Raw genomic sequence first — 60948 nt, forward strand, 5'->3', positions numbered from 1 at the left:
GGAGATATTTAGAAGAAAAAATTTACCTAAGCGTGCCAAACACAAGGTGCATTTTAAGATCTTATTACTAGGAATAAATACGTAACTGATTTTTATCACAGCTGTAAATCGCAGCATGAGAGCCAAAAGATCCACCTCAGGACGTCCTCGTTAGAGCTCTTAATTTTAGCTCATCTTAAATGAGCTAACCTGGTTACTGAAAGCGGTCAAGAGAACAATGTGGGCTCCCAGACGCTGCTGAGAACTGTCGAGCTGCGAAGCCGTGCTCTGCCCTGCGTGGTTCTCCATGCTGTCACTGTTGCTTCTGGTACCTAAACAGCATGTTTTAAGGAGTACCTATAATATATAGCACTTTACAGACTACATGGCCTGCCTGATAGAAAGTATTGCTTGCTCCACAAGAATCTGACTGTAATTTAAGAGGAGAGCATGATTTTGTACAGAGCCAGTTCCTCTATTCTGTCCTGACAGGTTTGCAAGAAGGTTAATAATAATGAAAAATCAAGTTACTTCCTTGGGAATCAGATCTTGCATGCTGAGCTGTACACTTCTCTAACTGATGGAGTGTGAAAGCATCAGAAAATTAGGGAAGGAACCATGGCTTGGGCAGCAAACTGTACTTGTGTTAACACCTCCTCCCAGGGTTTCTCAAGGAAGAATGTTACTCAAAAAGGAACCCGTAGATTAAGGGCATGAAGGAACCAACCACCAAGAGTGATTTAATCAAAGTTATGAGAGTTGAAAGTAGCAATTAGCAAATGTCCAGACACACGATACTGATAAAAAGAGATTAGAAGGCTTTGTCCACCCTGCTTTCCATTGGGTGTGTGAGCAGCATGAATAGACATGCACGAGTTAGCTTTAATCCAGTAAACAGAGGTAACGTAGCAGTGAAGACATGGCAGCACGGTGTGGGCCAGTAACCAATGTATTCTGTATTCATTGTATGGCCCCGGCTACTGCTGATGTTACAATTATCAACGCTGTGGTTAACTGAGCTAGCCAGATTACAGCCCACGTAGTGGTGCTTACCGATGCTGCTGCTGTGCATCCCATCGGTAGGTCAATGTGTGGAGAGGCCAGTGGAGACAGCAGGATACGGTACCCGGAGGGCTAAACTTGCCAGGCTCATTGGAAGGGCTGATCCACTTGCAGGAACGCTTGTTTTCACTGTGCGAGTAAAACGAAACAAAACTTCTTTTTAAAAGCGAACACTTGAGAATAAACGCTTATTTGATACTTAGAGTACATCACAAGAGGAGAGAAATTTATCTCCCCGGGGAGAAAAATACAAGAACACAGGAAGTGGAGTCATTGTGGCAGTGCACATTTCTGATGCTGTCTAGGGGAGAAACCACTCCAGTTGTCCAGTTTATTACCTTATGCCCTGGGAAAGCTGAAATTTGGATTATGACACCTCAGAGGACATTAAGAGCGTTGTCTTGAGTGAGCAAATGATCTTAAAACTGTTGATATTAAATCCTTCAAAACTGAAGTGCAGTCACAGGTAGGTAAAGTTGTTAACATTTTGAACCTACGTATGCCGACCGGTTCATACATACTAGGAGAACTTGATTATTGGCCACCATAATCACTTAGTAGGACGTTGGCACTTAGCCTCATTCTCAGTGAATAGTTCCTTCTGCTGATGTAGCTGAAGGGTGCTCCAGTGTATGGTTATGTTGACTCTGCGTGAAAACTAATTTGAAAAGCTTGTGCCTGTTTGCAGTAGCAGGAAGGCAATTTAATTATGACCGTATGAAATATCTTGATTGTCAAAAAGGAATATGCTGCACAACCAAGAAAGCACTGCAAGGACTGCCTTCTAAATACAGAAACCTGTCAGGAACCCTTCAAGTTTAACGCTGTTTGAAGAATTATGTTGGAAACTTCAAGCTATTAATATCTGAAATCCCAGTGGATGTTTAGAAAGCATTGAACCCGTTGAAGATGCCCTGAGTGTTGAACAAGGTAGCAGCAAAGCCAAGGATGGAGCTGGCATAGAGGAAAAGTGTGCAGAGGAGATGACTGGGATATGTTTGAATGAGCAATTAATCTGACCTATCAATGAGTGATGTAAAGGAAAACTACCCTACAGATGTTGAAAGTGGTTTCGGCAGATGATCTCTATCGTTTCTGTAAAGAGAACAAAGATAAAGCCTACATTCAGAGTGTTTACAGGTACTCCCACTTAGCCAGTCACTAACCAATACAGGCCTGTCTCATGCCTCAGTACCAACTCTTTCATACAAAAATGTAAACTAATACTTTCAAGATGCCTCAGAAGAACAAATGCCGAATAAAACCTGTCTTATTCACCAGTGTTATTCCTTCCAAAAATAAATCATAAGATAATAGGAGTTACATTTAAAAAAATTATCAGAGCAGGAATAGTGAATTATTCACTGTAGTGTGCAAATCCAACATAATATAAGTGGATAAGGAGGAAGATTTTTGTTCTCCATCTTAAATTGAAAGAATAAAGCATTCATGGTTGAACAAATCCAATGCCTTATAGCTTATATTATTTTGTGAACGTTCTATGAAATATTGAGTCCTGTTTTGTCCAAAAGAAGTGTCTGCTGTCTTTCTGAAGTGCATGGCAGCTGAGGGCCTGATTTATTACATTTCCTTACAGAAACCATAAAGCACCTTCAAAAAATCTGCTGAGATCTCACACAACATTAGACAGATGTAGCAAAATTTCCTCACGTACCAAACCATTACACTCCAGATTGAGTGTTTCATTGGAATCTCCATTCCCAAGTCTAAAAATCCAACAGTGTTTTAAACCAACTGCAGAAGACTGTCAGATCAACCAATAACATTTTTATTTTATTGTCTTGGCTTTTAATACATCTACATTACCTGCCATTTTTCCTGGACCATAGGATCACATGATCATTCAGTTTGGAAGGGATCTCAGGAGGACTGCAATCCAACCTCCTGCTTAAAGGAGTGTGGTCAGTTCTTCGCTGTCCCACTGTATATTTCTTTATCTTTATTACTGTCCTTATTCCACAAGGAGCCAGAACAGATTCCCTCTTGGACTCCAAAAGCAATCTACATTACTTATTGGATCTTTTGCCCCTTTGACATGCTCAGCAATTTAGATAATTGAGTCATACTCAAGTTAAGAAGATACAGAGAACTTCTCCATCTTCTGCTAATATTTCGTACATTGAACTATCCTCTTGTCTTTTAAGTGCCGTGTCAACATTCTTTTCTCCATCTGCCTTTTATGAAAAATTAATGGAAACTAATCTGTCATCTGAGGGCAGTTTTAAATACCCTTTACAGAATCACAGCATTGCTGAGGTTGGAAGGGACCTCCTCAAAGCAAGGTCATCTAGACCAGGTTGCTCAGCGCCAAGTCCAGTCAGGTTTTGAATATCTTTAAACATGGAGACTCTTAAAACCTCTCTAAGCAACATCATCTAGTTTTCAACCACCCTTACAGTTAAAAAGTTAAGGAGGAATGTCCTGTATTTCAAATTGTGTCCGTTGCCTCCTGTCCTGTCACTGGGCACCACAGAGAAGAGTGGCTCCTTCACCTTTGTTCCCTCCCATCAGGTGTTTATACCTATTGATAAGATCCCTCTAAGCCTTCTCTCCTCAAGGTTAAGCAATTCCAGCTCTCTTAGCCTCTCCTTGTATCAGGGATGCTCCAATCCCTTAATCATCTTTGTGGCCCTTCTCTGGACTTGCTCCAGTGTGTCCATATTTCTCTTGTACTGGGACCCCAGAACTGGACCCAGCACTCCAGATGTGTCTCAATAGGACTGAGTAGAAGATAAGAGTCGCCTTCCTTGACCTGCAGGCAATGCTTCTTCTCATGCAGCCCAGGATGCTGTTGGCCTTTGTTGCAAGGGCACATTGCTGGTTCATGGTCACCTTGTCCACCAGGGCCCCCAGGTCCTTTCCTGTAAAAGATGCTTTCCAGATGGTTGGTCCTCAGTGCATACTGGTACATGGGGTTATTCCTTCCCAGGGCAGGACTCTGCATTTCCTTTTGTTGAATTTCAAGAGACTCCTGTTGATTCATTTCTCTAACCTGTCAAGGTCTGTCTGAATGGCAGCAAAACCATCTGGTGTATCAATCACTCCTCCCAGATTTGCACTGTCTGCAGACTTGCTGAGAGTACACTCTGTCCCATCATCCAGATCATTAATTAAGATGTTAAACAGTATTGACCACAGTGTCAGTGCCTGGGGTACCATTAGCGACTGGCCTCCGCTGGATTTCATGCCCCTGATCACAAGCCTCTGAGCCCAGTAGTTCACATCACTTTCAATCCACCTCACTTCATCGGTTGGTCAATGAGGATATTATGCAAGATGGTGTTGAAAGCTTTACTAAAGTCAAGATAAACAACATCCACTGCTCTCCCCTCATCCACCAAGCCATTCACCTTATTGTAGAAGGCTATCAGGTTGGTCAAACACGATTTCCTCTTTGTAAATACATGCTAATTGCTCCAAACATCTTTTTGTCCTTCCTATGCTTTGAAATAGTATCAGGGAGGATTTCCCCACCACATTCCCATGAATCAAGGTGAGGCTGACCAGCCTGTAGTTCCCTGGATCCTTCTTCTTGTCCTTTTTGAAGACAGGACTGACATTTGCTTTCTTACAGCCCTCAGTTACCTGCCCCAGTTGCCGTGACCTTCCAAAGATAACTGAGAGAGGCCTTGCAATAACATTGGCCAGTACCATCAGCACTTGTAGGTGCATCCCGTCAGGTCTCATGAACTTGCGTATGTCCAGTTTATTAACATGATCCTCCTCCACCAAGGGGAAGTCTTCCTTGTTCCAGAACCTTGAGGTATCTTGGAAAACTCTGAGATTTATATGGATTTAAAGGACAGCAAACTCAAAACTATGAGGCTATTGCAAAAGCAAATTATTCAGTCCTCATGTATAAAAATCAGGTGATTAGTGAGTAGGAGTTGAGAGGTGATTTTAGTTTCGTATATGGTGCTGGTGAGTCTCAGAAAAAGGCGAAGAATCCTCGTTTCAAAAAATGAGTCATTAAAATGCACAAAAGAGCCACAAAAATACCTTAGAACTGAAGAAAATGCCTTCTTCGTTATTTAAAGAGAAAAAAAAGATGAGGCTTGAGAAATTACTTGATTACTGTGCTTATCTCTGCTGGGAGCAAAAGGTAGGTATTATGGTGGTCTCTAATTTCGTGGAGAAAAAGTTCAAAGAAACTAAGGTCTGGAAGATGAAAGTGGGCACATCTGCACTGGAGACAAGGCACAGCACTGAGCATAACCACTGAAATTAAGCTTTCAAAGGGATTTGTGAATAATCATCTTTGAATCAAAGTTACTTTTTCTGAAAGGATGTTTTTGTCAAAAATATATTTGGCTCAATAGAAGGGTGATATAATGAAATGTAGTGAGTTGTGATATATCAGCACAAATGTTCATTTCACAGTCCTGTCTTACTTAAAACTCTAGGAAATAATTAATTTCAGAGGTCCTAACAATGAGTTTGAAGGTCAAAAACAATGTGGGACTTCAAAAAGTACTGCTTGTACTGATTGGTATGGTTGATGCTGTAACCTGAAGAATGCCAATCAGGCTGAGGTATCTTTGGTCGCAGTTGAGGCGCGAACACCAAAATTAGATGGGAATCAAAAGCATGTAGTACGTGAGAGACAGATCAGAAAAAAGCAATCTATTTACACACGAGTCCGTTTTTCCAGAAGGAGAAGACATCCCACTAAACACTGAACATTTTGAAACTCCTACTCAACAGTGTTTCAATCTGATTTTTGCACTAATGAAGTTGCCATGGAATTATGACCATTTTTTTGGTCATAATTGGCTAGTTATTTGTATATGTACCTTAATCTGCATTCTTAGCAACACAGCATTGACTATGGGGCCAATTTTATTATAGATAAATTTTCCAGAACTATAAAATGCACTGTCATGGTTATTTTGTATAGCCACTTTTTGTTTCCTAAATGACTTGCCATATGCTGAGTGCCTGGGTTGCATAGTTGTATAGGAGGTGTAATTCATATCACATGAATATTGTGGGGAACTCTTCTTTTGCATCACAGTCCTGTTTCCACCTCTATGCCCCTTAGTCCTATCCCTTCTACAGTCCATCTGTTCAAATGGTGAATTTGTTAAAGATAACTTTAAACTGAGACTTCTCAGAAGTGTCTGTTCTGTTGAACAGTGAGTCTATAACTGTTGCAAGACTTATGCAATGTTTTTGTTGAATATTTGATTTATCAAAATTTTGTATCATAGGGAGGAAAAAGAAAGGAGAAAGTAAGAGAGTACAGTACAGAGTAACTCTAAAAGTTTGAAGAACTCCAGAACAGTTCCAATGGAATAAATTGAATATTCAGTTACAGTCCCTTTTTAACATACTTCTAAGAAAGGTGGTTGTATTGCACTCATGAGAGAAGCTACAATTAGATTTACCTGTGCCCTCCCTCCTTGATGACAGAGCAGCTAAAAGGACACAGCTCTGGTGACAAGTGAATAATGCTGATGAGACTCAACATCAGTGAGACCCCCATATGCAAATGGTTTTGATTGTTTAACAAGATTCTGAAAATCATCAAAATGGAAGTGTAATAGCATACATTTTCCCTTCCTTCAGGAAAACAACATGTACATGTCTGAAGTAACACCTGTAATCCTAGCGCCTGGTCCAATAACCTCACTACTAGTTCACCTTTTTTCCTTTTTCCACACTGAATTCTCATCATCTTTCCAGACACACTCATACCTGACGCCCCTCTCACTTGACATTATTTTGTCAATACTATATTCATGTCTTCTCAAACAAACCCATCCTCTTTGGGAGAATCCCATCCCAATTCCACATCATAAAATTATACTCTTATTCTCTCTGTCTTCACATAATTTTTCCCAAACAGAAAGGTTTATCCATTTCTCATCTGCATCTCTCTTCTTATTTGCATCAAGATCCAGCTGTTTTGTCACATGCTTCACTCCTATTCCCTTTTCTAATTCATTTGTTAGAGTAGCACTGTAGAAAGTCAGGCACTGAAATGACACCACTGGGTTATTGGACAATTCTTCAAATATCTCTGAAGTAGTCACTGTCTGGAATTGGACGTACCAAGTGGCAGTAAGGTCATCAGTGGTACTCACATGTACATTATTTGCCCATCAAATGAACACGTGGAAAGTGAATTGCTGAGGCAGCTATTCCATCATTCTCAAGTGGTACTCAACATGAAGTATCAGCAAAAGTATATATTGTCACCTTGTTGAAGAGATGTTTGCCTTTTGGGACAACAGAGACTTTACTCGCTGACAAGGTAACCAATACAGCGTGTGATTTCACTGTGGCTGCAAGGCATCCCATTGACCTTCTCCTACCCTGATGCCTAGTGATTGCAGGATGATGGAAGAATGTGCAGGCTGCAGTGAAAATGTCACTGTGTAGGGAAACACCTGGATACGGTCCTGGCCATGCTGCAGCTTACATAGTGAACATTTACATACTTTTAATGTTATCTTCTCATTATCTGAGAAGATAATGGCAGGCTGTGTTCGCATACGTTATCCCAATACATACTCAGCTTGTAGATCTGGCACACAGGGACAGAAATCCTGTCTCCTCCCTCTGAGGCTTAAGGGGAGGCAACCAGGGGAAATGAGGGATGCCTCCTGCTCATCCTGCTACATCCCTTATTGCAGGGTGACGTGGTTTAGGAACGAAGGAATGCCAGGTGGCCATGGGTCAGGTAGCGTTGTGCAATGGTGTGGTATGCATATCCACTCTTTTGTTATGGTCTGATTTGGTAGCGTGCATCAGAGGCTTTTGGTTTTACAGAATTTTAAGAGACTCTACCTACAATAAAAGTTTTGGGTGCAACAACATGTTTTTCCTTCATTTTCCAAACACATAACCCCATTTTTACAGTACTCAGCCAATATGTCAACAAAATGAAATGTACGTGCAAAACCAAAAGTATGTGCAAAACAACTGATAATATTTTTAATAGAAGAGGGGAAAAAATGTCCTCCTCTCACCTCGGCAAAAATAAAAACCCAGTTAGGATTTGTTATCAGCATGACATGCTTTTATTCCCATTTGAAACAGTGAAATTTGAAATAGTGTGCATTTGGAAGTCTTTAAAGCCGAAGCAGTCTGGGCCAAAACAAAGAGACAGAAACAATGTTAAGAATTTCTTTTTCTGTTAAGAATTTCTTTTTCTTTATGAACTAATGAAAACATTTAATGACTGGGAAAATGAAAGGACTATTTGCTGGGGAAAATAATAATATAACATAGCATGGCATCATGATCTCGTTACCAGAATTATTTTCACTATTTCTTCATACTCAGTAGGTCTTGGAATACATTAGTATTGGAGACTGAAAAAAAGACAAACTATGGAAAAGATAAACATAATTCCACCTGTTAATGCAAAGGAGATTTCTTCATTACCAAGTGACTCAGCAGCGTATTATGGACTGTAGTATGTGTTAGTTGTGGAGGTCGCCACTGAGAACATACGCTCACTGGCATCTCATTGACCATCTGCAGTTCCACCCGTATGAAGTGTTCTGAGCTGTCACTTGCCAGCTAAAGGGAAAATTTAGGCAGATGTGAAAAGAAGCTGAACTATGAAGGGAATTCCAAAAAGCAAATTGTTTCATGCACTTTTCCCTGTCCCTCTCAATCAGAAAAAGCTTGCTAAGAAATGACACAAGCCAAAGACTGTAACTCTGCTGGGTTCCACAGTCCATCCATTTGGGACAATTTTTCAGTGTTAGCTAATCTGCCTCAATCTACTGATGGGACAGAGCTAGAAAAATATTGGAAGAAATGAGTACTCTTTCTTACTATACCTATATCTCATATTATGCAAATTGCAAAGCTAGTTTAAAATAGTCCCTAGTTCTACGTTTAAATTATTTCCATCCTCTGTATATTGCCAGATATAGGAAAAGAAGTGGTTCAAGAGAAATGCTTTTTCTCTCATCTTTACACAAAGCCAAATAAAATCCATAGCTGCAAAACAGTAATGAATCCAGTGCGTAAAGCTGGATACTACAGTGAAATTCAGGAATCTTTTCCTGTTCTTTTACAATTCTCCCATAACAATAGCAAAGAGGATCAGTGGACCTTTTTCTGGCTATAGACCATTCTCTGAGATGTGTCCACAGCTTTTACTTAGTCCAGCGCTTGTAACATTCAGCAGAACACCTTTCAGTGCACCCACTTCTAGAGGCTGACCTTAAGGCTCATGGTCATCATGGTGTCTTCTCCTTACTCTTTGCCATTAACATGCAACCTCTCCGTTACTTTCACCTGTGTGCTCCAGGGAAAGGATGAGAGAGCCTCTGTTCAAAGTTGTGTCATAGCAGATGATGGTGACTGAAGGAGTTGGCTGTTGGTTGCTCACACCAACAGTTAACCCAAACCGTACCATGACCCAGATAGCAACAGGAAAGGTGACTTGGCATTTTGTTGGCTGGCATAACTGAGATGAACTGTGTGGCAAATGGAGAGGGCCATATGGAAATGGAGAGTGAAACACTGTACAAATGTCAACATATCAGGAAGTTACCCAGTACCTGGAAAAGTAACAAGGGAAAAAGTAGGGAGAATAAAAACATGAAGGGAAGTGTGTGAGTAATACTTTGAGATTACTTTAGGAGCATTTGAAGTACCCATGTCTTTGCTTCTTCTGTATGGCAAAGCAGGGAGGTAACGTCACCACGTGATTTGTCCTGCAGCTCTGGCGATGCACACACTGATGGTGGTAGGATTAGACATGCACATAAGAGGTGTTGGGCAAGAATGGCATTAGGGGGATGAAGCCAGGAGGGGAGAGGGGTGGTGTGGGGAAAAATATGCAAATCTGTACTGAAGATAACCTCGGAAGTAGTTACATATAGTGACATGAAGCCTACTGGAGGTTTGAACAAAGCCTGGCATCAGTAGATGCCTATGTCCCCACTAGTAAATTGGTAGTGGGGAATGTACCACCATCCTGAACTGAAATCATCTACACTAGCACCTCCTGAAACACTCCCTGACCTGCTTTCAGCCTGAACCACCTGTTTCTAAACCTTGTCCAGTTGGTAGGACCCCAACATGCTCAGCCTTTCTTCATAGGAGAGAGATTCCAGCCCTCTGACCATTTTTGTGGCCCTCCTCTGGACCTGCTCCAACAGGTCCATGTCTTTCCTGTGCTGAGGGCTCCAGAGCTGGATGCAGTACTCCAGGTGGGGTCTCACAAGAGCAGAGTGAGTAGAGGAGCAGAATCACCTCCCTCAACCTGCTAGCCACACTTTTGATGCAGCCCAGGATACCATTTGCTTTCCTGGCTGCAAGCACACATTGCCAGCTCATGTCCAGCTGTTCATTCACCAGTACCCCCAAGTCCTTCTCGGCAGGGCTGCTCTCAAATCGTGTTTCTTTGCTGAAATGTTGTACTCTGCAGAATAAAAAAAAGTGAATCATACAGACACACAAATGTCTCAAGTATGTGGAAGAGGTATTTGACCCTTGCCCTGTCGTTCTGTCCTTAGTCAGCCTGGCTACATCTGCACTAAGTTTAATGTATGACTGATGTGAACACATCAGGAATTACCCTGTGCACACCACACCTCAACCTATTTACTTTGAATAGTGCGGAAGCGAGCACCATGTTTGTATTGATTTGGGAGCCACACCTTACTATTACCCTATCTTTGGGCTATGATTGTGAGGCATCCTCTGGTATTTACGTTTATCCCGCTGTTTTTCTGTGCAACCTGGGACAACTTATTTAAGCATGCTACGGCTGCATTTCTTCATCTCTAATTTGGGGGCAATGCTTTCCTCATGAGATTGTTATGAAGCCACATTAATTAATGTTTATAAAGCACACAGAGGATATCCTGGAGTGAATGAGGTAGATACATGAAAAGTATTCTTATTATTCATAATAGGACAGCACATTCTGCTTGTGTGTACATAGAGAATATACACACTGGCTCAGAATGGGTGAAGGTTACCTAAATATACATAAGGGTGGGATTAATTTTCTTTAGCCATCTAACACTTAGGTATCTCACCTAGTCACTGTTCCAGGCTCTTTGTATTATTGATAGAGACAGAAAACCTCAGGCAATGGCTTGTTTTATCCAGGGGTGGCAGAATGCATCTTCCTCTGCCAGTGTCTGTTTCTCCTCATTGGATGTGAAACCTAGAGTAGTTCATATGGAGGCGCTCAAAGTAAAGTGAGATTAATCACAGTCTTACCATTTTGCTCAGTCAACTGCTGCGATGTATTATTGATTGATAAGAATGATATGGCTAAAATATCACCTATATAAGATGATAAAAATTATACAAGCATGTACACAGCTCTATCGTTGCACATACAATCACAGAATCATAGGATAGTTTGTGTTGGAAGAGACCTTTAACGGTCATCTAGTCCAACTCCCCTGCAATGAGCAGGGACATCTTCAACTAGATCAGGTGGCTCAGAGCCCCGTACAACCTGACCTTGAATATTTCCAGGGATGGGACATCTACCACCTCTCTGGGCGACCTGTGCCCATGTTTCACCACCCTCATTGTCAAAAATGTCTTCCTTATGATTATTATTACGCTGTGCTGTTAGTGTACAGACACGACACAGGAGAATCACCTGGAAACTCCAAGTCCTGCAGGCATGAGCTCAGGTTTCTTTGTTGAAGCCATGGTAAACCCTAACCACAGAAATTGAATACGCAGCAAGAATCTATTTAAACTTTACATCAAAGCTGAGCTTATGTTTGGAAAAAAGAAAGGAGGAGTAGGAAGAGGTGAAGGAGGTGGAATCACCTCAGGTACCTATTTAAACAGCAGTAACATCAGTGAATCATGATAGGTCACTATACCTACATAGGAAGTTTTTCTTGACAGTCTCTACCCATAACATGGACCAGATGCCATTTTCTGTAGCCTCCCCTCCCATGGCCAAAGCATTTTTCATGCAAGCATGTCAGAGTGTTTTGAAACTGCCAATATCCGACTTCCCTATAAGATATTTTTATCCAAAGCTATGTTGCAAGGCCTTTATGGCAAGGGCTGTGTCCTTGCTGTAGGTGTAAGTGATTTCTAGCATACAAGTTCCAGAGCTTCTCATTGCTATGGCATTACAGATAAACTATTATTATTTGAAATTAATAGAATATTTTTTAAACCTCCTATAATCCATAGTTGTTATACACTGGATGTATTCCATTCATGGATGAAATTCCATTCTTACAGGTACTAGACATACAGAATATTCACATTTTAGGATGTACTGAAAGCTATTCTGACATGTTTAATATTGTCATGCTAGGAAAAAACCCCTACACTTTCATAGAGAATCTGAACCCAAGTGGTATTAAAGGTTACTATATATGCTATGTATGGTTTCGTGTTTGATTCTCTAAATAAAGCAGTCTTGCAAACACTCCTGTGATGACCATGAGGGATATTCTATCTATATTGTTACTGTTGTTATTATTATTAATCACAGTATTGCAATTCCTATGCAGTAGCGTATTTGTGATTATTATCACACATGCACACTCATAAATATTCCTTTACAATATGTCTTATCTATATCATTCATGAATGTGAGCAAATTCGGGATTATTAACTTTAACAGATCATAAATCCTGTATGACGTACTGTGAAATAGCATATACTGGAAGTATAGCTCAGGGACATGTCACATTGTAACCTGTGTTCTAGGGTACTTTAGCATATATCAGAAAAAATTATAAAATACAGCTAGGAATGGATTCCATTTTTAGTTGCCATACAAAACCTTTTCTGTCATTTCTGACACATTAAATGACACATGGAACAGAATACCATTTGCATCCCACCTAGCCACTTCACAAGTCACTAAGTAAAGCTATCACACTTGAAATACTGGAAGTAATATGAGAATTAACGGGACACAGATCGTTAATTATAGACATAGGAATGGAGAACTCACTGTCCAAGAGTATTAAAATATTACAATAGTTGGTCAAATAAGTCTCTTAAATATTCCAGTTGATTTTTTGCCTGGTCTTGAAACACTCATGAATTTCAAGTGCATTAGAGAAAACATGTCCAAATGTTAAATTGGTTGATTTCACATACTTGTAACTCATTAACATGACATGGATTCGGGACTCAATTAAAAAGACAAAAATAGGATGCCACAAGAAAGAAAATAAAACATGTAAGCAATTAATGTCTATCAACCTGGTTTTATGAAATACAGATTTTGTCAGATAGGCTTGCTATTTGAAGATCAAAAGTCTGACCAATAAAGGTAATGGTACTAGTACTAGTATATAAGATAAAGCTTCTGTAGGCACCTGAATTGCATGAGTTTATGAAAAAAAAATAGAGACGCAAAAATTATTTAATTTAATTTATATGGATGAACAAGTAGTTAAGTGACCAAACAGAAAGGGTAACTGCAAATGGAACCACTATCTGTAAGTAGTAAGACCATTTCTGAGACACCGTGGACAGATCTGGCATTCACATTTGTAAAAAAAAACTGAAAAACTTGCAAAAACCTTGGTGAATGATATAACATCTGGAATATATGCCTAACAATAAGAGTCAAAATAAGACTTATGTGGTTCCTAAATGAAGACATATGAAAAATTACATAGAGAAGAGATTATTGGCAGTAGACTGATATATATAATAGGGCAGAGGAAGGGTAACGGGTAGTTAAAAGCCGCAATGGTACATTCAGACAAGAAAAAATGGTGATAAACAGCAACTCATAAGTACTTCAAAATAGATGAGAAATGGAAACTCTTGTATGCCACAGAGAGAAAAGATATGACTTTTCTTTTGCTTTGCTGTAGAAAGTTAAATGGAGGGTATTTGATAGCTAGCCAGTCTGGGCTGAAAAGAGAACGGAGATGGTGATAGCAGCCAACATGGATGTTTCAGCTGCTTCTTGACACGATAACCAGCAGCTCTGAAGACCATGTCCTCTGTGCTGCAGCCATTGACCAGTTCTGGGCTGTCACTGGGTTATGCACGGACCTGCACCTCAGCAGAATTACCTGGTGCGCTCCCTTTTCCCTGCGATAGTAAAAGAGAGGAGGTAGATCCCCTTAGAGTCAGACACTGTCCTACAGGGCAGTGTTCTTTAGGTGCCAATATTGTACTGTGTAAAATTGAAGAAAATGTAGAGCTATGATTGCCTTTCTGTAGCTAAATAGCCTCTGTGGAGGTTGAACACGCCCCTGGAGCTAGCTCTGTACCTACAGATATCCTTTCTAGAGCATGCTGCTATAATGGATGCTGCTATATACCATATGTACATCTACTAACTTTTGGCTGTATGATAGCCATTTTCATGTTCAGAGTTAACTGTTCGTTATTACTTTTGTTCTTACCTAGTGTCTGATGTATGTTGTTATATTGCATTACAGCAACTTTTTTTTTCTTTAATACACTTTAACAACTGATCTTTTTAAAGGATTGTGGAAAATACAGATAAGCTGAGTCATCCACAGTTCCTCTGACATGCTAAAAAATTTCTTCAAATAGCAAAGAAACTATTTTCCTTCCCCAGAAGGTTATGCTACCAAGTAGCTACAGTCTTAACATGTTCCATGCATTTTTAAATTCCCTTCTTAATGTTTCAGACAGGGTTCTTTGGTGCTGAAATAAGGCTGATTGTCCTGTGTTTGAGGATGCCCATACAACTCATTTCAAAGATAGATCGAATAGTCACAGATTGCTAGTAGACAGGGAAGTCTATTGGAGAATTACCATTCATTGGCTTCTCCTGTTGTTACTTTCTATTCTGCTATTGGTTTCTTCCAGACACATCCTACCTTTGCTTGGACATTTTACCATTCTTACAATAAGTACAACCTTTACTCTCCTTCCAGGAGCTACAGGTTCCGGTCCCTTTCATTAGTTGTCAACTTAAATGGGATGTATAGACAGATTATTCTGCATAGAGAAAAGAAGGGAAGGGAAGGGAAGGGAAGGGAAGGGAAGGGAAGGGAAGGGAAGGGAAGGGAAGGGAAGGGAAGGGAAGGGAAGGGAAGGGAAGGGAAGGGAAGGGAAGGGAAGGGAAGGGAAGGGAAGGGAAGGGAAGGGAAGGGAAGGGAAGGGAAGGGAAGGGAAGGGAAGGGAAGGGAAGGGAAGGGAAGGGAAGGGAAAAGGGAAGGGAAGGGAAAAGGGAAGGGAAGGGAAGGGAAGGGAAGGGAAGGGAAGGGAAGGGAAGGGAAGGGAAGGGAAGGGAAGGGAAAAGGGGAAAGGAAAAGAAGAAAGGTTAGATTTCCATTGGAAGGGACCTACAACGATTATCTAGTCCAACTGCCAAATTCCTATCCAGCATGAACAGCCCTGTGGTTGTGATCGTTTCTGCTGCTGCTACGTGGAGTGTGGAAACTCGGAAATGTAAAGTTAAATCAATGAGGCACAGGCAAAAAGAATAAAGTAAAACTGCTACATGCTATCAAGGGTGTACTTATATTTACTTCATTTACTTCATACATCATGCATTACAACATAGCGCTTCCTTAGGCTATGTTCTTAAGAACAAGTTTAAAAGTTTTAACAATGTATACAGAAAGTTGTACAAGTCCATGCAAGGGATGATGTGAGAAAGAGTACCAACCTCAGCTCACCATCAGTCTGCTCAGATTGCAGTGCTGAAGTTTACTAGAAGTGATGAAAATTAACATCTGGAGTTAAGGGAGGGAAGATTTAACTTCTGGAGTTGAAAGCAAATCCCAGAAGAATTTAGGTTGGAAGGGATCTCAAGATCATTTAGACCAGTCTGCTCAAACCTTGGACAACTTTGAAGTTGGAGCAGATTGCTTCTGCCCTTTGGTTGGGTTCTGAACATCTTTTTCCCAGCTGCAGCTTCTGCTTGTTGCCTCTAATCCCTCCTCTGTGCACCTCTGAGGAGCATCTGGCTCTGTCTTCTCTGCACCTTCCCAGAAGGTAGCTGTAGACCAGCAATAAGTACTTCCTGAAGCTGTATCTGCTCTGGGCTGAGCAAACCCAGCTGCCTCAGTCTTTCCTTCTACATCACATGCTCCAGCACTTGAGCATCTTGGTGGTCCTCCACTGGGCTCAGAATGTCCAAGTCTTTCTTGTACTGAGGAGCCCAAAACTGCACACATCATTGCAGAGGCTGTCTCACAAGTGCCAAAGAGAGGGAAGAAGCACCTCCCTTGTCCTGCTGGCTACACTCTTGCTATTGCAGCACAGTATGTGATTAACCACCTTTGCTGCAAAGGCATGCTGCTGACTCATGTTCAGCTTGTCCAGAAGGACCCCCAGGTCTTTTTCTGCAAAGTTGCTTTCTGGCTCAGTCCCTGTATGATGTTATTCCATCCCAGATGCAGGACTGTATTTTCCCTTGTTGAATTTCATAAAATGCTTCTCAGCCCGTTTCTCTAGCTTGTCAGTGTACCTCCAGTGGCAGCCTTATCATCCAGCACAATGACTGCTCCCCCCAGTTGGATATCATCTGTGAACTTGTGGAGGGCACACGTTTCACTGCCAAAGCCATGAATGGAGATGTACCGGTCCCCATATAAATGCCCAAGGAACTACACTTTCAGCCTGTTGCTCCAGCCTGTTTTTACTTTACTTTGTAATTCACCCAGCTAGTCCGTATCTCTCTAGTTTAGATCCAAAGATGCTGCAAGTCAAAAGCCTGACAAAGTGAAGGTCATTGACATCCACTGCTCTGCCTTCATCTTCAAATCCAATCATTACATTGAAGAAGGCAATTACGTCGGTCAAGCACAATTTGCACTTGGTAAATCCATGCTGGTTTTTCCTAATCACTTTCTTCTCCTTTATGAGCCTGGACATGGCTTACAGAAGGATTTGCTCCATAACCTTTGCAAGGACTGAAGTAAAGCCAATTGGCCTGTATTTCCCCAGCTCTTGGCAGCCCTGCCAAGTAGGACGATGGTGGGTCCTACCACCTAGTAGGTGGATGAAAAGTTGGACATGAGCTGGCAACGTATGCTTGCAGCCCAGAAGGCCAACCATATCCTGGGCTGCACCAAAAGAAGTGTGGCCAGCAGGGCAAGGGAGGTGATTCTGCCCCTCTACTCCCGTCTCATGAGACCCCACCTGGAGTACTGCATCCAGCTCTGGAGTCCTCAGCACAGGAAAGACATGGACCTGTTGGAGCAGGTCCAGAGGAGGGCCACAAAAATGGTCAGAGGGCTGGAGCACCTCTCCTATGAGGACAGGCTGAGAGAGTTGGCGTTGTTCAGCCTGGAGAAGAGAAGGCTCCAGGGAGACCTTATTGAGGCCTTTCAGTACTTAAAGGGGGCCTACAAGAAAGATGTGGATGAACGTTTTAGCAGGGACTGTTGCGACAGGATGAGAGATAATGGTTTTAAATTAAAAGAGGGTAGATTCAGACTAGATATAAGGAAGAAATTTTTTACAGTGAGGATGGTGAAACACTGGAACAGGTTTCCCAGAGAGGTGGTAGATGCCCTAGATCTTTCCCAGATGCCTGGAAACATTCAAGGTCAGGTTGAAGGGGGCTCTGAGCAACTGGATCTAGTTGAAGATGACCCTGCTTATTGCAGGGGGGTTGCACTAGATGACCTTTAAAGGTCCCTTTCAAGCCAAACTATTCTATGATTCATGTCCTTTAGCAGTTTTTACTCTGGCTAAGATTTAGGTTTCCCAGTTCAATCTCTCTGGCTAAGCTTTAGCTTTCCTAATTCAGGCTCTGCATTGGGCATTCCTTCTTTATTCCTCCTGAGCAGCCCATCCCTGCTTCTATCTCCCATAGGCCTCCTTTTTCCATCTAAACCCAGTCCGGAGTTCCCCATTCAGCTAGTCTGGCCTCCTCACACCTGCATCGTGTCCTACAGACAGAAGCGGATGTTTCTCATGCTTTGAGGAGGTTGTCCCTAAATATCAACCTACTCTTCTGGGCTCCTTTGTCTTTCAAAGCAGCAGCCCCTGGGAATTAATCCACCAAGTCTCTCCCTGAAATTCTCTCTATTGAAGTTCAGAGTCATTATTGCTACTTGCCTCTTTTGCTTTCCGTCTGTGGCTTACAAGGAGGAGACCAATTATTTTGTTATTAGAATCAGCTAGAAAGCCATAAAATCAAATTTTATTATTCAACAAGTTTGCTTAAAAAAATAAAGATTTTTTTCATGTTGACATGAATTAATAAGTTGATCCTCAGAGTATATTAATATAATTGTCTTATTGTGCTCTTTTAGTGCAGCATCTTTGGCCTCCCTCATATTTTCAGTTGCCACTTGCTCAATGAAAAGGCAAATATTTTATTTCTGTTCACATGAAATAGGTGTCCATAAAGACTCTACTGAAGTCCAGAGTCCTGTTCATTTATACAAGCTGAGCATTTGGTCCAGCTGTTGCTTCGTGAATTCTTGAGGTAATTCAGATACAGAACTATTCTTCTGTGTCCATGAGCACCTCCATTCCTATGATTTTGATGCAGGTATTACAGTATCTGGTTGGTCTTTGTCATTTGAGCATACTTTAATATTGTCTCTGACAGACCCTATTACAGTATCAGGCTTCCCAGGTTTTGGTTCTAAGCATCCTGCTCCATTACATAGATAAGTCCTGAAATTTTGAGACAAGACCTGAGGCTAGATGTGGGCTTGATGAAATGTGCATATTTTGTGCACCTTCTCATATGCAGTAGCTGCCTTTTAAAAAGCACAACAGTTTATGGTGTCGCCTTCCTTTCCAGAAGTCCATTTAGCTGCCACATAGAGTTGTGACACTTACCCTGGGGACAAGTGACTTCATTACCACCAGAGCTTTATAGTCCTTGTAGAATCTCCCTGAGTATTTATTGCCTCTCGCGCTGAGAATGGATGGCTCACAGGCTAACACTAAGCCCAATGCCACAACACCCTTCAACGGGCAGTGCAAACCCACAGCAGGAAGCAACGCAGCCCTCCCTGGGGATTTCCCTGCCCAGCCCCAGGCTGGAGAGATGGATGTGTGGCAACTTGGGCTGCGTGTGGACAGTAGCTTGCAGAAGACACTTTCAAAGGCCTTTGCAAGGTAATGGCTGTTTTTCTCATTTCAACAACTTCTGTTGTATTATCTTTTTCTGCTCTTGTTTCGTTCTCTTACACACACAACTACTACAAAAACTTCTGTTGAGAGCCCTGACAACTGAAAAGCTTTAGAGCAGCCACTGCATGAAAATGTACAAGAAAACAGGCTGAGAGAGTTGGGGTTGTTCAGCCTGGAGAAGAGGTGGCTCCGGCGAGACCTTATGGAAGCCTTCCAGTACCTAAATGGGGCCTGCAGGAGAGATGGGGAGGGACTCTTCATCAGGGAGTGTAGTGATAAGATGAGGGGTAATGGTTTCAAACTGAAAGAGGGGAGATTTAGATTAGATATTAGGAAGAAATTCTTTACTGTGAGGGTGGTGAGACACTGGAACCAGTTGCCTAGAGAAATTGTGGATGCCCCATCCCTGGAAGTGTTCAAGGCCAGGCTGGATGGGGCTTTGAGCAGCCTGGTCTAGTGGGAGGTGTCCCTGCCTATGGCAGGGGATTGGAACTAGATGATCTTTAAGGTCCCTTCCAACCTGAACCATTCTATGATTCTATGATTCTATGAAATTTGGAATGTCATTATACAGCGTAGGAAATGGTCTGTCTTATATGTGTCCATCTTGCCTACAACTACTGGGTTTTCAGACCAGTTTTGTTTTGTTTTGTTTTGTTTTTAAAAAAACCCCACAGTGGGTTTTTTGCTACTACCTAGTGGGTTTTCAGGTTCTTTCAAAGCAGGGTCCTGGGGCTCATGCCCTAACTGATCATGCCTGAATATGGTGCTGGAAAAGACAGAGAACCATGGGTTTATACCAGTGAGTGGACAAGACTTAGCTAACTTAAAAGGAGATCCCAACACTTTTGGTCTATTCCATTCCAAAGAGCTGGAAACTGGTGTTGCTTTTCTCTAGGCTTGATTTCACCATAGATAAAATGAAATTAGTAATACCCGCTTATCTCAGTAGGGTGTTATATAGCTAACCTATTGTTTATAAAATATGGCAAATGCTTCCACATGATCTTCTGGGGATAGGACAACGGCAGTATCTAATGCGGACAGGCATTCGGGCTGTCCATCAAGAGTGTACGGATCTAGAGAATGTCCCCCTGGCAGGGTGAAAGGCGAAGCGTGCGCCAGGTCACCCCGGTTCAGAAGCCCAGGGGCTGACACAACCTTTCTGTAGTTCCTTTGCCACAGTTTTGTCCTCCACACATCACACAGATAAAGGGTATGCCCAGCACTGTCGTTACCACCCCTGCTCACACAGTGAACAGCCGGAGACAGCGTAATAGCGCACGGCTTGCGTAATCAACACCCCTCCGCCTAACTATATTGCTATAAGTGGCTTCTGCAGGGGACTGTGCCCTATATTTCAGGCCATTACTAGCGCAGAAGCAAAGGTGCAAAATCATCCCTACAAACAGCTACACGCCTTCGGGAGGCTGACACACCCAGCGAAGTGGGTGCAGTAGTAGTGACACACACCTATGGAAAAGGCTGGATTTGGTAGTTAGCGAGGTGCTGCAGATCTGACTATACACGTTGCTGCCGTTTCAACATAGTGCCCTCAAAACATCGGCTGATAGTTGGGCATAGCCGTTCTCCAGCATGTACACATATGAAGCCCTCATTGCAAAAGTGTGCTTGCCACACCTCACAAATGATAGATGCTGTGACAGATATCACCGTAGTTAAAAATCTCAGCTGTGTAAAAGTATGAGAAACCGTGCAAGAAAAGTATCAGTAAGGCAGAACGAGGTAGTATGCATACAGGTTTTTATCATCCTTGTGCCCATGAAATGCTCATTTTTAAAGGAAGATGAAATACAGGTAAAGCTGTGAATGTGTATCTGCTGAGTATACAACACACCTCATACACTGTGTATTACACATTAGCTTCTTGGTTAGGGTGAAGTCTCCCAGGGAGGAATTAATTATAAATAAATCTCTCAGAATGGGGCTGGGAAGCACTGGACTAATGGCTCTTCCTCTGGACCAGTACAGAACAGCGGCAGTTTCAGCGGGATGCAGCCCAGCGCTGCAGGCCAGCACTTCAGTCACTGCCCAGGTTTGCAGTAAACAGGGTTCGTTCTATAGTTTCAAGCTTGTAAACATAATAGAGTCAAACAGTAGTTATATGTACTTAGGAATAAAACCTGATGTAGCTTGGGAGAAAGCTATCCCCCACTTCCCTGGTCGTCTTCTCAGGAACAACTTTTTGGGTAGAAAGATAGAGAAGAAATATCAATATGTGTATAGAGTCCTGTGGAAACACAAGTTGTATTTACTTCACTAGGACTTCTCTCTGTTGGATCTGGCCCTTGAGCGTTTAATACAGGTTATTAAACATATTATCATTCTGATATTTCAGATAAAGCCACAGCAAAAGATGGGTGATGTTCAAAACATGAAGTTGACACAGACCAGAAATCAAATTCAGTGCCAGTGCTGGCAGACGCAAGTGAGGAGGAACCTAGTGGGAACTTACATCAAAGGTAAATTTTGGCCAAAGCCTGCAATGAGTATTAACATCTCTGGATACTTTCTGATGCATCATTCCAATTTATTTGGTTTGGAAAAAGCTGCTTTGATGCAGTTGAATGTCTGAAAGGACAGATGTCATTTAGCAGATGGTTTAGAAGACAAAAGAGCTGGATCCGTTTCAGATCCTACCAAAGACTCCCTGTGCAAAAGCTGTGTAATCCCTGTGTGCCTGAGTTACCCCACCTCAAATTATGGAGTTAACAACATGTTACGTAATAAACAAAAAAAAAAATAATTAATTGGTGCTGAAAGACACCTTGTTGGTTTAAATGTTATTATTTAAAAAAGATGGTTGTTTTAAAATGGCCTCTTTTAAGAATGCTTGCTATAAAGCTGCCTTAAACCAGCCTCTGTATTGAAGCAGATGATAGCAGTTTTACTATTGCATATGCATACACTTAAGCCTGGACTTGTTAGTTCAAAGATCAGACGAGCTTTTTTTGGCACAGCTAGCAGTCTTTATAGGGCATATCAGCTAGAAAGCCACAATGCAAGAAGCATGTAAATTTGACTGGGCACGCAAGAAAATCCCATGTACTGCAAATTGATGTGCTAGTTTGTTTCATCATTTTCCCTCTTAAAACATCGATGGAATCAAATGAAAAAAAATATGGTAGTTCAATAGTTGAAGTAATCAAAAGACATTTCTAAAGTTAAGGTCTTTTGAACAACTTAAATTTGGTCATGCTTAATGAATATAATACTTTGTATGCCTTCTTTACTGGTAACTGAAGAGGTTGTCCTTCGCCGCATGGTGTAACGTTTAGATCTTCTGTCAAATGCATTGATTCAAGCACTTTTATGGTTTCCCGCCAGGAAAGTTCCTGGTTGTTGTGATTCTCTTTGTAGCAAGGCAAAGTTGTTTCACTGCTGGTTTTGTCTTTGGGTGAACTGCCTGGGGGGATCACGGGTGGCAACATACGACGCTCTGACTGCTTTCTTCCTACTACGCTTCAAAAATATTATCCAACAGATATTGTATTTCACTTTCCCCTTAAAACAATCTCATTGCTGACCTGTGGGGGAATACTTTCAATTAGTGCAGAAGCATCTGCACTAATTACAGCAGAATATGCTTCACTGAAATTGATGAGTAAATGCTTTTTCATGTGCATTACAAAATGCGCTGATCATCTGGACTTTGTAACATTTCTGCGGCTATTTATTTGTGTCATGAAGTAGCAGAAAATGGCTTGAGATAGTTCTGAAATGAGGGATCTCATTGGGTTTTTTTACAAAAAAGGCCTGGGAGGAATACGAACAATTTGTATGTTGAATGGGAACTGGGAGGAGACCTTCCTTGGGGCAGGCTGTCCCAGAACTTCCTGTTACCTTCTGCACCTTTCCTGAAGCACGTAGGCTTGCCTGCTGCCGGCACAAGCAACCTGCAGCGCCAGACAAATGGCCAGAGCACAGACGGGAATTCCTGTGTTCCTCTAGGGTCAGTTGCCACAGGCCTGCCTTTTCTGAGCGGAAACTTGCCCATCTGAGATGTCCAGATTTTAGGAATGTGTAGATTACCACGTAGAAGAAGACAACACTGGCTAATTAATGATATTAAAAAATGATCTTTTTCTGACTACCTTGCTCCAGATTTCCATGGAGGCTGCTTCGATGCTGTGCCTTTGGATGCCTTCCTCCTTCTGCTCTCTTTAAGTAGAAGACATGGGTCTCAGCTTTCTTAGAACCAGCATATCCTGCTGGATGCACAAGCGTAGGAAGCTAGCTGGGATGTGTTTGGAAGCCCTCAGACACAGACCTATTTTTAAAAGCATGTCCGTGTGCTTGCAGGCTGAATGAGAATAGTTTGTCATAAACTTCATCGCATTTTTTAAAGCCAATGTCAAAGCCCAAAAGAAGTTACTGTGGTTAGATTGTTCACCTTCTCCCTGTTTGCCAAGCTCCGCAGCTCTGCTGCGGCTCTTCTCATGGCTTAATTGGTCTGTAAAATTATCTATGTACAATCGTATTGCCAATATAAAGGAATTAATTGCAATCAAGGAAAGTTATCTAATCTGAAACAGATGAAACACTAAAATGGATCGTATAAATATTTTATAAACAATAATTACTGGTGTCAATTGTGCAAAAAAGACTTCCATAGAATAAATAAATAATCATTTTAATAAAGAAGTAAGCATATCTAGGCTATAATATAAATAATTATGATGATGAATATGTATTAATATTGCTAATAGGTCTTGTTCCTTTTTGTTCTCTGGTAGACTGTGGGTCTTTACTCCTTGTGTTGGTGGCACTCTGCTTAGTCCACATCTTGCCTGACATCAGGGTCAGCTGAGGAGTGCAATCCTTTGTCATGTTGATTCATTCAGTAGCCCATTCTGCTTCAAACATGTGGCCAAGGCAAATGGCCACGTACCAGTCTGAGGATTATGACTCATTCTTCTGGTTTCCTTTTGATTTAAATGATAATGTTAAAAAAAGTTCTGACAACGTTAGACAATGACAACCACGTTAGACAATGACAACCACGTGTCAGGCTTCTAACTGCCCAACGATACGCTGCAGTGGTTTCACCTGAAGGAGGCAGAGGAGCCACAGCTAACACCACGCTGTCTGCCAGGAAGCTGGGAGGCACGTTGGTGTTGACCGTGCCCTACCCAGTGACAGATCCATTTCAGAGCTCTCACTGGACTTCCTGCCATGATCACTGACATCAAAATAAAATGTAACTCAAGTCAGTGCAATTCATGCAGAGTTTTGATTGACTCTTCTCACGTGAGAGAAGTGGCAGCTGTCCATACGTCATCAGCATGTGGTAACCTTGCTTTGGCTCCAACTTTCAGGCAGCACTGGGATAAGCTGGACTTCCCTATCCATCCAGGCCTCCAGGGGTTGACATAGCTCCTCTTCCTTTTCCCAGTGCAGGTGATCCCTACTCCCAAACACCTGCTGGTTTCGAAGCTCCGAGCGCAGCAGCTCAGCTCACAGCTAGCGATGGCCGGCGTGCCTCTCCCATCCATAGGGCTGGGATCCCGGGAGATCAGTGGAGGGTGACTCACCCAGGAGGAGAAGTGCAAGCTGTGCTCACCAAGACCAAGTGACAACGAGAGTGACACAGGTGCTGGTGCACTGGGGGAGGGAGAGGTAGATACCATCTGATCTGCTGTCTGCCAGGAAGAGGAAAGCTTTCAACTCGGGTGGAGCAGCTCCCCTCCTGTCCCTCGGTGGGGAAACTGAACCCAAAGGTGTCATGCAGCCATCCACACTGCACGGATCGTGGGAGAGGGAGGGCAAGAGACAGGCTGGCAGGAGGAGATAAGAGGCAAAGGGTGTGGGGAGCAGCTGGTGCACCCACAGCAGGCAGCGGGTTTGTCGGGGTTGAAACATAAGGTGCAGAATGGATGAACCGGGACTGCACCCACTGCCCTGCCAGCCTTTGCCAACAGCGGCTCCTTCTCCTGCAGCCCCCAGAGATGGTCCAGGAGGGCGAACCTTGCTGCGCCATGAAGTGACCATAAAGGCTTTGGTCCATGAGATGGAGGGGGAAGTGCAAAAGGCACCTTGGTGCCACCTGGAGGAGCGGGCAAGTCGCTGGTCAGGGAAATGCCACCAGCCACTGCCAGTGGGGCAGGGAGATGGTGAGATCCCGTTGCGATTGCTGGTTTTACCAGTGCTGGGAGGGGAAGGGATGGTAAGGGTGGCTGCAAAGTCAGCTGTAAAGCTGATGCCTCGGTAACAACAGCTTGAGGTCCAGTACCTGAAGGGGGCCTATAGGAGAGATGGGGACAGACCTTTTGTTAGGGAGTGGAGCAATAGGACGAGGGGTAATGGTTTTAAACTGAAAGAGGGGAGATTTAGATTAGGTATTAGGAAGAAATTCTTTACTGTGAGGGTGGTGAGGCACTGGCACAGGTTGCCCAGAGAAGTTATGGATGCCCCATTCCCTGGAAGTGTTCAAGGCCAGGCTGGATGGGGCTTTGAGCAGCCTGGTCTAGTGGGAGGTGTCCCTGCCTATGGCAGGGGGTTGGAACTAGGTGATCTTTAAGGTCCCTTCCAACCCAAACCATTCTGTGATTCTATGATTCTACAGTGCTGCTCGCCCGTTGCCTTGGCCTGTCCGTCAAGGGGGAGTGAGAGGGGAAGGAGAGGAGATGAAAAATCCAAACGGCTAAACCGAGAAAAGGAAGAAAGGCAATAAAAGCTGACTGAAATATTTATTCCCCCGCCTGGCAAAGGCATACCTATTTGAAAATAAAAGGCGAATGAAGATAATAAACACCCCATTTCCACCCGGGACGCCCCCTGAAGGAGGACGGGAGTCCCGAAACGGAGCGGCCTGAAACCGCCCTGCACCTGCTCCCGCCGCGCTCCCCCCACACCGGGCGGGCGGTGGGGCCGCCCGCACTGCGCCTGCGCGGCCGGGGCCGGGGCCGGGGCCGGGGCCGGGGCCGGGGCCGGGGCCGTGCCGACGCGCACCCCGCGGGCAGCCGGTCAGCCAGCCCCGACGGTCACGTGACGCCAGCGCTCCGCACCGCACCGCACCGCACCGGGCGCTGCGGAGCCGCAACCGCTTCTTGCGCCCCCCGCTCCCGCCCTCCATCCCGCCTCCGCCTCCTCGCCCTCCTCCCTGCCCGCGGGGCGCGGGAGCCGGTGACGGGAGCGAGGCGGAGTCTGGAGGGAAGATACCGAGAGATAGAGATTTAAATCACATCCCCGGCTGTAGAAGGGCGGCAGCAGCAGCAGCCCCGGCGCAGAGGCACGGACGCACGCCCCGACAGAGAGGTCTGCCGGCTCCGCCGCTGCTGCTGCTGCTCACCATGGGTGCCGCCGCCGCCGAGCCCCCCCGCGCCTTGGGCCTGGTGTCCAGCGTGGTCAACGACACCCTCGAGTTCTACCGCTGGACCTGGAGCATCCGAGGTAAACGCGCCAGCGGCGGCCCCGCCGGCGACCGCCATCGCCGTGCCCGGCATCCCCGTCTCCCCCCCCGCCGCCCGCTGTCACTGAGGGCGCAGCGCTTCAAAATGGCTCCGTCTCCCGGGAGACGGCGGCGCGCGCCCAGGGGGTCTGAGGGGCGGCGGGCGGGCCCGGGCCGGGGTCCCCGGGCCTGCGGCGGCGGGAAGGCGGCCAGGCCCCTCCGCGGCCGCTTCTCCTCCTCCTCCCGGGTGCGCGCTTAGGTGCTTTGTTTGTTTATCTGTCTTAAACCCGTGTAACGGCGCGGGGTGCGCGGGGCATCCCTTCGCGGCGAGGTGAGGGCGTCCCGTCGTCGCCCCCTCCCTCTCCCCGCCGCCCCCCCCCCCCGCCCAGGGCGCCGCAAAATCCGCTTCCCGGAGCCGTCGTTCCGCTGGTTCCCGCTCAGCGCAGCGTGCCCTGGGTTGGCCATAGCGGGAATGTGGTGTCGGAGGTAAGGGAGGCCCTCCGGGAATCCGTGGTGGAGCTCAGGCGGCTTCTGCGGCAGGTGGGAGAGTCCCGGAGGCAGCATCGCGTGGAGCTCAGCAAACTAAACGAGGAGACGATCATTACCAGCAATGCAGAAGCTTTTCATTTGGTATTAAGTGCATTTGGTTGTCGGTTCTGCTGTTCTCTGAGTTCAGTGTGCTCCATTTTTGCATTGGCACCCCACGACCGCAGTGTGGAAGATGCTGAAGGAAGAGAAAAATGTCTGGGAATACGGAGAAATGCGAAAAGCGGCCTTCAGTGCTGGGACAGCAGATGAGGCGGTAACTGGCTGCAGTGACCGGTAGCTCTGGAAGTATTGGTCAGCGTGAATGGCTCGCTCTCGTTGGTCAAATGACAGGAGCAGGGTAGAGTCGCAGCTTTCATAGTTGCTATTGTGAGTAGGTTTGGGCAGCTGGCAGAAGAATCACTTCTCTGGATGTTTTCTTCAGGTTTTTTTAATTTTATTTTTTTTTTTAAGTTGTCCACACAGTGATGAGGTCTAGGCTATTTTGGTTTAAACCTAGAAATACATGGAGCAAAACTCTGGAGTGAATGCAAGCACGGATGTATTTTGTGGCAGTGTGATAAGTGAGAATGCGGGGCCTTCGTTACAGACGGGAAGCTCACTACTGCATCAGCAGTCTTTTCCGCCCCCCTCCCTTCTGCCATCTGTCAGATAATAAATTAATCTTATGTTATAGACGGAGGGAGCTCACTTTTTTCCCCACAAATTGCCTTCCCAGCCTATCTTCTGGGTTTTACCATATTTTAAAAAGTAAGCCTGCCTGCATATTTTTTTTTCTTCTGTATCTAAAACCTGCCAGAATATGAGATCAAATAAAAATGCTTGCAGCAGCACTGCATTGTAATCTACCAGTGTTTGCTCTCTTTCTCTGCCACTTGCAACATACAGTTGTTCGTAGACTGACAGGTAATGCATGAAAGAGATGCTATTCTAGCCAATTAATAGCATTTTCAGATGGGTATAAAAATAGATGTGGGTATAAAGTTGATGTACTTATGGATTACTTGATTTCTTTGGAGAAAGACTTAAAGTTCTGTTATGTTTTCTGAACTTCAAACATGTTATTTAAGTCTGTAAATGGACCGTGTTTATGGTAAGCAAAGAGGATTGGAGGAAAAAAAGAGGTATGAAAACGCAAGTTTATGTAAGGAATATAAAAAAAGAGGGATGAAAAGGCAAGTTTATGTAAGGAATATAAAGACAAGTAACTTACATTAATACTACATATAGATCAAACTTTTATTGCTTATTCATGCTTCTTTGGAGAATCTTAAGTAGTAGGATGACATTGTGATGGCATCTAAAATATGCTTAAGTCTTTTATTACTTTACTAACACAAAATTTTAAGTTATTGCTCTAAGTTCAGTAGTGTTGCTGCTAAAACAGGATTCCACTATAATGAAGTACATCAGTTGCATTTTGCGTAAGAGGTGGAGAGTTTCTTGTTCAGGTTCTGAGTTTCCCCGGATCCCTGCAAGGATAGTTTTGGATAGAGCCTAAGTCACTTCAAAAGCATGTTACTGTTCTTGTTTATAGCCAGTAGTATGTAAAAACAAGGTTCTCCTCTAGTTTTTACAGTCAGGTGTGGATATGCGAAACATGTAATATCACACAATGTAGTTACAAGGTGGCTCTGGATAAGAAAGTGGCATTTATGAGGCAATGCTGCGTTGCTATTTAATGAAATCATATCTTAATGCCCTAAGTTCTGCTTAAATACCTGCTCTGCTTGCTGCTTTTCTGCAAGCATCTTCATTCAGGAAAAAAGTAATAGTCTCTATTTGCCATCTCTGAGGGAATGTATGTTAAAATCATGAATTCAGCACTGTTAGGTGAATTCATGCAATTCACCTTTGTGTCAAGAGCTATGGCAGTGATGTTGCTCAACAGAAAACACAAATTATGGCATGCAAGACCATTGCCTAACGTTCAATATCATTAAATAAAAAACTATACCACGCAGCAAAGTTGCTCAACAAATGGTGCCATGCAATAGCATTACACAATAAATCATACTGAAACACTACTACACAGCAAAATTACACAATAAAATGTGAAGAAATTTTATTCCCACTACTACTCCTACACAAAGATTTCTCATTCATATAAAATGAAATTTACTTATTCTCTCCAGTTCTTGTTTCCATTTTTTATTGGACACCCAAGTCTGACTTCAGCACTGTTCTCAGTATTCAGCGGGATTGTCCTGCCAGCAGGTGTTTTCTAATGCTACCCTGGACTCCTGTGATGGGACTTGTGTAGAACTGTGCCAGGATGTCCCACTGAGTCTCGTGCTGCTTTATTTTTGTGCTGCAAAGGTTTGGTCTTGTTCCTCCCCTGCTTTGTGCTATTTAAAAAGCGCAATTTAAAATTCCTTTTCTGAGGAAAGAAAAGAACCGCAAAAGACCAAGTATATGATGACCCAAACTGGATTTTTTTTAATAATGTCACAGGTTTTTTTAGCATTAAGTGTTCTATCTAAAGTAAGTTTTCTTTTGGTTTTGTTTGTTTTTTTGTTTTGTTTTGTTTTGTTTTTAAATCTTGCATTTGGGAATAATAACAGTGTTCTGTGACTGTTTCCCTATATATATTATCAAATGTGTATTTTCAGCCTTATATTTTAGTTTAATATGTTTTTGCATGTTAATTTGTTGGAATACTATTTTTGTCCTGTCCTTCTTTGACTGTCTTTTTAGACCCCTTTCATGAAAGCCTAAAATCCATTGTAATCATATATTCACTTGAAAAGGCTGAAGGAGATAATTTAGGAAGCCATAAACTTCAAGGAGAGGGTGAAAGCATAAAAAATTGGTCTCAGCAGTCATCAGGAGAAAAAAAGGTGGTCAGGGGAACAGTTACTATCAGGAAAGATGATCTAGGAATGCCGTGCCATTATTTTTGTAAGGGCATGGGACCAGTAACATGTAATAGGTAGGGCAGGGCTTCCTTCTTTCTCTCTGCTTGGGTAGCTGGTTGGGGTTAGATCTGCCAGGAAGGATTAAGGGTATGATTAGATGACTGAGCAAATGACTTAAAGGGAGGTTCCAGGCTGAGTCCAGGAGAACTATTAAGATGAATAACTCGGGACACAATCCAGGAAAGAAGAATTTGGAAATCTCAAAACATGGGTGAAGAGACCATTGGCAGTTGGGGAGGGGGTGTAAGAGACTGTGGCTCAAAAAGGAGATTTGTTAAACCCAGTATCAAAACACTTGTTTTAGAGGAACTAGTTAATTTGAATGCATTGAGCTGAAGAACAGAAGGATTTACTGACTTTGGGTGAGAATGATTGTTCTTGGAGCTCAAAGTTAAAAGGAGGCAGGGCCATCCCAGGCCGTGCGGGATTGCTTTGGAACAGCAACTATTTACAGCTGTTGCAGTTAATAAGATTACAGACTTTTTCCATCAGGAGGAAAGGAGAGAGGAGAAAGATGCAAACTTTCACTTTAGTGGTAGGAGAGTCTTCTAAGTAGCATCTTGTTCAGGAGCAATATCAATCGTAGCTTTTATCAACTGGGTCAGAAGTATAAGGCAATGAGGATGGGAAACACAAGAAACTTAGAGCTGCTTGCCTTAAAAGTGATCAGGTGAAGCAGGTTCCATGGGAACTCAAATTGCCATAAAAACTTTTGCCAGGAAGATCTTGGGACTAAGTTAAAAATGCACAGGAAATCCAGGCTCAGTTTCTCTTTCAGTCCACATAACAGAACTGGAAGAAAATGCTTTTCTTCTTCCCTCATTCTTTTCCCCATGTAGAAACCAAGCGTGGCTAAAGGATCCTGAATGTTTATGCTTGAGGAAAGTTTATTGGAGTGATCAAGCAGAGCAGTGGGGTTGTCTGAGTGCAAGTAGTACCTTGTTGTATTTGAGGATTTGTGCCAAAGCTGGAGGCAAGAAGAGTCTCAATGAAAGTTCTTCAGAGGGTGACGATGAAGAGAGAGAGAACAAAAGGCGAAACGAAAGTTCATGAATCCTGTCTCACAGAAACAAAGAAGAATATGTTCCTAAACTTTCAGAGGGCTGGCTGAGCATCAGACTCAGTGATTTGTCATGATACTTGTCTTGCAGGTACAGTTTTCTTCTCAAGGGAACAGTTTTTTCGATCTGTGACTGTCTGTGTAAAACACAGGGATTAGGTAGGAAGAAACACACCAGAAGCTGGAGAAGCTAGTGTAATTGGGTTTGGCTGTCTCATGTCAGAAACACAAAGGAAAAACCTGCGGCGGAAGCAGCACTCGGAGAAGTTGATTACAGAAGCAAAGAATGTTAGAGGCTGGATTATATGCATCTACTGTCAACCAAACTGAGCAATGGGAGCATCCCAGTTTACTTGATTCGTTTCATTAAGTATCACATTTAACTTCCTGTCAGTAGAGGGAGGGACTTTATTAGTGAAGAAAAAGCAGCTGTCAGTATTCAAGACAACTTGCTAGGTGTTTGAGGGAAATTCCATCCACGTTTCATCACCAGGAGATTTTATCAGATTGAGAAACTCAAAAGACAGATAATCAGAACAAAACAAATACCAAGCATCTTTGGAAATGGCAACATCACTCAGAAAAGTACATTACTGAAGTAGAAATGTCTGCTTGGAGATTTTGAATAGCCAAGCTTCAAGAACTTGAGCCTGAGGGAGTAGCTTGAAGCAAAGCTGACACTATGGAGCTGAGTTGTGAGTGGAAGACTTTTCTTATCCTAAGATGAAGGAGGAGGAGTTGTAGGTGGTCACCTGTAACTCTTAGCTCCAGCGAAGAGATGAAAAAGCCTTCAAAGAGCACCAACAAGAATGTGATATGAACTTCTGTTTGAATGTTCATCAGCGTATTCCAGAAGCAAAAGGAAATGTTTGGACAAAATGGCAAGAACATAACTGAACTTCAGAAAATTCCTTTTAAAGCTGTGTAGATAGCATGCCTTGAAATCTGTGGAGGAAATAAGATGTTACAAATATTCTTAAAGCAGATTCCATGGAACAAGGTCAGGAAAATGCTTTATACAGAACTTAACCAAGCTTGTTGCATGACCTTAGTACCTACTGCAGAACATCAAATGACTGGATATTTGCAATTGCAGCACACTGTAAATTACTTTTATGGAATTCTGGGTAGATCGTGTTTCTCAGCTAAGGCTGCATGCCGTTAGTGAGGAGCAAATCGGCATGTGGTCCTGGAGCCACATACTGCAACGAGAGGTGGGGAATTCTTGAGCAATTGAAATATCTGTGGCATGGAGCAGATGCCTTCATCCTGGGGGCTGCACTGGTAATGTAAATTGATTGAGCATAGTGATTGAACTAGTTTTTGTTCATAGGTAGCTGTCTCTAGTTGGAGAAACTTGACTAGAAGTTGATTGTGGTAGTCATTCTGTATTTATGCTATGCTTGGGGTGAAGAGGCATGTAGTGGTTATAGCTGTGGAAGACCAGAAGAGGTTGTATTCAAGGCAGCTGTGATATACTGTCCTGTGCAACCAGGAAAGATTGTCAAAGTCTGCATAAGGACAGTTAGTAGAGGAAGGTGTAGGAACCATAGGCGGTAGTTCCTTTTAAGGTCTCATAGATCAGGAGTCATGAGGAGTGGGTGAGGCAAGACTCCGCTTTTTCCTTTGCCAGTCTAGACAGGTTTTTGGACATACGCAATTCACATGGAAAGGATTAAGGGAGCACTTAGGTGAAAGACTCCAAGCGGACACAGAGAGAACTTCAGGAGGAAGAATTTGCTAGGATGCAAGACTGAGGGCGGGTGGGTGGGAAAGGCTGTGGTGTGTACTGAGGAGTTTTTTGAGGTAAGGCAAATGGGGCTAAATGTGAATGGCCTGTAAAACTTCTGTTAAATAAGAGTTCATTTAGCTAAAAAGAATTGGCTGTAAAAAGAATGAGAACTTTGGGTTTTAGAAAGTGTTGGTATGAGTGGAGTGTGCCTGGAGCACAGAAGTTGGGACAGTATGCTTTTAAGGGCAAATCTGATCCATGAGGTAGGACCACTCTGACAAGTAAACTGTTATATGGCAAGGCTTTGCTTTCTCAGGCTGTATTTGAAAACAAATTGGAAGCTGCCATTGGCTTACATAAGGAGCTCTTGTGTGTGGGACTATCTCACTGACATCTCCTTTAGGAAGATGTAGATGGAGGGATACGTAGTTTCTGGATCTTGTTTAGGTGGCAAGCGGATACAACCGTGCTCAATTTTGTCAAGACTCAGGTGCTTCTGAGCCTGTGGACTTCAAGGTCTTGTGGCATTTTAAGGACATAAGTGAAGGCAGCTCTGAAATTCAGGCCTGCTGAGATTCAAGTGTCAGCTCTGTGGGTATTTGCAGGACTGTACCCTAGATTGTAGATTGTAAAGCAGTAAGTAGCTCCGAGGCAAGCCTAGAGATGAATTGAGTGCAATATGTTTTGTATTAACTCCGATTGTGTGTACTTGGATCTCAAGATAAACATGAGCTAGTTTACCCTTCTCTTATGGAAGGTGAGGGGGAATAAGCTACCTCAAATTTGGCTTGCATTTGGTGCAAGATAATGGCACGCCTGTGGGCATTGGTTGTGTCAGGTTAACTCGCTTATGTGCCTGTAACTCAACTCCTTTCTTTATGTACTTGAATAATCTCAGTGGTTTGATCCTTAACTCCTGCCCCGGAGTGTGTTCTCTCTCCATGGCATTGTGTCTGCTTGTACCATGAGATTCTTTCCTAGTTTCACTCCATCCACTCATCTCCCACATGTGCGTTTCTGTTTCAGCATAATCGTGGACTCTTGACTATTTGGTTTGTTTCCATCATATTTTCCTATTCCTCTTGTCTCTTTCTGCAGTCTTTCAAAAGTATCTTCTTCCTGCTCTTGTATGTTATGCTTCAGTTTGCATGCTTGACCACAGTGCTTTTCTATTTTTTTTTTATTCTGCTTATAGATATAATTTCCTTGTTTTCCCTCCCCCAGTTATAGCAAGTATGAGAGGTAGTTTTATTGCTTTCTAAATGCTCACAGAACGTTGCTGGAAGAACGGAATTTATAATCAATGTCTCTCACTTTTTCTGTTGAGCCAGTAAATCTTAGCTCTCTAGACAAGATTTTATGGCCTTCTATTTCTAGAGCATCATTGTAACACCTTGTTTTTAAATGGTTTAAGATACTCTAAAGGAAAAAAAAAAAAAAACAGGAAATACAGGTGCTGAATTGAATCACTGGGCTGTAAATAGGAGACTTCATAACCATGTTTTCTGGGTTTGCATTTAATATTTAGTGGTTTACCAGGACAGATATGACCAATAGAAATATTTACACATAGAGTACCCCAAAGTGCTTTCACATCTGGGTCAGATTTTCTACCCTTTCTAATCTCAGTTTCAGTGATCCATGAATTTTTGATCAAGATTGAGAAACTATTGCAGAAACCATTAGAGAAGCTTAGATTTGGGGGCCATATGTTACCATGAAAGGTAACATGACTGTAGAAGCAAGGGACTTAGTTGTAGTGCTCCTTTGGGTATGGCATTATCTAGCTGCCAAGCTGATGATTTTGCTACTGTATATTTAGTGAGTGAAAGATTCAAACAGTGATCATTCTTCTGGTCATCTTTGGGTCTAAGAACATTTCCTATTAAGTTCACATTTTGAAAATCAACATTTCAAAATTAGTCTCTTTTTTTGGTTTGGGGTTGGTTGTTTCTTGGGGTTTTTTTCCCCTTCCCCATAGATTTGTCACTTTTGCTGATGTCAACGGCATGTTGAGGAAATAAACTCTAAATGTTTTGCAGCGTTAATTTTTTTGGAGGGTTTGAGTGATGTACTTGTGTTAGGCTAACAGAAGACCTAATGTACCTCACAACTGTGTATTTTACTTCTGCCCCTGAACTTTGAAGATAAGAGCTAATATATTTCATTAACTCCTTGTGTAGTTTTTACTCAAAACAGAATTCACACCTCATTCATCAGTCTGTAAAACCAAATTGATGGCCAGCATCCTCGTGCTGATGCAAAGAGAGAAAACAGGTAGTTTATCAGAGAGATCTCAGCACAGCTCTTTGCAAATGCTCTCCCGTAGCTTTCTGGTATTATTTTTAGGTAGGTTTCACTTCCATTTGTGTTTTTCTTACATGTTCAGCTACTGCATCTAGGAGTCTCTAAATGTTCATCTGCAAGCCCAAATCACCCTGTGCTACGAGAGCAGCAACATCAGTTGTTTACATTTGCTGTGTAGTTCATCATCAGTATCCTCGGGCTGTGTTAGCACGTTAGCAAGACATAGCTCAGTACTGAACTTACTATCCCGTGTATGCTGAGTATGTAACACTTGTCTCTACAGTGGATAAGGCCTTGCAGAGTTGTTATTAAACAGTTGTTAATAATCCTTCACGTTTTTCAAGGAAGTGAGCTTCTAACTCAGGGAATCCAATAAAACTGTCTATGGAGAAGATTTATTCTATGATCATCCCCTTCGGCATTATAAAACCCTGAATCATACTAGATGGACCAATAGTCTAATCTGTTATTGCAACATTGAATACACATAAATCCTGCGTTTGTATTACTGCTTACTGATACCCCTACAACTATTTTCATAGTCCCAAACCCCACCACTTCTGTGTGAAGTAATGACATCTGCAGTCTGAGCTCTCAGAAATAAGTTTGGGCTAAGACCAGAGAAGTCTGAATAAAAGTTTCAATAAAGAAAACGCTGTGGAAGGAAAGCTTGTTGAAGTGTGTTTTATGCTGCACTTTTATTTCTTTAGAAATACAGATACATGGGCTGGATCATAGGGTTCTGCAACTAGTTAATAAAATTGCATTCCGTGGGTTGGTTGGGGTTTTTCTGTTGTTGTTTTTTCATCTGTTTTCTTTATCTGTTTACTCCATAACTTGTAACATTTAAGAAAAGACGTGCAGGTATCACTGCACTGGGAATATATCTTGCTTTTGTGATGTTTGAAAAAGTAAGATTTGACATATGGAAGAATGCTACGTGCCTCAAGGGCTTACTATCTTGCAAATCTTGTGTAAGCTTAAATGAGGATTATATTTTTATTATTCCTTGAAGCAGAGTGTTTGCACCGTCCTCTCGAATAATCATGGTGGAGGAGGTAAATCAAAAATAATTTGAACAAGGCAATCTCTTAGACTTGAAATTGCATTCTTATGGTTCCTGAGCGTCATAAAAATTCTATTATTATCCTTGCCTTGAAACAAGTGTATCCTGTAATTGCTGTGTACAGGCACAAAGACATAATGATTGAATGATGGGAGTTCCAAGAAGACTAGAATGTTAGTTAGAATAATAGGAATACTGATTAAAATACAACAAATTGAGATGGCATTCCTGTTACTTTAACGTGAGTTTATAAAACATGCATATTACGTAGGTGTCCATTAGCTGCAGGAGATGTTCCTCTTAGCTATGTGGTATTTTGATTTTATGTTGCTGTTACAGCTTTAAAGAAGACTAAACAGTCAATTAGGAAGCCCTGACGTTTAAAACAAAGCCACAGCTGGTCATAGGCAGTACCTGTTAGTCTTGTCTGTAGTCCTTTTGGTTTTGAGGCTGGCATCGCTCATTTCTGAGTGCAACAGGATTTGTACAGCTTCGTCTGCAAACTTTTAAAATCTGTGGGTTTTCTTGGTTTGTCTTTCAGGGTATATGCTTTCATTATTCATTGTGCTTGAGACTGAATATTTTTATTCTTGCATTTTAGCTTGATGTTTCATAGCTTGTTAAAACAATAATGCTTTGCCATAAAATTTTGATGTCTGTTGTTCTTGGTCCAAATAAATTAGTTTGTTGTTGGATAGTTAAAGCTTGAAAATAGACAAAATACTTAACTCAGCTATTCCTGTTCATTCTTGAAGATCAAGTATTTTTTCTCTGTACTGGGTTCTGTATTAAAATAAATTACTTAAATCGGGCCAGCTGTTGTGCTGTTTTGTGAACCTTTGTCCATATGGCATCGTATGCACGTCATCCTTAGCTTTACCGGTAACATACTCTTTGTTTTCTTGCCAGTCATAACCAGCACTGATGCTATGACATTATTGTGATAGTTCTTCTGTGAGGGAAAGTGGCAGGGACTTGATTGATATGGTTAATTTTCCCTGTCAAAGAGGTGCAAGGCAGATTTGCATGTTTGTGGGGTATCCAAAGAAGAGCCATGAAAATGATTAAGGGATTAGAAAATATGCCTTCAGGTGAATGAAATAAGGTGGGTTTTTAAATATTTTTTTTTTTTTTTAGAAAAAAAGGCAGCTAGTGAGTGACCTGATATCTGCTTATAACTACCCAAATGAGGAGGAAAACATGATAAAAGATGGGTCTTCAGTCTAGCAGAGAAAAGTATCACAAATTGGTTAAAATTTAATCCTAATTCCTTTGGATTTGAGGAGCAAATTTATGCAGTGAGTCCAGTTAACATTTTACAGCAAGCTGTTAACGTGTTCTGCTGGGTTCTCTGCCTCTGAATGACATACCCTGTCGTAAAACGGGAAAATCTTCTGAGGAAGATCTTTTAGCTAAAATGTGCATTAGGGGAAGTTTCATGGTCTTTGCTTTGTAGATTATACTAGATTGCAACGTTCCTGAGTTAGGTACAGGTGTCTTTGACCCCGTCAGACTCAGAAATGCCCGTAGTGCCAGAAGACTGCAGGCATTGCCAAGTATGGCTAGTGAGGTAAAGGTGAGAAAGAAGCATAAACTGGACATTTCCTGTGTCCCAATTCTTTTGCTTTCCTGCAGCAATCTGTCTGCACAATCCCTTCTAAGAAGACATAGACTTTTTTCTGATTGAAATAGGAGTGAGGCAACAGGCACTTGTTATTTTAGTTCATGCACTAGCTTCAATACTCTATCATAGGATTTCTCATAAAAAAACTTGATAAACTGAGATAATTGAGGATTAGAGTGCAATTATATTGAGTATATATATATTAGAGTGCAATTAATAATCAATATCAAAGCAGACAAGTTAATTCAAGCACCGTAAGCCTTTAAAAGAATCATTCATTTTGGGCCCTATAAACTGCTCTATTAAAATTGTAATAAATAAGTGAATAGAAAATTCTAACTTCTGTAGGTATTCAGTCCAAAGATACATGGCTTCTCAATTTTGACTCTGCTGAGGTACTTCTCTAACAGTCTTCAGTCTCAAGTTGTGCAGCCTTAGTTAGTTGTGTACTTTAAAGGCTGAGTTTATAGCCTCAGCTGTTCCATTTGTACGTTCTGAGGTTTTAGTTAGTCAAAGGCTGAGCTTTTTTTCATGGAATCTCTACAAACTGGTAACAGTAGAGGTACTTTCAAGTGATTGTGATGCATTACTCCATTTAGTTTAAAAGGCTAGGGTCTAATCATATAGATGCAATCATGTAGATGCTTATTCAAGTTTACTTTCAACTGAGACAGTCTGCAGTGGTTGTACAGCCACAGTGGACCTTATATTCACTTGTAAATATTTACAGGACTGAGCCAGTATTCCTAATACAAATGCAGAAAGATTAGTATGTTGTATAGAATATAAATCTGTAACCAAAAAGAAAAGGAGGAGAGGGGGAGAACTAAAATACTGCAAAGGAGTTTACTGTGAAAGCTTTGTAAACATTTTAAGGTGTATGAAGTTAGTTTCTCACATGTTTACAAAATGAAAACACATAGCATATAAGAAATATCCTTCAATTAGAGTGCTAGTGGAGATAACAAGATGTGTGAAATTCTTAGAGGATTAAAACAGTGTAGTTCATACAACAATACTACAATTAGATAACACTGGTTTGCCTTCCTTATATTGTGGAATTAAAATTTTACTCGTTTAAGGAAACCTTTCTTGAACTGAGATTGGGCTTTGAGCGGACTTCTTGTTAAAATAAACTGTGGTCTGCAGAGAGCTCTCACTGTTAAGAACCGCCTTTAAACAGTCACCATCATTTCTGCAGTGTCTTTAGAAATGTAATTGGACAGATGGATGTGCTGGATTGGCACTGTAAGTGTCTTTGCGCTGAGAATAGTATCAATAGCTATTAATAACTTCGAAAGGCTCTCCAGATAAATTAGTGAGTAGTGACCTTATAGCTAAGGAATACATATGTTGTTAAAGTAAACATGAAGACTTGCTAAGTATTGATTTTGATTCTAATATGAATGCAAGGAATTTCAAAAGTGATGTGTTTTAGTTATGTAGTATTTTCTGTAAAACTAATATTAAAAACAGAGATAGTCACCGTTGTACTGTTTCAGCATTTCTCTTCATGAATGTAGGAGCAACTGTGCTATGCATTTGTTTGCTTCTTTTAAAGCTTGTATTTCTTGAGGAAAGAAAAAAAAAATGATGATAGGCTCAGTAATGTGCAGGAAGTTTAACCATCTAAAAGCCTCTCTATTGGAAAGGAAATGCTGAACCACATTTAACAGAAGTATTTGTGTATTAAAACGCTTAACAGTATGTTTCACAGAAGTTTCTTGTGATTTTTAGCTCTAGGTCACAATCAGTGCAGCCTTACTTATTGAAATTCATCTTCGTTTGCCTTCCATATTTCAATATAAGATAATTATGTCCTCTTTGGACATTATCGAGTAGGATATTCAGTACTTCTCACTGGTCCTGCTCTTGTTCTTGCTTTGGAGGAAGAAATCAGAGAGTTTTATGTGTGTATTTAGTGTTAATTGCCCCACATAAAGAACTAAATCTTGTCAGGGTAAAAGTGCCTCAGGTAAATTTCAGTTATTTTTTTAATATATATATAATATATATATGTTTTTCTATTTCTTGTGTCGTCTTTGCAATGTGACATTTTAAAATGTATATATGCAAAATGACAGGAAAACCTTATGTATATAAGTATTTCCTATTCTTTCCTTACATAACAGTAATTTCCTATTGGGAACACATTAGCAGATGCCTTATTCTACTCTGGATTCACCTTTACAATTGAGTGCAACTTTAAGTGTTTGTTCTGAAACTTCTCCCACCTTACAAAAAAAGCACTGTACTACATGCTGGGCCTTTACAACAGACATTTCATTTGTGATCGAATTAGAATCTGGGTCTTAGGATTTGAAAGACAAATGCATTAATCCCCTGAAAGATTCAGTCAGTCTCTGTCAATTCTAATCAGGTAAAGGCAATGGTCATTTTGCTTCAAAGCAGTTGGAGGGATTTTTTAATTCAGGGAGCTAGCCTTTTTGTTTCAAGCTTATTTCATCTTTCAGGTAATGAAGTACCTATTGCGTGTGAAGTACTGCAGGATTTAATACAGTCATACGTATTAAGCTATCACAGTTCTCTATAATTTGCAGAAATCATTTGTGGTCATCAGCACCAGCTAGTAAGTAGGACACAAAATTGCACTGTTTTGCTAAAATGGGGTGGGAGGGAGCAGGGTGTTGGAGTACCTTGGGAGGTTTGTCACTTAGGCAGATGACTTAAGAGAGTGAATTTGTCTTGGTTTGAAAGAGGGTATCTGAAAAGCAGTTTGGAACAAGGGTCTGCATGTAACTGTGTTTTCTGCGTAAAACACAGACAAGCAGGCTTGCCTGGTAAACTGAAATTAAATTGGTTTTGTAATACCTTCTGTGCAACAAGAATGGCGCGTGGAGCTGATTTAAAACTGAACAAGTTACTTTGCATTATCCAGGCGAGATCTTGTGATGAACAAGTTTCTAAATGTAGTAAGTTCTAAGATGAATAGTAACATCTTTTCTGATGCCACAGTATTAGTAAAAAATAATCATATGCACAGTCTCCTAAATGCCCTTAAAATATATGCAAGGTGTTGTTCTAAGTTAGCACAGTAGGAATTAGAATAAACTTTTTGACTATTGATATACTTCTGGTTTGGCCAGGATGTACTGCATAACTGAATCCCCTACTGGATTCCCTCGCACACAGGCATTTTGTGTTCAAAACATAATTAATTGTCCCAGGAGAGGTCAAGCCCCCAAAATTCCAATGAGCTGGATTCCCTGGGCAGTGTGTTATGTGGTGTATATCAGTAAGCTATGCTTTTCTTGCAAATACTTTAAGACTCGTCTTGAGATGTGGTGGCTCAGTGTCCAAAAACGCTGTGCAGAGGGAAAATAACAGGCTGAAACCATGATACAGGTATGGAAGTATAATGGCAGCTGCCCAGGGGCTCTTATGTTGTTGTCAGAGTTAATTAAATATATCTTTTGGTTTTCTCCAGTTAAGTTCTTCAATTTGTAGTATTTGTGGAGAGTAGGTGAAAGAACTGTTTACAGTGCTGATGAAGCACAAGGAGAGAGCCCACTTAGAGCTGGGCTTTTATGAAAGTTGTCCCTTTTGTCTTTCCTTTCACCCTCCAGTGAATCCTCGTTCTTCCCTCTAGAAATCTTTGTCTCCTGCCACAAAAAGAAATCTGGAATAGGTCATGGCTTTTCATTATTTCACTACTGTTTTCAGTAGTGGGTGGTAACGTTCAGCTCCTGGATAAAATTCAAATCTTCTTCCTTTTTCACATTTTTTGTATGGTAATGTTAGCGTTCAGGATACCATGAAACTCTGGGTTAGAAAATAGAAGACAGAGTCTCTAGTATGTCCTTGCCTCTTTATATTGCTTAGTGCGAGAAGGCTGGGAAAGCAAGTGGGTCTCTTGCCTCACCTGCTTTTAACTCTTTGGACACTTCAATGTCTGAAGTGAGATGCGGATTTGATAAAAGTGTGTCACACATAGGCTATTCCCAGCACTGTCTCTTAAGTAAGGAGTGACACTTCTTCTTGCTTGGTGTAGACGAGTCTGCCCATTATGCCATACCAGGTGGCTGATGAGGTTCTCCATTTCTCTAATCTTTTAAATGATATTATCGTTTATTTTTAAATTCAGATTGGTAGAGCAATTGCTAAAAGCGAGCAGGAACTAAAGCGTAAAGGAGAGAGCAGTATAATAATTGCAATGCAGCGGTGTGATTTCAGCATCAATAGGTAGGTCTAGAAAATGGGGCTGTTCCTTTACACCCCAAGATACTGTACTGTCCTATAAAGCAATTGTTCTCCTGTTTTACAGAGAGTACATTATATTGTAATAGAAGTGTCTGTTCAAGGGACTTGCTGAAAAGTAAGAGGTAACTAACTATCCTGTCTCACTTTCTTCATTTCTGTTTCACTGCCTGTGTTTCTATGGCCAGTCTATCTGAATTTTTTCCACTCCTCTCTGTACTTCTTGCCCTGTCTTGCACTTGGCTTCTGTTGGTGGCTGCAGTCACAAGGCTGACTCCCGTCATTCTGGCAGCACCAGCCTTGCTGGAGGTTTCCGTGCATTAGGATGACTTCTCTCTTCTGGTATTAACAGCCATAGTGGAAGCAGCTAGGCTGGTTTCTCTTTCTTCTTTTTCAGCCTCCCAGCATCTTGCAATGTGCAGATCAAGTATTGATAAATCAACCAGAAGCAAGGAGAGTCAGTGCCATGCACACTGTGTCTTTCTGTAGCTCACAATACGTGTTGTTTATTAGAAATAGAGGGTCTCACGAAACCTGCTCCTAAATTAAGGTTCTAATTTACGACCTTAAGGACAGCCAAGGAAATGAGAAATTAGTGGAGGAGGAGTAATGGCAGTGCTGTTCTGTGCTTTCCTCATTGCATCAGAGTTCCTCGTTTTGTAGATAAGAAGGGTTTCTAATTTACCTGTTAGTATTTCTGGGATCAGGAATTAATCTATGGTATAGAGTTTTTGCCCTGTCTCTGGGTTACCATGAAGAAAACCAGTTCTCTATTGAAACTTGTCCTCTAGGTAAGTCTGTGGGCAACTGCGTTGCTATTTGTGAGTTCTCCCACAAATGACTGAAGGCAGGTGTTTTAGATGTCTGAGCTTCCCAAGCAGCCCTGTGCTGTTCTGTGCTATCCTTATTGTGTCTGAACTCCAACTGGCTTAAGCATCTGGAAAATAATCCAGTTAGTGTTGTAGAGCTGTGCAATATCTGAAGTATTGAAAGTTATGGAATAGTTACCTTTTATTTCTTGCTATAACTAGAGATTAGCCTCCCTATGGAGGGGGAGGAAACATGGAGGAAGGAGGTGTCACTGTAGTCTCTCCCATCCCTCCTCTGTGGCAGAGCCATCTTCTAATCCTAGATGTCACTGGTTCATCAGACTAAGAGTGCTTTTTTGATACAGACCCGGGACTCAATATAGCATATTCTGGGCCTTAGAGTATGTGTAACTCTGCATGTTGTGAGTGGCTGAAGAAGACTGTAAATAAAAGCTTTGTCTCCCATATGGCAGCACAGGTTACTCTCACTAGAACCATCCCTTTAAACTCTTTTATTTAGTTGTTTTTCAGTAACGTTGTTAGTATTCTGTCTGAAACATGAGACTGACCTACATCAAATAGCAAAGGTATTGGTTAGCATCATACAACCTGTATAAATTAATTTGAAGCTTTTTAGTGCCTAACTTGAAACTAATAAAAGTTATTAATTTTATCAGTGTTTATCAAATTTGTGTATCTTTCATTTGCAGTGGTATTGAATATTTGGTTATGTTGCCACTGCAGTCACTGTTCATCATAAGCAAAACTGCATTTGGAGGATTAGTGGGTTGGGTTTGGGCTCACGTGATTCTGTTTTCTTTATTGTTTTGGATTGTAGAATTGGACAATAGAACTTGCATGACATAACGGATCTCTGTGTGAGGTAATGTAATATAGTGGGTTTTTTTAAAACTATTTTCTTTAACCTTCCTAGAAAGAATGGCTGTATTGTGTTTCTGCTATCTGATGCAGCTATTCCAGGAGAGAATAATACTTAACAAATGCAATGCTTAAAATGATGATGAAATATATTTTGTTCAGACCTCGTTGACTCCTTCTGTTTGCTTCACCTCCCCCAGACAAACGTGTTGATGATTGGCCCTTGATGCAGTCTCCATTTCCAACACTGACTATAAGCACTATTTATCTCCTCACTGTCTGGCTGGGCCCCAAATGGATGAAGACAAGAGAGCCCTTCCAGTTACGCTTCCTGTTGGTTGTTTACAACTTTGGAATGGTTCTACTCAACTTCTTCATTTTCAAAGAGGTGTGTATGCCCTCTCACAGGAGGGAATTCCTATTTAAGTCTGAGGCTGTCTAGAGGTTGCAAAAATGACAACGATCTTACATATTCCTGATGACTATTGAGGGTGAATGTTTTTCACAAACTTCTAAAGCTGAGTTTGCCTTTGATGTGAGTGTTTCTGTAGCTAGGTATGTTCTGTTTGAGAATAAATGCACTAAATGAGTCTATAGAGAGAATTTGCGTACTAGCTATTCCACGTTCTTAGATTTATGTTAGTGGACAGATTAACTAAAGTCCATAGAGATTTAACACTTGTAACTGATTATTTTTTTCTTTTTAATAATCCTAAAGGGTGTCAGAATGTGTCTTGTTATGTTGGTGCCTTCAATGTGTTTATCATTTTTAGAAATTCCGATGTCCATTGTCTGTAGAGAGAAAAAGTATCTTGTCTATAACATATCTTTTAGAATAAGAATCAAATGAAGTGAGCTGTATCTTTAAATAAAAAAAAAGTATACAGACTTCTAATATTTGGTTCGCAACATTCTGAGTGTGTTAATTTTAATAAATTTCAGTGTTGCCGCGTTTCTCTCTTGTTAAGTTTTTGTACAGAGGAGGTGACTAGTAACAATGCAGTGGATCAGCTCTTTAGCAGTAGCTAAGTGGGATTACTTAACAGTTTGGTAATCATTATTCAAGGATAGCTGTCCATAATGTAGCTTATGCTAAGGAGTAGTTTATGCTGCTGTGACTTTGCTCATGTGGATTGAGTCTTCTTCCTGGAAGACCTCAGATCATGAATTTGCAAAATCTGTTTCCAGAAGTAAGCAAACACCACTTAAAATTACAGCATTGCAGAACTCTTTTTCTCAATGGCCTGTAATTTGCCAGGAAAACATTGCATATCTGATGATGATGTGTATATTGACCCTTCCTCAGAGCTTCTATAATAAAATCATTACCTGATTTCAGCCTTTTTTTAATACGTGGTTCAGTAAAATTTTAGCCATCACACCTCAGTTATCATTTTACCTAAATTGTTTCCTTGCACTATCAACTAAGTAATAAAATACTAAATGTACAACAGGATTTAATGCTGACACCCAAGGATGGTTGTGGGAATGGATGAAATCCAGTCATCTTAGCAAATTAAAACTGAAACTCCTCTGAAATGAATTCTGCAGTGCTTTTGCCATGTCTGTCTTTTTCACTTGTTCTTTTAAATTGTTTTGTTTTATCCATAAGCTGAATTATACCAGACTTGCAGTCAATTAATTTTCAAACCTATGTTGCTTATAGGATAACACATACGCTTGCATGGCATTTCCAAATCACTGAATTTACATAACTTTGAATGGGACTGCAAATACACATTTCCTGCAGATAGTCTGAAAGCGCATAATTTTAGACACAGACAGAGGTTCTAGTTTCCTGCAGTTTCAAGTGGTAGGTTGTTATTCAATGGATGTTAAGGCTATGGATACAACATTTACAGGAAGTGTCTTTTCTTGATCTTAGAGGCTGTTAGGAGGAAGGTGTTCAAGTTTCAATTGTTCCCTTTAACCAGGCAACTCCCGCTTCAGTCTACGTGAGGTTTACAATACCAGTGTGCCACTGTTGTAATTTGCATGAGTAATGTAATTGCTATGGGTAAAATGATAGAGTTTGTATTTTGTGAATGACTGTAAAGTTTCCAAATATTGCTGAGAACAAAATTTGAATGTGAAATGCCTTTAAATGTTATTTAAATAATCAGTCTGATGGCAAGCCATATTGTTCATCTGTGATAACTTAACGTTAAAATGGTAAGTCCGTAAAGCACTGCTAGGTTGTCTAGTCCAAGACTCACATACGTTGAACACAAGTTCAGTTTCAAATTAGGAGGAAATTTTGCTTAGAACGTGCAGAAGTCACAGACACGTAGCCCCTATTTTGGTACAAAATCTTGAATTTCTTATTCTACTTTGAGGCAGTCTGGTGAAGTCAACCTGCTGTCTTTGCCAAGTAAACCTTGGTCAAATTACCCAGTAGGTCGCAGTAGAGATTGGTTAGTTTCTCTACAGTGCAGACTACACTGTTCCCTGCTCTTCTCTGATACTATCAAACGTGCTTGTGCCCGTGTGGGATCACACTGGAGGGTAGTGGTGTTACAGGAGTTTGTAAATGGGCTTGGATGATGCAGAAGTAGTTCAATGACTTAGGATCATTTCTGTGGGCAGTTCTTTCTTTCGTTTCCCTCCTTAACAGACATATGCAGCAAATAAGTCCAGAGTTTCAAAAAGTTTTGTGTGTTGGTTTTATCTGGATAACACTTGTCTCTGCATCTGTCTGCACTCCTAGTGCTGTGTACAAGTTGTGATACCAAAGTAAACTCAAGTTCAGTCTAAATGAGATGGAGGTCAGGGTAGCGGTAAGAATAGTCAGTGCCTAGCCATGTTTATTTTGGAGATCTTTCTATATCACCCTTCTTTACTTTTACAGGTCACAATTTACAGGTTATGTCTGCGTACCTGCTGTCTTTTTTGATCCTTAGCAGGGTGGGATTACCTGGCTTTAAACACTCTTGGATCATAACGTTTATGAATGTCAAGATTAGAAGTATTGCTTGACCCTTGTACAACTGTAGAAAAGTGTTCTTCTTCCCAATGGGAACTTGCTCAAATGTCAAGTTTATCTTCTCCTGTTCAGATTATTGCAATGTGCTTTATTTGGAGTGGCCCTACAGGAGCACTTCATGTGCTTTAGGCTGTTTCTGTTGGCGCAAAATGGGGAACTTTTCTTCATCCAGTTTCTCTCAATATGTTTTATGAGGGCTCAGCGTTGGCTGTTCAGGGTTTTTTTTCCTGAATATTAATTGGTATACTGTTTTAAGAATAGTAGGTATCAGAATATTTAAGAATAGTAGGTATTTCTGACTCTGAAGGTAGAGCCATCAGAGGGAATACTCATGTTTGAATAGCTTAAGGTCATACTAGAATTCTTACTAATTTGTACAGGGCTCTAATTATCTGGGCAGATACACGCAGGGAAAAATAAGTACTTTCTTTTTAATTTACAAGAAAAAAATAAGTACTGTGTAACAACAGGTTGTAGAACTAAGTATTGGCTTTTTTCAATAGTATTCTCAGGCCTGATAAGATATTTTAAATATTTCTGTTCAGGTAAGTTTGATGTAGCAAGAAATTTGCTGATAATTGTTATGAACATGTTTTATGTAGCATCTTTCCCCTCATGTATAACTTCAATATTTTCAGCTGTTTTTGTCATCAAGAGCTCGAGGGTACAGCTACGTCTGCCAGACTGTGGATTATTCAGATAACGTTTATGAAGTTAGGGTGAGTACTTCTTTTTTGGTTTTGTATATGATTGTGTGTAATATATAGCACTACATGGTGGTTTAAGTCTTGTCTGAAAATAGTGTTTTCAAAGTTCTGCTATCAGCCATCACTGTATCCCGTTATATTCTCATAGATCGCTTCAGGTTTGGCTACATTGCACGTAGCAGGTTTAATCAAAGTGCATCAGCATATTTGCATTAACTTTCATCTGAGTGCTGCAAGTAAGGGTAGTCTTAATGATACCATCCTTGGCTTCATCTGTGGTTGTACGATCCAGGATAAACTTTGTATACATACTTTGGTTCCTAGACCTTGCTGAAATTTATGATACCAGGGTAACCGCAGGAAAGGTGCAGTGTTCTATCTAGATCAAAGCAAGTAAGATTTGTCAGCGTAGGCTGTGGTTGCACTTCACTCATACTGGTGAGGCAGCTTTTTGTCTCCTTTACCCGGCAAATGTATTATCAGTACATTTCATTGTAGAAGCTTAGATTTCAAATGTGTGGTTTTTGGAAAGCGTTCAAATTAAAGTCAAAGTGCAGATGCTTGTTAATTTCTGTAACACTGTTGATTAGCTCATGTACTAAACCTTATCTTCCAGAAGAGCTGACACTTGAGAATCTCTCAGCTGTTCTTGCAAGTTTCACCTACAGATTAGAACATGTTCCTGAAAATGTAATTAAAGTGTGTTATAGTCTAAATACATATAGTATTTATAACACATTTAAAAAAATGTCTGGTCAAAAAGTGGCTGTTCATGGGTAGTATTACTCAGAAGCTTGTGCACGTGACAGGGACGGTAGTGAGAAGGATAGGTTTGAGTCTTATGCCTTATGTATAATGGCGGATGTTCCAGAACAACTCTGCTTGTAGATTTTTATTGGCTTTATGGTAGTCACTTATCTTTCACCTTTGCCAATACTGTGCACTTACTATCTCAGTCACTAGAATACTTCTGTTAATAATTTTGTTTAAAACCAAAATCTACCCAGGTATAACGACTCCTTAACAGGCTTTTTTTTTTCAATAGATAAGCAAAATAGAATGCCCCTGTACTCAGCCTCGTGACACTGGGGACTGGTATGGCATATATTTAAGGAGTTTTTATATTAGCTAAGTACAAGAGGTAGTATGCAAAAATTCTGTTTCATAGCCTTGCTTTTAGGTGCACTAATTTGTGGGAAACTGTGGAGGGGTCAGACCTGCTCAAAAGAATTATATTCCGTTTTGTTCATTATGACAAACAAGGCATTATTATACAATGAAATAAAGGCAAAGTGACCTACACAATTTATTTATTACATACGATATGTACAGAAAAGAAAGATTGCTCTAGGAATATCTGCTCTTTGGATTTCCTGACTTTTAAAATTTTTTTGCAAACTTGTGGATTTGCATAAACTTACTTCTAAAGTTTTAAGTTGTAAGATGTTCAGTTTGCAACTGAGAGAGTTGAGGAAGCAGGGAAAATTTAGTTCTCTCAAGCTGTTGCAGCAACTGCGTAGTATGTTATCAGTCAAGACCCTTGATCATATCTGGTAGTTCTTTTGCATGAATTCTGAATTTAGGTAGGTAAGTCGCAAGTAGAAAACTCCACTTTCCACGAGTATATTTTGTCTAACTAAAGAGTCTGGGATACGTTCCTGGCCTGCTTTACAGCGTATCATGCTCTGCATTTAGAAGATATGGTTTGTTTGGTTTTTAACACTGTAGGACAAAAAAAACCCCAAACCTCCTCAAGATTCCTTTCACTGTAATTTTTCATAATATAAACCTGCAAAAGCAATTTTAAAGTGTAAGTAAATGTGGGCTTCTTTTTCCAGTTTTGAGTTTAGAATTGATAAACCTTGTAGCACATCTGTCACACACTTTTAATAGATCTACATGCAAAACATCTAGTATCTGTTGGCACTGGGTTTTCTTTGAGGAGGAATGCTGCACTGCAACAGTAGAAGTAATTTCAAATGCAATAACTTTATTTGTAAGAGAATGAGTAAATAAGTCCTGTATCAGTCAGATAAAGGAGACTGGGACTAACTCAAATGGGAACAGTAGTGAGCTCAGAAAGCATTATGGAACGTGCTCTGGAAAGCAACAGCTTCATATATGACTTCATTGCGGGGCTTAGAAAGCTGGAACAAATATTGAGAAATGTGAAACTAATTGCATATGGTGGTCTAAATGGCAACATAGAAGCCCTGGTATGACCTCTGTTACTATCTTTTTGGGAATGTGCCACTATGATGTTGGCGTGTAGTGGCCCCTTTTGACCAAAGCTCTTGCTCAAAATGAGGGGTCAAGAAACCATCCTTTTTACTTCAAGGGAGTACAGAGAGCTGCTAAGTGGTTCCAAAAAAAGCGTTTGGCTATCCTGGGTGCCAGCAAATGTCATTCCTCTCCAACCCACATCGTGTGTCAAGAGAGTAAGCCAATAGTGATTTCAAGGGAACAGTGTAAGGGCATGTGGTGGCACTTTGTCTGTATAGTGTAGCAACACCAGCTATCTGTAGCTTGCAGACCTCTTAAGTCAGACATAGTCTCTTTGTTTTACCAGTTTTGAAGGGGATATTCTTCCATGAATTTGTCTCCACATTTTCAACTTCATCAAGATTCCTGCCTTTCACTGACAGTTAAGTCTGTAGATAGTTTATACATAGTATGAAGAAATTGGTCCTCCGACTTACTTTTTGAATGTACCTACACCTGTTCATCTCATCCAAGCTCCCCTGGCTGTTGCTCTTCAAGAGGCAATGGACAACTGGAGCAAGCAGGGATGGAAATTAGATTCCACAGTTGCAGAAATATTTGCAGAAATAAACTCCTTTCTAAAGGACTTATTTTCTGGCTGAGGTGGGTAACCACCTTACTGACTGCTGGCAGGAAGTTAGGGAGTGTGTTTTGTAATTGGTTATGTAAAAAAAAAATAAGATGTTCATAGTAGACAAGAAAGAAAAGCGGGAAGAAATCCCCAAGAAGGGATTCTGAAGGAGCTGCAGCTGCATCTTGGAAGAACATTTTGGTTATAGCTTAGGAGACAGAATAATAAATGCAAAGGGCTGAGGTGTTAAATCCATGCTTTGTAGTACTCCTTTGGAAGCTCCAATATTTGGAGTGAACAATTTCCTAACACTGTCTAACTTAAGGCATGTTAGTGTCTGTGGGTAGTCACTTTCCCCCTCTGCTTATGTTTGTGTGTCCTTATTTCCCAGGTCAAGGTTCATCTATTTTATTAACATTTCTGAAGAGCTGAGAATTAGGAATCTGGGGCTGTGTGAATTAGTGCCTAGTTTTGAGTGTGCTGATAAAGCTGAGCTGTTGTTTTCTTCTGTATTGTAACTGTAAACTGCATTGTTTGTATTTTTGTCTAGAGCTTGACTAGTTTCCTCTTATGAAATAAATATAATAATAATTTACTTTAAACCTCTGTGAGAAGGGAACTTGACTTAACAAAATAGACTTCATGGTCCTGTAAACAAAATTCTTCTATAACTGTAGCAGGGAAAAGAGTTCTCTTTAAAAGCCACTCTAATTTTTCATGTTACTGTTACCTTCTAAGGAGCACCCGTCCCTTCAAATGCCTTAATCGGTAACTATCTCCAACCTGAAATGAGGAAGGAGGGTGAAGGAACAGTGTCCAATGTTAAAACAGCCCTCCGTTCTAAAACCCTGCAGCAGGCAGAGGTCATGGGATTGGTCCTCTTGTTGACCCCCTTAATCCTAGTTTGTAGTGTGCCATCTGGTCTTTTAACAGACTTAGATTGGTGCATATGAAAATTTCCAGAAAAAGTATGGTCGTGACTAGTATTACTCATTTCAGAAATATGCCTTTTCAATGCATATTTTCTCTAAAGCTAAATCTTTCTTTCCTGTTGTGTCCAAAGAAAGGCTACAGGTTAGGTTCTAACTTCTGCTGCTTTTCAGAAGTTTAATAGTAGCCATCTGCTTCTGACATAGCTTACATATTGGGGTATTGTTCTACTTTATTTCTGCCCTCTGTCACTGATTGCATGCATGGCCTCAGGCAAATGACTTAACATCTGTTTCATTTTTTTTCTGCATCTATAAGCTAATGATCAAAACATCTGCCTAAGTCATTGGGAGCACTGAAATAGGTCATCAGTACATGAAACCTAACAGGTTTGAGAAAAATGGTAGTAAATTTTGATGATAGGAGGAGAGCAAAAGAGCTGTCAGGAAAAAAAAATCTACAGGAACACAAAAATTGGCAGGTATAATCCTGCAAAGAAATGGAGGAATGGAGGCCATTTTTGTTCTCAAGTGATTGGAAGCATTTTGATCAAAAGTTTGGCTGATTTTGATCCACAGTCTGTAATTGCTTCCTGTGCAAGGCAGGTGGAATTCAAAAGAAGAGGAATGAGGTGTGTTAAATGACTTGTCCAGGTGCATATAGTGAACTTGTGGCGTCTTGGGCATAAAACATAAAGTTTTTGTTGGGTTTTTCTTCTACTTATATTTTGCTCTATGTCATACAGTAAATTGGCTATTTGCTTATTGGCTGTTTGGCTTACTGTTCTACTGTTTCCTTAACAAAATGCACATCAGCTTTATAAGAGATTTTGTGGTGGTTTGCTTGTAACTGAGCTATTGATTCTTTAAAAGTTTCTCGGAAGGAAGAACCTCCAAAGAGCTTGAGTATTGTAGTACTGGCTTGTCGTTTTATCGATATAGTCCCAAGTGTTTATTGTTAACTCATGAGATGAAAAGATGCTTATCTTGATTTATTTAAGAGATGCAGCTTTAGCAAAGAACTGTAAAAGGTGGTGGACTGTTATGCTAATCCATGGGTGTGAGACAAAGCCTTGATGTGGGTGTTATTAAACACCTGACTACCTGTCCCAGAGGCAGAACTGTACTGGATATTGAGCAATAGATACATATATACATATGTATAGATATAGGTAGTTCTTGCAGCTTGCCTGTGTGTCTGGGAACTCCAAGATCTGTGGGAGTGACTTTGGTCTCATTAAGTCTCTCTCCAACTTTGACAGATATTAGTATCTTTTAATATAAAAAAATTGACAAAATCTGCCTCCTCTTCCTCAGTCCTGAAGTAGGCTAAATCACATCCAGAGAGTGAGAAGGGTATTCTCAGAGTAACGGATACATAAAAGTCTGCAGTTTGGCAATAGTAAGTTGTGCAGTCCCTTTGGGAAACTGCAGAGTCTGCAATGCAGATCTGCGGCATTCCCGTGCTGCTTTTTTGCTTCTGCTGTAATCTCTCCTAAAATGTTCACCCGTCCAATTAGGACTGTGACAAACTTACTCTGAAGTGAAATGTGTTCCTTTCCTGCTTATTTGGAGAGGTGGAGGAAAACACCATGCAGAGCTGTAGCATTGCTCTGTACTGCTCACTCTCCTGATTGCCCTTTCTCTCTCTTGCCTAACAGTATGTGTCTATTTGGGAAGGGAAGCTACTGCAGTCTTAACTTTTTCTCTTCTGCCTCCCCTGGGGACTGAGGGGGTGGTGGGGTTATTTCACATTGTGTTAAAGTAAGAAAGCCTGATTTGCCATCAGATGGGTCCTGAAAGACCAGGTGAACTTCTTACAAATAGGTGTGTTGTGACATTTGCAGGCTGTCCTTGCTGGTAGTGCCATTTCCAACTTTTTTTTTTTCTATGTGAGTCACCATTTGGGATATGTTCTGGTCCCACCCTTGCATAACAAGCTAGATGACTTACGATGCCAGGAACTAGACTTGTTGCTATGCTTTGGAAGCTGGAAGGGAGTCCCCACCACCACCATACCCCCATATCATAGTATTAGCAAATTGCTATGCAGAGCTTCTGGGCTTTACCTGTTACAACAATATCCTGGTTTCAGCAGGAAACCGTGTCTGTGTTGCATCTTGGGCAAGATTCACTATCATGGGTGGATTGGAAAAAGAATTTTGGGTGTATAACACTGCCCTGTTGGCTAGCTGTGTTGTATCTCTGCAGCTTGTGTGTCTCCTGTGGTCTTGTTTCTTCTATTCCCTGAATGGCACAGAGCCACTGGAGGAATGCTGCTTTCCAGAGGGGGTTACTGAGCAGGCCAGAAGAAGCTGAGGGTAACATTGCTCTAACGGATGTGAAATCCGTACCACGCCTAGTTTGTAAGAGTGATTTGGAGTCTTCCCACCCATATGCCTGTGGTACTGAAAGAATTTTATATAAGGTTTCAGTCTTTGCAACTTCATTTTATCGTAATGTTTCTGCCTCGTTGTTCTAACCACATCAAAGTGTTGCCTCATTAGTACAGGAGGCCCTGTGGTAGTCGTCTCCCAGTAAGCTCAGGATAGAGAATGAGGACACAAACTCCCAGTGTTTAACTGGTAAACTGTTCAGAGATGGCAAAGCTTTTTATTATGTTGGCTCTTTTTCACAGTTGTGATTTGTGAGCAGTAGATTCAGAGTAATACTTCCATTTCCACAAGAGATGAATGGTGGAGTATTGGTTTTGTTATCATACCATTAGATGTTTGATGACTCCACCTCAGCATTTCTCAGAATCTGGGGAAGGAAGAGGTATCCTTCTCTTGCAGCAGATAAGTGGAGAGGACTTTATTCCATGCAGCTTAGAATCACTAAGACTTCTGTGTTGTCTTTTTTTCATTGCAGATAGCTGCTGCTTTATGGTGGTATTATGTCTCTAAAGGAATTGAATATTTGGATACAGTATTCTTCATCCTGAGGAAGAAATTTAATCAAATTAGTTTCCTTCATGTCTATCACCATTTCACCATGTTCACCTTGTGGTGGATTGGTATTAAGTGGGTTGCAGGTGGACAAGGTGAGTTCACTTCTTCCCATACCGTTTTTATTGGACACAAGGGAGAATTGTTGTTGCTTGGGAGCAATGGAAAAAAAGGTTTTGTGGACTTAACATTATAATATACAAGACTGTAAATAGCACTGAAGCAGTGTAGTAGCTTTAATGTGTAAAGTCTTCCTCTGTGGGAAACGTGGGGGAGGAAAAGATAACAGGGCAATAATCTAATGAATTGCAAAACTTTTTTTTTTTTCCTCATGGGCATCAATTGCAAGCCTGAAGTTCTGTCTTCAAAATGATCCTTGTTCTGTATGAAATGGAAAGATGAACGTGTCTTGCCTAACTTTAATTTTTGCAGATACAGAGAACTGCAAAATGTAATTACAGGCCACAGTCTGTGTGCAAATGTAATGAAGTTAATGGAGACGTTATTTTGGCATTGTATCTGAGTTTGGGGTTTGCTTTCTTTTTTATAAAGAGGCATGTATGAAATTCTGAAACCTTCCCTTGAAGGTTCTTCCTTTCTAAAGCCCCCATCAAAGAATTTTATTGCATTGTACTTGCCACATCCTCCCTTGCCTGCATTGTACCCTTGTTTCTGTTGTTTTGCCTCGTGTGTCTCAAATTATAAGCTCTACAGAGATGAGGCTTCAGGGAAGATACCCTGTTTTGTTTGTAATGTGCTTTGTAGGCTTCAGACACTGAAAATAACATATAATAAAGACCATACCAAAATTAGTATTTTGGGTTTTTTTGCCAAACCACACTAATACTTACTGCATGGGGGGTTTATGCTTTCATTTACTATAGATATCTTGTACTGAATAGGTAATCATATTTAAAAGAAGAAATATTTAAAATTAGTATCTTTGACTATCCTTGAATTTCTTGCAAGTAATCTGCAGGATGCAGGTACTCAGTCAGACATTTCATGATCTTTATTTGCCACTGCACCCTTAAAATAAGTTTGTTGGAGACTGGGTCTTACTTAGAAATTCCCTGGATATCTCAAAATGCCCTCTCCCTTGTTATCTTTTCAGACTTTTCATGCTAAATATCAGCAGTTTTCAATACGACAGTTGCAATAATAATTTCCAAAAATTGGAAATAAATTTCCAAATTTATTTCAAGTTTTGGTGTTCTTGCACTACCACTTAGTTTCTAGCCCCTGCAAAAGGAAAAGCAACAGTTGCTCTTCTGCATTTATGTAGCACTACTGCATAAATGCGAATAGATCTGTGTTCTTCTGTTTTCTAGATGATAGCACATTGCCTACATAGACAGATCTATTATAAACTAGACCCCATTATAATTCACTGGGTCTAGACCACGTGGACATCTGAGCTGTTTGATGTCAGCAGCTATTGTCTGTGTTGCCCTAATCTTATACATTATAGCCATTTTTAGCCTCTCTGGCAGAGTAGGAATACCTTAACAAGATATAATTTGTTTCTGTTAAATGGCTGCTAATCTTGACAGAGCAAAGAGATCTTAATGCAAGTGAGAACTGTTGTCTTTGTTTCCAACATGGATCGTTCTGGAAAAAGTTATACTATTACACACTTACATAGTTAAGAATGCTGGACATTTTAAGTCATAAGTAAGGAAACTAAAGATGACCAATTTAGACAAATTCACTTAGAAATGCCCTTAAATGTCTTATAACCACATGTGAAGTTTTGATTTGTATGATTTTTTAGCCTCTTTAATCAGATTTCCACATGAGTTTCTTGACTTCTTGCTAAGAAGTGAACCTTGTGCGTTTAAGTATAGTTTAAAAGATTAAAGTTCAGAACCTGATACTTTACATTGTCAGATACCACTTCTAATAATCCTCTAGCAAAACTATTGCACTTATACTGCAACAACTAATGTGGAATCCGTGTGATTTATGTCTGTTCAACAAAAATCTTACAAAAAGCTTTTGCATAAGTAGTTCCATGGAAGATGTGACATACTACTTACACAAGCAGCTATTTGTGTCAGCACATGTTGGCAGTCAGGTCTGTACTGTCGAATATTTCAAACAGGGAAGCCTGGTATGCCCCGTGCTTTATAGTTTTTACTATCACATGACAAATACTAGAAAAGACTTCTTTCTTTTTTCAAAATTACATGACAATCTTCCCTTCTGTTCCTGGACAGCTTTTTTTGGAGCTCAGATGAATGCGTTTATTCATGTCATTATGTACATGTATTATGGATTAGCTGCCTGTGGCCCTAAATTTCAGAAATACCTGTGGTGGAAACGATACTTGACCATATTGCAATTGGTAAGTAAAATTTCTCCCTTTATCTCAGAAGGCATTACCTCTGAGTGGACTTGCATTTTCAGAGCTTTGGTACAGATGCTGCTCCTTCCAAAAGTTCTCAGCTGTCTGATACTCACAGCTCAAGTTAGAATACTACCTGGAGATGGAATTATTTCTTTCATTTCTTAAAAAATATGCAGCATAGCGAGTAAAGTCTGATACTACTTTATTGTTTGTTTCAACTAAATTGCAAAAACCTGTTAAAAAAGTAGAGAAAAATCCAGATTTCTTAATGTCTTCTCATTTTCCTGTTTTTGAAAACTGCTGCCAGTTACTGCAATAAACTTGGTGTGCCTGGTCAAGCATATGTGCGCATGCCTGATGTGATAGTCAAATACAGCTTCCCTACCACCTCCCAATTTAGCAGTTTTCCTAACTTAATGCGTCAGTATACATTGGTGAAGTCAGACCTACCGAATACATCCAGACCTTTTTGATTCTATATTTTCTGTCTTTCAGGTGCAGTTCCATGTGACTATTGGCCACACAGCCTTGTCTATTTATATTGATTGTCCTTTCCCTAAATGGATGCACTGGGGTGTCATTTTCTATGCTGTCACCTTCATTTTCTTGTTTGGTAACTTCTACTATCGGACATACAAGCTGCCCAAGGAACCCGTAAAGAATGGCAAAATAGCAAATGGTGCTGTTGCAAATGGAGTAAGCAAACCAGAAAATAATGCAGTGGTGGAAAATGGAAAAAAGCAGAAAAAGGGAAAAGCAAAAGGAGAGTAACTTGATCCAGGCCTTAACCGTTGTTGGCAGTGAGGAACCTCCAGTTTGGTTTATAAAAGGAAGAAAAAAACCACTATCTGTACCAATTAACCTTAGGTTACTGAAGAGCTAGAACACAGGTATTTTCATTATTTATGAAGATTGTTTTAAGAACAACACTAAAGTTGAATTTCTATTGTAATTATGTAATTATCATGCATATGGTCTCTGTGTAAACTTGTAGACTGCTGGTGTTGGTGAATGTAAGGAAGAATTGCAGTTGATTCCATGTTTAGCAGTCCAAAAGTTAATACTACCATTGATACAGGCAGTTTTGTTGGCACCCACATTTCTTTGGGCAAGGGAGGGGAAGGAAGTAGCGTTTGGATACTTGTGTTTTCTTTCCAGAAAATTATTAAATTTCAAATTATGATGTATTATCTAATCAGAATGCGCAACTTTTCTTGTCCTCCTTGGAGAGTATCTTCAGACACATTATGTTTATGTGCGGTCAGAACAGTGTTTGACTTTTCAGATGTTACTTGATTTAACTGAGTGTCTGTTACTGTTTTATTTTTTCTTGTGTGGAAATATACCTACCTCTTCATCTGCTGAAAAGAATATTGAGCATTAAATAACTGGTTTCTGAAATATTGAGTCCTCTAATATAAATATCCACTAACACTTATTCAGGAGAAAATACGATTTCCTGTGGGAGTAAAAGGTATCTTTTTGGTCAAGTCCTCGATAACCTTTTTCAATGTAAACTTAAATTTTGGAGTGGTACTTTTAGTATGGCTAAGTGAAGAAAACACTTCAAGAATGTATAAATATGAAACGATACATTGTTTGAAACAAGCAGCGGAAGTAGGCCTGCTGCTTGTTGTCTGTGACCTGCATTAAACCTATGGTGCTGACTCCTGAAAATGGTAAGATATTACTATGGTGGAGAGAAAAAACAATATGTAATTCTGTTTAGAAATGCTGTGTTTATGGATAGCTGTGCTAACTACAAGACAGTCGCTTTATTGGGAGAGAGAATTCGGTTAAAAAGTACTAAATACAGCAAACATAAAATAATGAAAATGTGTTACTGCTTGATATGCATCAAAGCTGTTTAGGCACTTGTAGACAAAGTATTGCTAGTAGTCAGGCCACCGTTTTAATGTGAATGTCAGAGATGGGCTTCTAAAAGCCTGTTCCCAAAATATTCTTGGCTATTTTCAACCTAATTGACAAAGTGATTTTGCTAATCATTTTTTAGTCAAAACTGCTTAAATAAGTAGGAGCCTTTTAGATGGCTTTTGATCTGATGTGGTACGTTACTGGACTTCTTACTGCTCCTTTTGTGAAGAAAATATGGAAAGAGTTATTCTCCTTCCAAATAATGTGATTACTAAGAGAGATGTTTTGAGCTGCTCACCATGCAAAGGGTATAGGACAGGTGGAATCAGAAAACGTATCCTGAACTCCCAGGTTCCTTGCTCATCACTGCAAGAGCTGGGTTGTTGCTGTCTAAATGCATTCCTCCCAGGTCTGGTCAAAAACATACTCATCATTAGTGACAAACTTGCATCTGGCAGGTGATGCCGTTGTTGAAGGAAAAAAAGTACATGGAGCTGTAGGTGTAAAGTGTGACACGTTTAATAATGTTTGCATCTCGATTATCCATTTGTCTGTTTATAATATGCAAGCAGGTCACATCTTCTGTGTCTCAGGTTTGTCTCTTGTCTTGTACTGAAAACTGTCTGAACCCAAAATCAGGTCCTAGGAACAAAAGGATTGGATATAGTCTTGTATTCAGAAAAAAATCCTAATGCTGGTGTTGATTCAGCTGGAAGGTGGTTTATCCATAATCTCGACCGCTGTGGATTCTATGGCAGAATATAGGGTTGTGAAAGAGTGTTTCTGCTGAGCTGTAATGCATGTGGCCATTAAGTTTCCTATCTGCTGTGTCCTGTGCTTCTTCCAGCCTTTGTACTGATGCTGTTGGCATTTGCATAACTCTGTGTGTTTATGTAGTGTGGTGCAGGGAAGAGAGATAGTGGTCTACCCTTCCTTCTTGGACAAATGCCACTACCCTTAACCAAGCCAAAATGCTGGCTGACTGGGTAACTTTGGAATGGCTAAAGGAGAAAATAACGATGGAGCAAGCTAGCAGATTTATAACACATCTGTTGCTCCAAGGTGGTGGCTGGTGTAAACACGCTTACCCCACTATAAATTCAAGATAGCTCACTCCACTCTGATTATGGGGTAGCTTCTTTCTATTTGCCATGGGATGTGGGCAGATAACTTGTAAATCTGTGTCATTCCTTGTATTGTGTTAAATTGGTTGTTTGCTCTGCCTTTCTTTCAGTAAGCCAGATCAAGTAAACTGATACTCTTAATGTGATCTGCCTCTGAAAGAACATACCGAGAAGTATTCCAGTACAGGTTCGGTTGTGTCTTTGCTACACTTTGTAAAGTAAGAAGTATGTCTTGCATGTTGGCAAATATTTGAATAACCGAAAGTCAAATTTTGTCTGCCCTCATCATGCATGGAAGCTGCTTAAAGTTGATAATAGCTTGAACCTTATTGGCAGAACTTGAGTAGAATCTTACCCTGAAACGTTGGGGCACTTGGTAACTTTTAAGAAAAAAGGGAACAACGCATTGTGAGAATGCATGCATACATACAAATCATGTTGTCTGGCCCTGGGGGTAGGACCAGTTTGAGAGATTTCATGGAAAAAAAAAAAATAATCGGGTATTAAATTGCTGGAACACTGCTGTTTTGACTTCATCTTATGCAATATCTTTCCTAGGTATTGCATCTTCTGCAAGACCTTTCCTAGGTCTATTTATGATATATTTGATTGTTCATGTGACTTGAGTCCCATTATGATCTTGAATATAATGGCCTTATTAAATGTGCATTTTTGTAGGCATGGTCTTGAGTGCAGTACTTCTGTTTCTGACTATGCAGCCAGACTCACAGAATACAGGGCTGAGCTGGTACAGCCTTTTCTTTTTCAAAATTCGAGGCAATGATGCACATGTGAGATAGTGCCAGATTCATTAAAGTCATCATTGAGTCCAAGGCACCTCAGAATTTTGCCATGAAAGTAATAGAATATATGTATAAATGTGTGTGTTTCCTATACACAGAACTGAAATTTAAATTATAAAGTCTACTTTGCAAGTTGATTATTTTATTTTATTTTATTTTATTTTATTTTATTTTATTTCTAAATGCTTCCAATTTATTTAAAAATTAAATTAAACCATTTGGAACTTTTCTCTTTTGCCAATGAAAGATACTCTCTTGCTAACAGTTCTGAAGCTCTTGGACCAGAGTCTCATAATTATTTGATGCCATATAAGTGATACCATTTAATTTAGCTTCATATCTAGCAGTGACAGTTGTTGGATTCTTTTAGCACTTTGTCAGTGTAAAATCTATACGTGTGTGTACACGTATGTGTACACATACATAGTGTGTGTGTGTGTATATATATGGGTTCTTAGCAGGTTCTTTCAGTATGTGAAGTAAATTATATTTCTTTAATGTGAAGCTGTCAGGAGCTAATAGAATAGTTCCTACAGCTCGAGCAGTAAAATGAAGCAGTTTTCATTGATCCATAGATCCAATATCAGTCTTACGGACATAAATAGTATTTGTCAGTCGTTTTAGACATAGGATGGCAGACAAGCCACAGCCATTTCTCCCAGTGTAATAAATATTTTGAGGCATCTCAACTCAGAGGAGCTGAGGAATTATGCTGTTTTATAGTAGTGATCATTTTGGGAAACAGTAGGAGT

At 40.8% G+C, this 60948-nt stretch overlaps 1 protein-coding gene across 1 annotated transcript; it reads left to right on the forward strand.

Annotated features, from left to right (window-relative positions):
- Positions 1-26018: 26018 nt before the first annotated feature.
- ELOVL4 (ELOVL fatty acid elongase 4) lies at positions 26019-60354 on the forward strand. Its single transcript, XM_063330111.1, has 6 exons — positions 26019-26487; positions 43845-44032; positions 47266-47346; positions 53968-54139; positions 56264-56391; positions 56890-60354. Exons 1-6 carry the CDS (start codon positions 26388-26390, stop codon positions 57163-57165), a joined length of 945 nt encoding a protein of 314 aa, XP_063186181.1. The 5' UTR covers positions 26019-26387; the 3' UTR covers positions 57166-60354.
- The last annotated feature ends 594 nt before the right edge of the window (positions 60355-60948 follow it).

The sequence above is a fragment of the Chroicocephalus ridibundus genome, chromosome 3 (assembly GCF_963924245.1).
Source record: "Chroicocephalus ridibundus chromosome 3, bChrRid1.1, whole genome shotgun sequence".
NCBI lineage: Eukaryota > Metazoa > Chordata > Aves > Charadriiformes > Laridae > Chroicocephalus > Chroicocephalus ridibundus.

Coding starts and splice junctions, on each gene's coding strand:
- ELOVL4 (XM_063330111.1), top strand. CDS start 26,388: ATGGGTGCCGCCGCCGCCGAGCCCCCCCGCGCCTTGGGCCTGGTGTCC. Junction 26,488..43,844: donor CTGGACCTGGAGCATCCGAG/GTAAACGCGCCA, acceptor CACCTCCCCCAG/ACAAACGTGTTGATGATTGG. Junction 56,392..56,889: donor ACTTGACCATATTGCAATTG/GTAAGTAAAATT, acceptor TCTGTCTTTCAG/GTGCAGTTCCATGTGACTAT.